The following is a 72,089-nucleotide window of genomic DNA, read 5'->3' on the forward strand; positions in this document are numbered from 1 at the left end:
AGGTAATAAAAAAGGTAATAATAAATAACGGTTCATAGTAAAAGGTCTGAAAATATAGTTGTGTATTTTATATTGCATTTCTGTCAAAAGATCCTTATAAAAGTTACACACTGCACCTTTAAGCATAAAGCGTAGCTTAATTTAAACCCAACAGTTGGCTTTGTCCACATTTTACCCAACCGTGGGTTAATACAAACTTTTTTTGTGTATTGTCGCTATAACGTGCTATTGTCTAAATTGTGTTGATGTACAATGTGTGAACACTTAACCTGCTGCTGGTTATTTGGTTTAAAGCTTAACACAGTTATCATCACAAACTAGCATAAAAATTCACCAGCAGCAATTTACCATCCGTTTCTTAATTCTCTGAAATTGTTATCAGCATTGACTTCCTTTCAGTTGCTATTAACTATACATAACGGAAATGTTTTGAAATGCTCTAAGAGAAATAAAAGCAGAACCAAGTACAGTAGGCCTACATCTGCATAAAACAGATCTTAAATTAACCTCTTTAACTTGTTTTCACTTACCGATACTCTTCAAACCACCGATCTACTGGCCTCCCATCATCGTGATGCCCGGCTGATGGCTGACCAGCGACCAGACCGCCTCCCTTTATTTCTACATTTTTTAAATCTTAAATATTATTATAGTATTTTTTTCTGCTGGATCATCCAGGTTTGCCCAGCAACAAGTTTATTAGATTATATTCTTTATGAGATTACTGTGTATGTGAACCCTGTGACACATGTGTTTGCTATTTTTAATCAAAGCACCAGGGGCTGCACAGTGTCGTGGTTAATTTACTTTCATTACAAAAACAGACAGATTGTCTCCTAATCCAATAAAAGCACAACTATAATTTATCTTTGAAAGAACAGATGCCTGCAATTGCAGGTACTGTACATATTACATACTGTACACTGTAAAAAATTGATTAACAAAAGCATTAAAATTGGTTCAATTGTGTCCAATGTGGAACCTGTGTAGAACTATATATTGCTATGTAGAACCATAAGAGGTGCTATAGTCATGCTTTATATATAGGTGATTTGTAGAACTAAAAAAATGGTTCCCCTATTATTACAAGTTTTTTGTACTATTTAGCTTATTGTTTTTGAAGAATGTATTCTATATATAATCAAACGTTTAAAATATTGGCAACAGAAATTTTTATTTTATTTTCCTAATCATTTTACTATTAAAATAGTTGAAAAGGATGAGTAAAGGTGTGGAGTTGACACATGCCCAAGATGAACTAAAACTTCTCTCCTTTTTGTAAACAGCTTTTATGTGTCGCAAGTACATATGTGCTATCCACTGTGATACAGCTCTGAAAAGAAATAAAAGAAGTTAATATATACATTTTTATTCAAGGCAAAATACATATAGCACTTTCATATTGCAGCCACAGTCCTGATAATCTGTTATATGGGGCATCTGACCCTACACACATGAACATACAAGTCATTTTGCAGTTTAGTGAGGTTCCTGTTTACATTTGGGTCCCACAGAATCCTACCTTAAAGGGACAATAAGTAGGATTTACCCCCATCTAGTGGTGAAGTTGTATTTTGCATTCAAACGAACAGTGCTCTCTAGCGCCTCGCTTTTCCAAATGCGAGTTGCAACTACGGTAGCCGTTATGTACTCACTGATCTCCTTGTCCGTTTGGGCTGGTTCATGGCTGTTTCTCAATATGCGTTCTTCAGCGATCTTACGTCCTTGTGTTCTCGCTCTACGTCATCATTAACCGTCGAAGTTCATTCCAGTTCGCAAGAACGCAAGTACAGAGGATGCATGAAAATACCCGGATGTGTTCTTGATATCGAGGATGCATCGAGTGCAGAGTTGCGCGCTGAAATTGCGTTACGCCCCAGAAGTCATTGCGACAAAACAATGGCGGAGGTCAGGTGACCAACAGAAAGTTTGCACACATCTCAATTCTCACAAGTGCGTTCTGTGCTCTCGCGACCTTCTGAGTTCGTTCTTCCGAGGTCGCCTGGCAAGACCGATCTCCACGAGAACGCAAGTCTGTTCTTTGCGTTCTTAGAATTGAGAAACAGCCAATGTGTTCTGAACGAAAAAACGCGTTGGTAGGCTAGTGCTTTTTGTCCCTCTCTGCTATTATAGTTTATCAATACGGCGAAATGACATGGATGCCTCCTTGGACTTACCCGTTCAATGTAAGTAAAGAAAAGAAATTCTAAGCTTACAAAGAAAAGTCAGATCACTGGCAGAGGTCATTTGACACCAACGAGGGCATATTTATGAATAAAGACATTGATTTTGATTAATAAAACACTTAAAATCCTACTTACTGTCCCTTGAGTATCATGGGGCCGTATCTTAGCAACAGAAAAGCCATAACCTGGCAACCTCAAAGAAGGAGAGAGCAATAGTTGAACTCTGTCTTCTGAGATAAAAATTTTTCTGTGTTTGTACATTCTACGTACATTTATATAAGAAGGCACGTATCCATTCTGGAACAACAGGCGGGTCTGAGCAGATGTACTGGTAAACCCCAAGAGAAAGAATAAGATAATCACATAATGACAGTGTGTTTGGCTTTTTTTGTAAAGGAAATCTCTCGGGTTATTCTCAGGGGCCCAGTCTGGCACTGCTGCATCAACATTATTTTGTTGTTCTAAAAATGTACTTACTGTAATGCTGCTTTGCACCGATGCAAAATTGTAAATGGAGTTCCAATATAATAACATAAATAGAAAGAAATGTAGAAAAACAAAATCTAAAACCAAATATATCTCTGTAATTTATAAAATATTCTGATTTCAGTTTCATTTTATACTTTATGTGTCTTGTAGTGATGCAAATGATCCACAAGATGGCAGTATTTAAATGTCTTGTGTAGAGTCAGACATGATCCCAAATAGGTATTTGTATTGTGTAAGTAAATTCTTGAAAGATATTTTTTACCTGACATAATGTAGAAAAAATTATGAAATTGTGTCCCTACATTGTGGGTCATTGTCTCTGGAAAGATGTCTCATTACTCTCAAGCTTATAGGGCTGTAATTTATAAAGCTGGTTTAGGTGGCTTTATGTGATAAAGAAAGAGAACCCTGCCTCCTCCATCTGTTGCACAGTAAACAAACCTTTTTATTTATTTAAAGGGGCAGGTCAGCCAATAATGTAAAAAAATAATTCTCATGTTGAAATATGAATACCATTGATTGAAACTGCATCCAAGACAATTCAGCTTTGGTTAGATGATTTGTACAATATAAACATTAGTGACAGCAGACATACTTTTTACCACATGATGGCAAACTTCTAAAATCAGACAGCTTGACCTTTGAACATAAAATGTACACCAGCATTGTCTTTTCTCACAATTGATAATGGTTTAAATAAAAAACATATTAAGCAGTGCACCCAGCCAGTATTAAAAGCTTTGCTCAAATATTCATTCAAATTAATAATTGTAAGATTATAATAATAATAATAATAATAATAATTATTATGATTATGATTATGATTATGATTATGATTATGATTATGAATATTATTATTATTATCATTATTATCATTATTATTATTATTATTATTATTATTATTATCAATATTATTGTTGTTATTTGTACCTTGAAGTTATTTAACAAACATCAGTTCAATTTAAAAACGATATAACATTTTAGGCCATATTAAATTAGTTCAGTCTTGAGGCATTTTAAGAAATGAGATGTCTTTCAACAAAGATTATTAGCATGATATAATTTTGTTCACAGTATTCACAGAAAAAGCTGCAGCAAATTGTTTTTTGACAGTCTTTGTGTAATTTAATCAGGGCCGTGCACAGACCTTTTGAGGGGCATGTGCTGAACCTGAAAAAGGGCACCCCCTCCAAATAAAATAGCACATAATAATTGTCTTAAAAGCTTTATATTTATTCATGATTAATGATTGAAAAATTCACTATTAATGAATGAAAAATTACATTTTGTGATAGCTTGGCATTATACAGTGCAAAGGATATCTGGCCTTCTAAGTTGGCTTAGTTCGCTGCACTCAGGGGGCGGAGTTAAAATGTTTGACAGACAGTTTGAGTGGATCCAAAAAGATTTAGTTTTTTAATACCTTTAATTTGATACATATATTTGTAAAACAGACAGCTAGACGTAAAGGGTTACCAATAGCATTGATTTATTAAAATAAATTAAATTAAAACCTTAAAAACAAAAAAGGGCACTTTGGGGTGTAAGGACAAAAAGGGCATGTGTTATGCACAGATGAGCCCTATCTGTGCACGTGCCTGAATTTAATATTTGCTTTTGTTCAGTCCGACAGTAAAACTTTCCTTGGTTTTTTTAACTGCAACAGTGTTTTCAGTTCAGCTCCAATATGTTTCTGTGCAGGTAAACTTTCAAGGTTATCAATTACACCCCCCCACACAAACAGTCAGGCATACATGGTTTACGGGGACAATTTCATAGACACAATGCACTTTATACTGTACAAATTGTACACACACACACACACACACACACACACACGACTTAGCATTGGGGTGGGGCAACCCAGTCTCGCGGCAAGTCGTGTTATAGTAACAAAAATTTTGATTGATTTATTTGTGTTTGATTACACGAATTTCCGCTGTTTTTCGTGTCTCTGGAGACGAATGTCTTTTTCGTCCTGCCCAGCACGAGTTTCTGTCGGTGGCTGGTCGTGTCTGTGGCATGACTTTCTTTGTCGTGTCATTTTGTGTTTTGTTTTCTCATCGTTCTCATCATTTTTTTGACCATTGTCACTTGGGTTAGAATCACTTTGTACGACTTTCTAACCCAAAACCCAACTTTAACCCCAACTCCAGGCGAGAATAGTTTTAAAAGTGGACGGAAAACATGTAGAAACCAATGCAAAAAATAACATCCTAACGCAAACCCCGGATCTAACCCTAACCCCAAGCGACAATGATTTAAAAATAGAAAACAACGATGAGAAAACAAAATATAAAATGACACGATAAAGAAAGTCGTGCCACAGACACGAACAGCCATTGATAGAAATTCGTGCTGGGAAGGACGAAAAAGACATTCGTCTCCAGAGACACGAAAAACAGCGGAAATTTGTGTCATCAAACACGAATAAATTAATCAAAATTTTTCGTTACTATAACACGACTTTCCGTGAGACTGTGTTGGGTGGGGGGTACTGTACATACATTTTTGTATCGGATTTTGTATCTTAATTGTGTACTAATGGAGGTCTTACGGGGTCGATAATTAATGACAGAATTATTTAACTAAGACCTAAGCACTCAAGATCCAGGAGTAGAAATGAAATCCATCGCATGCATTTTTAACTTGGGGTCTTCACAAAAATAGCAACCAGACATATCTGCTGTTGTGTAATCTTTTTATCAGAGTACATAAACATGAAGAAGGACCTTGTGACCTTCATTAATTCATGATGCCTGTGCTCCATTCCAGATGCAACACAAGAACACACATTACCACCGGCAAGGACAGCTGTGTTGGTTTACACATTGTTTTCTATGCTTGTCTAGAGTTAAGCTCACTGATGCCGATCTGTCTTTACCTTATATGTTCCTGATGTGACCCAAGGCCCAATAGATTCAGAAGACAGCCTGGAAGATATTCCATATAATAAACAAAATAACGTCTCAGGTTACATATGTAACCCTTGTTCCCTGAGAAGGGAACAAGACACTGCGTCGCCTCTAGGCGTGAGTATATAATGTATATATCAAAATCAACCAATGTTGGGGCGTAACATCACCAACAAGGTGACGCTGGATCCAGGAAGTTTACAGTTTTTTACAGACGCCAGGACACACCTCTCAATACTTAGGTCACTTTTGCAAAACTCTTCACACAGTGAGCACAACAGAAGTCTATGTGGGCTAAACTGAGGATCAATTATTATTGCTTTGGCACAAAATGCATTCAATGACTACATCTCTCAAATTTCATAAATTCTTTTCTCACTCAGACACAACAACTGACAAAACTCTTTGTACGTACAGGCCAATTTGCACATGCTTACATACTGTTTTCAAAACTGATAAACTTATGTTCAAAACAATAGCATAATACACAACTGAATAAGACAGAAATTTGCTAAATTTCTACAGTAATATTTTAATGAAATATATTTTACATTTTAAAAATAAATGCTATAAAAACAAATGGACAAATGGAGAAGACCGAGTAGATTAGCATTACTATTGTATCTTTATGAGTGGATGGTGTGTATATTTTGGAATTACTCAGTGCAAAAAAAATAATAAAAATTAACTACTTAAAATATTGAAGAATTCTTCATCATGTCTGATTCATTCCAGTAACATAAATTGCAGTGAATTGTGAATTATAAACAGAGAAAACATTGTATAATGCTACATGTTGTTAGTGTTTTTTAGGTCATTGTTTTGTGGGTGACAAAGTGTGTTTGTCGGCTGTCAACCTTTGCTAGTGTTCTGGAAGCATGAGTTGATTTGAGACTTGAATAAAGTGTTTTGGTACTTGTAGTGCATTTTGAATGTGAAATGAACTGCTTTGCCAAGCTGAAAATTTGTTAGGAGAACTGTGTGAAGAGTTTTGCAAAAGTGACCTAAGTATTGAGAAATGTGTCCTAGCGTCTGTAAAAAACTGTAAATGTGACCTGAAAAACGCCCTCGCTATCTGAAAAATGCTGAAGAAGGCGCAAAAGGGACGCAGGAAGTATGGCAAGGGAAATGCCAACCCAGTCTCACCCATGTCGTCAATATTTGACGACACTTGACCATTCGTCAATATGTGACGCGGAGGGTATACCTTTCGCGTCATTTTTTGACGAACTGGGGACTTCAATACTATTACGTCCGTTGCATTCTCTTCTCCTATTTTCTTACCATTTTCGCGTCGGTTTAGGGTTAGATTACGCAAAATTAAACAGTGTACGCGAAATTAAACAGTTGTCACCTGGCGTTGGGGTTAGAAACAGTTGTCACCTGGCGTTGGGGTTAGAGTTAGGTTTGGGTAGGGATGTCATTATGTAAATCTAACCCTAAACCGACGCGAAAATGGTAAGAAAATAGGAGAAGAGAATGCAACGGATGTAATAGTATTGAACAACCCAGTCTCACCCATGTCGTCACATATTGACGAATGGTCAAGTGACGACATGGGGTGAGACTGTGTTAGAAATGCAGCCTCTTGTTTCCTTCTCGTGCTCCTGTATACATCAGTGGTAGAGCTTTGCGTTAGCAGCGCAAAAGGTAATGGGTTTGAACCGAGAGAACACACGTTGATAAAATGTATACCTTGTAATGCACTGTAAGTCGCTTTGGATAAAGGTGTCTGCAAATAAATGTAAATAACCTTCTCGGGGAACAAGGGTTACATATCTAACCCGAGACGTTTCAAGGGAACTCGCGCTGCGAAATTTAAATAATTTAAAATGTAAATGATTTTTTAAATGTAATTATTACAAATTTAAATTAAAATATGGGTCAGTTTTTCATGTGAACATATCAACTTTTATCCAATAAGAATTGTAGACAAAGTCATACTGACGTGAGGTGTTTAATAAATAAAGCATCATAACACACCAAAAGCTTGGTTTATGTATATACACACACATATATATATTTATATATAATATTTATATTCTGACCATATAAACTATATAAATATGTAATGCAGTCCTCATAACTTAACGAATAATTTACAGAGTGAGGTAGGGTAGGAGGGGACTGGGTTGAGTCACAAAGAGAAAAGGAAAGGGGTGGGATCTCAAACACCATTGTTGGCAGTAAGGCTGTTATGATGGACAGATGGGACAGGATGTAGGACAGGAGGCTGCAGTGGGCTGGCTGAGACACTAGTGAATTTATCAGTCAAAGCCTCCATGAGTTGCGGCTTAGCACGCATACACATGCAGCGTTGATTCGGATGAACCTCCAGGCGATCTGATTTTTGTAGGACGTTAGCGCCCGCACGTAGGTGTGCGTGTTGGTGCAATAAGAGTTCCAGTGTCTATGGTCAATACCACGACAGCTCGAGGTTCCAGCTTTAACACCACTGGCTCCCTGACCTGCCTTGGGGGACCCGCTGGGTGTAGACATGAGGCACGTGGTCTCAAAGAAGAGTTGGCTCTTGACGATGTTGTTGATACGAACGTGTGGCAGCACTGTGACTTCATTGCCCTTTAGGTCTGTGGCATTGGTCAGATTGGTGACCCAGCGCTCCGTGCTGTCACACACAGAGTACTCGCCACGATGCAAAAACTCGTTAGCCCTTCGCCGAAAACGTGGGAGCCTGGGACCCGTCGCACTTTCTGTAGGGACAACTTCGCTGAAGAGCACGCGGGGTGAGCGGTAGCGGCGCTTGTTGAAGAGTTTGGGGTCCACGGTGGGAATCTGGTCATCGTAATGTGTGTCCTTTTTGGGATGGCTATGAGATCTGGGTAAACGTTCTGCTGCTGTGTGCTGACTGGCTGGCCCCTGCGCCTGGGTGTGGCCTCCCATGTTGAATGCAGCCTGGACGCTGATCAGGAAGAGCAGGACCAGCATCAATGACCTCATGGGCACACTTCCTGTTAAAAGAGAGACAGTTTACAATTTAATCAACTCGTAACCTAAAAGAATGCCAGAACTCTTAACAAATTGTTCAATTAAATATATTACTAAAATAGGCGTGAAAGAATCTGATATCTGTGTAATGGTGATTTCATATTTGGTTCGATTTGAACATCAGCCATGTCTCTACATTATTCTGAACAAGTTTAAAGCTACTTAGATAAAAATAAGTTGACTATTTTAAAGTCTGTTGTACAGTATGCGACACACTTCCTGCTGAGAGTTGGTGGCGCTATGACCGTGACCACATCAGTGTGATGTGACCCCATGACCAAACATACAGCTTGTTGGATCCAAATCTCTCAATGAAGAATGCAGAACATATGAGACACTTCCTGTTTCCTTGAGAAAAACATACTGTATGTACCAAGTGGTGAATGTGGGTAAAACGAACCCTACCACTTTATTCAAAAAACATAGCTGACTACTACAGTATGTGTGTGCCATATTTCATGCAATGTTTGCCATGGCAACATTATTTAACATATCATAAATCCTTTCACAATTTACATTAGCCATGTCTCTACATTATACTGACCAAGGGGCCACACAACAATGTTTCAACTGTAAACCAAAACAACAACCAAACAACAACGACAGCTAACAGGTCAGTGCTGCTCAAGATATTGATTTTATTAACGCTTTTTCAACAAAGTTTACAAAATTTCAGGGCTTTATTGTCCAGGGTCAACCTGTAGTAATAAACTAACCTCATCATCCTTCTAAACAAAAATGCCATCTTGATTGTTTCTATTTAGTGTCAACTTTTCTTACGCAAATTCAAAATATGTTTGCAGAGTGTTGTGTTGAGCTTTTCATGTCAAAATGTGTTTGGTGCGTCATGTGAACCATGTGCATCAGGCATCATGTGACAATACCAGACTTTGTCACGCAAAATTATTCGTGTCCATGGCACGAAATTCAGCTTTGTGCTATGCCTTGAGCATGAATGTATTTTTCGTGTCATTTGCACGAATTTCACGAATTTCTATAAATAGTTTTTCGTGTCTGTGGCACAAATTTCTTTTTCATTTCGTTTCATTTTATGTATTGTTTTCATAAAATACATAAAATGACACAAAAAGAAAGTTGTGCCGCTGACACGAAAAAATTATTTATAGAAATTTTTTGCTGGTTTTGTGTGTGCACAGGCAATAGCCTCTTTCACACAGTAATTCTGGTAAATTACCATGAATTTACCAGAATGAATTTACCAGTAAATACAAAAATGTGCTGTTTACACACGCAGTGGCGTTCCGTTATTTTACCAGTAAGACATCATTCACACATCAGTATCAAAATACCGGTAAATTCGTTGAGAAAGCGGAAGTACCTGTAGCACGCGGCGAGCTCAGTGTTGTATTTGTAAACAATCCACGGTGCGTATTTTGTTGTTTTCACGTCTGTGGTAAACAGTCACGAAGTTGCTCATGACCAAACAACATTGAATGAGACGACGTCAAACCGAAAATGCGATTTTAACAACACTACTGTTTGCACTTTAAGCTTCACAGAGGGCGTGCTAAGGACGTCGGCAATTCGGCGGTAAGCTGTTTTAAACAACTTTGGTGAAGAAATGTGGACGTAAACTTCAGGTGTGCTCAACTTTCAAGCAGCATGTGTGTGTGGAAACGTCAGTAAACACTGCGGGGGTAAACGCGTCATCTGTATTAAAACCTGATTGGCCTGAAGCTGTCAGCACGGTCTGACGTCGTCCGTTCTAAATGCTGGTAATCCTATAATTTTCGTTCACACACAGCGCTTACCGGTAAATTACTGGTAATCTTACAACCTGTCTTACTGGTAAATTGGGAGCACTGATTTACCGGAAAGGTTCTGTTCACACATGACATGTTAACGGCAATTTACCAGTAAATTACCAGTAAAGACTGTATGTGTGAAAGGACTAATGACGCGCACACATACTCAAATAAACCTACACTCATAAGCGGACACACACAGACGCACGATTCTAAAGAATGCAAACACAAAATTATCTCGAAGTACCACAGTCTTGGCACCTATTCTTATAAAAACCTTCAGTTATGTCTTAAAGTGCAAACAGTTCAGAAAGAAGTCAAATCTTTGTGTTTGTCTGTGGCAGTTCTTATCTGCTTGTGTTTCTGTCATTTATATTAATTAAATAACAGAAATCAAAGTAAAATCACTTCTGTATCTTTAAAAACATTAATTATATTTAATTTATATAATAAAAAAGAATAAAGTTTATTTGATTCTATTTATGTACCTAAATACTACTGTTAGATCTTACTTTATTTGTTACTTTGTTCTTTTCTATTTTTATATGCTCATCATTTCTTAATTTGTTCTAATTTTATTTTCCCAGCCCCAGTTTTGCTGATCTGAAAATTATTCAATCTATGATTTAAAAAAACGCAATGTAATCCATTTAACCACTACTATATAGTAAAATTATGTAATTTAAGAATGAGTCCACCCTATTTCACCCCTATTCTGTTGAAAATTTCTGGCCTTGCAGTGTTTCACACTAATTTGAGGGGTTAAAAACGTTTAGGGTTTAAGTTAAGGGTAATTTGGGATTTCTTTGATTAAAACCAGGATCAGATGATTGTTGATCCAGGATCACATCTTACTTTGTCAAATCACAGCGACTTTATAATGAGGGGGGTGGGGCTTAGGTAGGGGACCCCCCATAAGCTTTGACATAATTCAAACACTGCTCACCAGTCAGACGGAAGAAAACCCTAGTGGCCTGCAACCAATTTGGCCCGCTGGTCCATTTGTTTTTATTTGTTATCTGCAGTATTACAAGTAACCATAGACTGTAAAAAAAGATGGATGACGCCCGTTCGCTCTCTTCCATTGGTGAAAAGTGAAGCCGCCAGTGTCCCGATACAGCGCTGGTCTTGAGTCTGCGCAGTAGCGATTTCGGGACCAGTCCTGCGCAGTAGTGAGCAGGAAGTAAAGCTGCGAAATCAAGGCCCCGCCCTCACTCTCGCAGAATGCGCATATCACAGCTGTCAATCATGACGTGACACCACCATTTTTATAGTATTAAATAACTAACTAAAACATACTTATTTTAAAAAAACAAACACTTGAATTTACATCAGCGTAATTAAATTGTTTAGTTGGTCTCAAGTCCCATTGAATAACATGGGGAGGAGGGGTTTATGACCTATAATGGGACCAGTCACTGGGAGGCGATCGAGACGCTTTGGCTTCACTTTTCAGGGTTTGTGCCACACGCTTGCAAGTAACGTGCATTACGTAATAATATTGCTTTTCTGAAGTAACGAGTAACGCATTACTTTTTAAATTTACGCATTAATATTTAAGTTGCTTTTTCAAAAAGTAATGCAAGTTACTTTTTTAGTTTAATTAATTTGATTAAAAAATGTACCGAATTAAACTAAACGTATACTCACATTATGCACTTTATGCGGAGTGTGGGAACAGTTTGAGCCAGAAACTGAGATGGCAGGCCAGAGCTCGACATTTTTGTGATGAAATATGCAATTTCTGAATGCAGAACTTTTCAGTCATAAAAACACCTGCAAGGCCTGAAAGAGATCGAGCCTCAGCCAAGAAAAAGTAATCCAAAATTAACTAAAAATGTAAGCATTACTTTCCATGAAAAGTAACTAAGTAACTTATTAGTTACTTTTTTGGGAGTAACTTAATATTGTAATGCATTACTTTTAAAAGTAACTTTCCCCAACACTGGTTATCTGACGACGACGACACCAAGGTAATCACTAAAATGTGCATTCAAAATTGATCGACAGGTCTGTCTCAACGAAAATAAACCTACCACCAGTCAAACGATGTCGCAAACGCTTTTGGCAAACAGACGAGGGGTTGGAAAAGGACTCGATGCACACACGTGAAATAGTTTGGTAGGCTAGGCACACGTGAAACTTTTAAACACTAAAAAAATTCACAAACGCAAGCAATATATTTTTTTTCACTAAATTGTACATCTTCATCTACATATTCTAAAGCAAAATACTTTTGACCGATATTAACACAAAACTGCTAATCAAACATCAGATATGTTCATATACTATACATGCACGTGTTGGAAACAGTGTAAATGTCTTTACTTACTGACCTGTGAAATGTTCTGAGCTGAAGTGAAGGCCCAGTGGGCTGCTAGAGCCAAAATCCAGTGCAGGCTGACCCCCAAACGCCTGCCATCCGGACTGGCTTGTGTTTCAGATTTTTCTGTAAAATACACATAAGGAAACGCTCTTAAGTAAAACAACATCCAACTTCCATGAAGATGATTTTTCTAAATATCATACATGTACGAAAAGATATTATTGCACGCGCTGTAGTCTAAAACATATCTGTACTTTTCAAATTATTGTGTTTAAAAGCCAAATTCTTGAAGAAGTACCAATAATCCTGATGAGAGATTATTCTGAGAAGTTGCTGTTACCATGGAAACATAAACCACTCCATAAGTGACAGCCCACTCCAATGAAGCATTGCGAATGACGTAAACAAAGCAATCTCCCAGCTAGTAAATGTTAGAATTATATATATATATAAAAACATTTTGTAAAAGAAAAAAAACACTTCCAGGAAAGTCACTGTTACCCTGTTATTACACACATGCAAGATTAGTCGCTTGACCGGGTTGTAATATTTAGCCATCAAAAGTGTCATTCCATTAAACGTGACATTTCACACTTCATAATGCGTCATCTGCCTTATCCAATCACAAATCACAGAATGGTTCACTAGTTATTATCCATCAGAATATGAGGTTTCTGCACTGATGTAAAAAAGTCACATATGGAAGATGTAAAATTTAATAAGGGTTTAAACATGACATTGATTGAATGATTTATTTCAGATTAAATAACCTGTAGAGTTTATAAACATTAAAGCAATTCCAGAGAGTTATTCTCACTATTCTGTCCCTTTATCTATAAACTGAAATTTTCAAAGTTAACATTTCTCAAAATATCATCAGATAGTACTTTGTGTCACTGCGAAAAAAGTCAATTGACAGTCCACTGGTTACTGAGCACCATACTGTATGTCCACATTTACTATAATGATTAGTTAAGTGCTCCATCCTCTCCCTAAATACTGAGAAACACGCTTGTTACCAAAAAGCCTTTACAAAACACATTCGTAGTCTTTTGGGAGGCACATGTCTTGGATCAGATCTGTGGGATTTTGAAGTGTCTTGGACTCTGGATTTTTATTTATTCTGCATTAAATACCAGTAATAGTAAAATGCGGTACAGGAGCAATATCAAAATGGTATTTTAGTCAGAGCTTAACTGTTGACTGCACATGCAACTTGGATAAATACTGTTGGAGAAATAAGGCAGCAGATGGTTGGCAATCGTGCACACTGTGGATTTTGGCTGATCACACTTTGTGTAAGGCGCTGCATATATAAATGTCTCGCAATAACAGCAAGAAAGTATCCATGAACTATCCACTGACTTCTAATGCTTTCACACCAATGTCATTATTTAGCTCAGGTAAACATTGGATGTGGCCTTATATGTATATATGTCAACAACATTTACTGGATAAATAAAGTTTGTAACAATATCCGGCTTTATTCATCTCCGCTGAGTGATTGGTGCAATGCACAATGGTTTCAATTTTTTGTACTGCATATATTGTTGTGAACATTCACATACCTTGTAAATTTGTTTGCCATGCCATGAAAATAAAAAAAAGGTTTTGTAGAATGGTTTTGAATGAAACACACATCATCATTGTCTTCAATGAGCAAACACAAAGCTTGTGCACCTGGAATAAAATCTGTATGAAATATTTGTTTTGACTAACGTATAGCTCGGGACATGCCACTAAGGTGAGTGCTGTAAGTCGCGTGTGCGTCATCATTCAAGTATTCAGATGCTAAAGGTTCAAAGATTTAATAAATAAAGTAAGTAGGCTTTTTGTGTTTTGTGAAATGTAGGATGAATGGTCCTAACCTAGGAAGCCGGGTGTAAAACATTATTAAAAAATAAATAAATAAATGGGTCTTAAAGTGATGAGTGAAAATACTTTTTTTATACTGTTTATGTTTTTAAATATTTAAAAAATATTTTTATTCATTTTCCTTAGCACTTTCCACATGATTTAGTATTTATTAATTATTTATTATAAGTGTTGTACTTTTTGCACAACAGTAAGTTGATTCGGAGCTACCACTAGAGGGCAACCGTGTATTAATATATTCTACATCTGGCTAGTAAATACTGCCCTTAGCTCTGCACATGGCAGAAAAGTACAGACTAACCTCTCGAACTATAAACAGTGAGTTAGAACAAGCCTTCAAAAACAATGCAGTGATACAGGTGGATATACTCACTCTTTTGTCCTGTATGCTCTGCAGCTCAGAGGTCTAATATAAAAAAAGAAAAAAGGAGGCCACACCCTTAGTTTGCATATAGAGCAACACTTGCTCAGTTGTCAACTAACGTTTGACCCACAATGATATAAGAATACCTTATGTAATCTTTAACATGGCGTACACTGTCAAAACTAAAGGTACAAAGCTGTCACTGGTACCCACATGTACCCTTTAAAAAGGTCCTAATATGTACCATTTTGGTACAAATATATCTTTGAACTACCAATATGTACCTTTGAAATACTAATATGCAGTTTTGGGGTACAAAGGTGTACCTTTTTGAAAGGGTACTGTCCCAGTGACAACTTTTGTACCTTTATTTCTGAGAGTGTAGTCTAGATTGTGTTATGTGTATGAACAGTAATGTTGTGATTCTTTATAAAAAAATAGGATATTATAATTTAATGCAGTTTGGTTCATTTTAAGAAAAACTTTTTTGATTAGTATGTTTATCTGTATTTTGTAAACATTCTTTGCTAAGTCAGCAGTCTCTAAAAGGGACATATCATGAAAATTTAACTTTTTACATGTTTAAGTGCTATAATTGGGTCCCCAGTGCTTTTATCAACCTAAAAATGTGCCATAGATCAACCCAGTAACTTAGTTTTGGTAAACCATTCTCTGCAAGCCTGTGAAAAATAGGTCATTGAAATCTGGCTCCCCTTGTGATGTCAGAAGGGGATAATATTGCATTTATATTGAATATTGAATATGAATAATATTGAACTTAAGACATTCTTCTTTAACAAAGCATTCACATAAAATGTCCAGTAAATGTACTTATCCCGCAATAGGTAGTTTGTCTAGAACAAAGCACTCACATACCTCATATGGGTAATATACTTATGCCGCAATAGTTAGCCTGTCTGGAACCGAGCTGGCTTAAACCACTATACTGTATGACACTTGCATTACATGTGAACAGCCCCTACGCTAATAGAACTCTGTTTTTGTCTCCCTGTCTCGTCCTCGACCCTGAGGACAATGAGACAAACAGACCCAGTTCCTGCAACCATGAAGGTCACCACACCGCTGATCTACTGACCGTCCTTCTACGAGATGCCCAGCCGATGCCTGACCAGCGACCACCGGCGGAACCAGATTAATTTGCTTACCCGTTCACATACCCCGATAGTATATATATATACTTTTCCCCCTGAACTAGCCAGAAGGGTTTTTCTCCTAGTTGGTTCCTAGTTGGTTTTTTTCATCCCCTGGATAGTCCGCCACCTTTGGCTTAACGTACTACTTTACTGTATACGTTACATTATTACGATGCTCGTTTTTCTATGCTTTTCATACATCTATTAATGTAAAGCTGCTTTGAAACAATTAACTATTGTGAAAAGCGCTATATAAATAAAATTGAATCGAAATTGAATTTAAAAGGACACACCCAAAAACAGCACAATTTTGCTCACACCTACAAAGTAGCAATTTTATCATGTTATAATAAATTATCTATAAGAAAGCAAATATCTTCACCCTGATGCACCATGAAAACATTTAAGGAATTCTCCACGGCATGGGGAAAATGATTTGATGTGGTATTCAAACAACATTTCCCATGACTTTTCCCTTTCGTTTGTAAAAACTAGCACATTTTTTTCTAACAATGCATTTATAGTGGGATACTATTCAGACAAGACACTGCACATGGATTAGCATATGAAAGTTTTGAAAAAGTAGCCCCAAGACTTAAAAATCACATGTGTTATCTTGATATTAGTGTTAGCCTGTAACTTTCAAACAGTACACAAGAATTATGTTGATCTTTATCTGCTTAAAACAGTATCCCACCACTAAAACAACAATTTAGACAATTAACATTTCAAATAAGACGGGTGTTGTGTACATAAGTATCAACATAAGTGCTTCAACAAAATAAACTGCACATTTGTTCTTTTAGAACCTCTTACTAGTATACTGAAATAGTATCCCATAAACATTTGCTATAAACCTTTGTTATATCTTTGTTTTTTTTCAGCAGCAATAACCTAATGGCCTCCCCTTTGATGTCTTTTAATGGCCTGTTGCTCTCCAGTTTCTCATTCTCTGTTTGTCTTTATCTGTCTCTCTACTATTGTATCTGTTGATCTCAGGCAGGACAACCAACATCACAGGCTGATGGCGGTGTCTGTGCTACTAAAACTATACCAAATACTTTCTTTCTAACTAATGTTAACTTGTCTGATTGCTTCATTTCCACTATAAACTTACGGTTAAGTCAAATGAATGGTTTGTACTAATCAACAGCACGCCATATATTTTAAACAGGGACAATATTATGCCCATTTTTGCAAGATGTAATATAAGTCTCAGGTGTGCCTAGAATGTGACTGTTTCAACTCAAAATATATAACAGACAACAAACAGTGAGCACTTTTGTTTAAAAATAGATCGGATTCCTGTAAATAAGCTGCCTTTAGCGCTATAACATGCTAACAAACACATTTAGAAAAGCTTTTAGGTAAAATTAAACAGAGTCCGTCAGTGGCTGTGGGCAGGGCTTTGTTAGTGTGACATCACATTAACAAGAAAATTAAAACAGCATCTCTGATGAGACTGCTCTGGTTTAATGGGGATTAAAGGGATAGTTCCCCCAAAAATAAAAACTTTGTCATCATTTACTGACTCTCATATTGTTGTTAAATGTCTTTGTTCTGATGACCACAAAGGAAAATATTTCAAGGAATGTTTGTAACGAGCCCCCATTCACTTTCATAATATTCCTTACTATAAAAGTCAAAGAGGCACATCATCGGTTTGGTTACAAACATTCCTTGAAATGTCTTCCTTTGTGTTTAACAACACGAGGGTGAGTAAATGATGACAGAGTTTTCATTTTTGGGTGGACTATCCCTTTAAAAATGAGTGGGTGGATTGTTTTTATTGTAGGGTTGTGGCATTCACACACTGCCAACACACATTTATGTCCAAACACCTTGCAAAAGTGGATTTTGCATAATATGGGCCCTTTAACTTGTTTCAAAATAATAAACTATTCATTCTACTATAAACTACGAGAAATATAAACTGTAAAGTGTTGTTTGTCTATCAGCCTTATTTACAGTGCAGAATTAAATCAAAACTGTGATTTCCAGACACTTTTCAAAATGAGCTACTGCTTTTTCGTTCTGGTACAAAAATCTCCCCCGGGGCCAAAGCACACCCCACCAGCACCAGCATGTGTAACACGTATAAACACACACTCATCACACTGATACAGAGCGACTAGCCCTCCCGAAGACACTTTGTATTCAACAGCTTAAAAATCGCTTTTGAATACCTTTTGGTGACACCTTTTATAAACACTGTATGCAGCGCAGCCACTAAGATTCAGAATGGTTTACTGAACACGTTCAACCTGTGGTGCTCACAACCCACTTTTATCACGTACAAACTCACATACAATGTCCTACATTCATCACAAGCCCATAAAACAGCCATGTTTACAGGCTTGTTACCTGACACCGTCTATTCCAGTAATGACAGTGTTTTTTTATGAGAGTTTTGATGTTTTGTGTTTATTATGCTCTTTGTTTATTTAAATGAACTTACTATTTTGTAAACAAAAAAAAGTTAACAAAAAACTGCTGTGCACCTCTAGAGACTTTAAAACTGATCTGCACTTTCAGCAGTAAAATGCGATATTTACATTTACGGTGCATTCACACGGGGCGTAAGCGTTAACGTTTCCCATTCACTTTTAATAGGTGACATCATGCGTTGCCGAACTGATTTGTGGATCTGTCTGCGTGTCGTCAGTGCCGTTGCTCGTGGCAGAAGTTGAACATTTTTCAACTTTTCAAGCTGCAACGCGTGCGTCAGCCAATCAGATCGCTTTAGGCATAGCCAGCCAATTACGTTTATGGAAGACCGGAGCATGTATTGCGGCCACTGTGATTGGCTGTTGGCCACGCTTCAGACAAGCCTTTCGTGTGAATGAACCGTTAAAGGCACAATATGTAATTTTCACTGATAGAGGTCGCTAAACAACAACAACGTTGTAGCTTGATGAGGCTGTAACCAGCCCAGTCACACGAAGTTACGTACCAATAGTCACATAATTTTTTTATTCTTTTTCGTGATACTGTCACGAATTTCCGCGTTTTTCGTGATCGTATCACGAATTTCTGTTTGTGTGTCATTGTCACGTATTGGTTACTCAATTGTTTTGTGCTATTTTCAAACAATTTTCGCTTCGGTTTAGGGTTAGATTGACATAAAATGACATCCTTACCCAAACCCAACTCTTACGCCAGGCGACAATGTTTTAAAATTTAGAAAATATAAATAAATAAATCAGAAAAAATGGTATAAACCAATACTTAAAGTGACATCCTAACGCAAACACCAAATCTAACCCTGAACCAAAGCGAAAATGGTTTGAAAAAAGCAGTTGAGTAACCAATACGTGACAATGATACATAAACAGCAATTCGTGATAACATCACGAAAAAACGCGGAAATGCGTGACAGTATCGCGAAAAAGTATACAAAAATTACGTCACTATAGGTACATAGTTTTGTGAGACTGGGTAGCAGCAAAAGCGCACGGAGGGACGGTTTTTGTAGTCTTCACCTTGATGATGTGATGATGTAATTTTTTTTTATCCTAGGGGGATTTTTCAACCCCTAGGGAGTCAGCTGACATTGGCTTAATTTAGCACCTTCTTATATACGTTTCATTATTACTACGCTTGCTAGTACGGTTAATCTTAGCCTCTGTATTTTGCTGCTTATGGTCTCCATCGATTCTTGTGTCGATGTGTTTTCAGCATCTATTAATGTAAAGCTGCTTTAAACAATTAAACAATTGTGAAAAGCGCTATATAAATGAAATTGAATTGAATGTAATTACATTATAATAATATTTTTTTATAATAATAATTTATTTTGTATGGTATGCTTTGTTTGAATTCATACAAAGTAGTCATCTCATAAATATGTATAAATTCCTGTGAGATCAGACTGGTTAAAACTGTAAATTCTCTGAATTCAAACATTGTTAAAACTTTTGCAATAATTAAGTACACGTGAACAAAATAAACACTGTAACTTAAATGTTTAAAGGACAAGTTGGGTATTTTACACTTAAAGCCCTGTTTCCAGATTGTTTATGATGAAATAGAACGGTTTTGACTGAAATTTCGACATATGCGGCTGCCCCGAGAATTTTCGGGTGTTTGTGTTTCAGCTCCCACCTCTATAATGGGTTTATAGGTGCACTGGAACAATCCTTCCTAAAATGCATTAAACTTTCGTTTACAAAGACATGAAACTCACCAAGTGGTCAGGGGTGTTCACTGATATGCTCACACAAAAATTGCTGCAAAAGATGCTTTCCAACAGGTGTTTTAACATTCATTGTAAACTTGTGGACCTATTTTTCCAAACGCCTCACACCCGTACATTCTTCCGCTGAGAGCTTGAATAATAGACACTCCAGCCCAGTTGGTGGCGCTAATCCATATTTGCCAATTGCAAGAATAGAAACAAAGTTCCCGGCGCGGAGTAATACCGTACCTCACAGCACATCTAATACAAGTCAATGGAGTTGGCCAAAACTACGATAAAACAGCTGTTGGAAAGCATCTTTTGCAGCGATTTTTGTGTGAGCATACCAGTGAACACCCCTGACCACTCGGCAAGTTTCACATCTTTATAAACGAAAGTTTAATGCATTTTAGGAAGGATTGTTCCAGTGCAACTATAAACCCATTGCACAGGTGGGAGGTGAAACACAAACACCCGAAAATTCTCGGGGCAGCCGCCTATGTCGAAATTTCAGTCAAAACCGTTCTATTTCATCATAAACAATCTGAAAACAGGGCTTTAAGTGTAAAATACCGAATTTGTCCTTTAAGTGAAAATACTTTAAGTGAAAAATGTAAGTTTGAATTAAATTTTTTTAGGTGTTACCAATTAAAGATGCAATTTGTATAATCCACACCGCTAGAGGGCGCACAATCAAAACAATAACAATGATGTAGATTAATGACGCTCTGAAGCAGCGTGGAATGATGGGACTTGTTGTCTTTAACTCAACCGCTGATGGCCATCAATCAGACGGAAACAAAAAATCATGTTAACACATTAATTAAAGTAATCAAGTTTTATAAATGTTGTGTTTGATGATCGTTTTATTTCATTATGTAAGATTTCATGTAACGTTCAAAACGAAATTGTTAGTCATAGATGTTACAGTATTAGTCCAAAACGATGGTGTGTTAACACAGCATAGAATTAAGTGTTCAGATTAACAAATTTACCATAAACAAGCAAGTAGCCCGACAGACGCTATACACTAACTTCCGCATTTGTCCACAACACTGCTGTCATGTGGTAAAGGTAAAGGCGGTAACAAAGGGTAACATGGATATTAACATCATTGATAGGTGACTGCACTGCCCCGTGTCACTGTTTAGAATGAAAATTTTCTCATAATTTACAAGTAGTTAAAACATTATAGATGTTGTTAGTAATCAGCTGGAAAAATATTAATCACTAGACTAGTGGTTTTTGGATATTTTACTGCAAATATCTTACAAATTGTCTCTTTAAAGTTATTTTTAATTTGGTCCAACTTTCCACTGTATAACACTGTGCTAGTTGGTATTTTGGATATTTTAACACAACTTTTTAGAATGAGAAGATTTTTACTTTCTAGATACACTTAAAGGTCATACCTAAAAGTCTTTGTTGCATTTTATGACCATTTAAAATAAACTAAACTGATAACTATTGAAGCAAAATAAACTATACTATTGGAGCAGTTTCCTGGAAAGGGTTTAGATTAAGTCAGGATGGGCCTAAGTTAAATTAGGACATACATTACAAAAATCTTATTGGTGGCAAATACTTAAGACAAAACATCGACATTGATATATTCATTTTTTTAGAGCAAGCAGTTTTTCATTAAGACAGATTAAAAATGTATTTATTCTAATCGCTGGAAATCCCCATTCTGTTCTATAAACTAGTTTTAGGAATTCCTCATACTGTATGAATTTAGATTAAATTAAATTTGTTGCATAACCACAAATGTGCCTCATAAAAGAAAGCTCTTAAATCCACTATAAACATTTCATCTCCATGATCTCAATCCTGTTGTAGACATATTTACTTTGTTTGCAAGGTTTAAAAAAGGTTTATATGCCAATTAACTTTGAAAAGCATTTTGACGTTTTTCTACAATAATGCTCGTTTTCATCAATGATCTGAGATGTAAGTCTAAAGTCTGTATTATATGATATGTGTTTGGGGTGTTAGTTCCAGCCCAGTCACACTAAATTACGTACCTATAGTCACATAATTTTTTGATTCTTTTTCGTGATACTGTCACGAATTTCCACATTTTTTTTCGTGATCGTATCACGAATTTCTGTTTATGTGTCATTGTCACGTATTGGTTACTCAACTGTTTTGTCCTAATTTTTTACCATTGTCGCTTCGGTTTAGGGTTAGATTTACATAAAATGACATCCATACCCAAACCCAACTCTAACCCTAACGCCAGGCGACAATGGTTTAAAAATCAGAAAATATAAAAAATAAATCTGAAACAAACAGTATAAACCAATACTTAAAGTGACATCCTAATGCAAACACCAAATCTAACTCTAAACCGAAGCGAAAATGTATCACAGTATCACGAAAAATAATCAAAAAATTATGTGACTATAGGTACGTAATTTCGTGAGACTGAGTAGCAGCTCACACAAAAATGAAAAGTTTGTCATTATTACTCGCCATCATGTCGGTTCACACGCGCAAGATATTTTTGATGAAATCTAAGAGCTTTCTCGGCCCCCATAGACAGCGACGCAACTCAGCATTGGTTATCATTATCTTCTATTAAACAAATCCAGTTTGTTGGTCTAAACCAGCACATCACCAGGTTAATAAATATATTCAAAGTATAGCCTTGCATACAGAGTGCCTGCATGTCATGGTTATTGTATGTTTGGAATAGCATACTATACTATTTCTGAGGTCTGCAGTTTGTCCGCATTATGCAAATTGCTTATGCTGAGAAAACACAGATGGCTACTACATTTGCCAGAACAATTTCTTTCTGACATAATAATTGGACACCATATACAAATAAGCACCTATAAGGTCTTGTCACAATAGTTTAGCATAATTGTTTAAAATGTGTTTTTTAACATTATGTTTCAGGCTATATTCAGTGTCTGTGATGTCTGCAGTTACAGTAAAAGTGTGATCATATTCACATACAGTTATTATAACAACTGATTTAACATCCATCATAGTTCAAATGGGCGTATACATTTTTTTTCTTTACTGAATGCTCCACATGTCAATAGGTTTAGGGGTCTGTTAAAAGATTTGGTTGTGAGTGTTAACAGAACCCTTTGTCCAAAGCACACAGCTCGACCGAGGTGATGACAGCACAGCACAGATAATGAAGCAGTGCTAAAGACAGATAGCTTCTTTTTATCAACAAATGACAAAGTGGGCGAGCGAGACAACACGGGAGGGAGTAACTCTCAACACAGAGTTAGTCTCTCAGCAGAACAACACGTTATATTTTGAAGGTCCTTATTTTGGCACTGAAGTATAAGCAAACTCTGTAATCACACACACTAAGAAACACAATATGCTGTAATCAGGTATCCATCCAAATGTCTTGCGTACATGACCTAACTCAGTCATGAAACTAGAGGTGCCAAGTTTTGCAATCCATCAGCCAATTGGCTTGCATGTAGCTATGCTTCTTCTACCTTTACATGTCTTGATGCAATACAGTACTGTATAGACCCCTTCACGGTTCACGTCACAGGCTGTTCCCACTGCGCATGTCGGGGTCAGAAAAGTCATTACAGCAGATTCAGTTGCGTATTATTCGGTATCGTCAAAAATGCCTACTTACGTCGTGGGCTGTGAAAATCGCACCAGGTCTTCCATTAAGTTTTCGCGAGTCATGCAGAATCTCAAAAACAAAAAAATACAACATCTGCGTCTGCAAGCAATTAACGTGCAGACTGGGACAATGCAAAGATCAAAGAGGCTTGTGTTTGTAGTGCTCACTTCATTTGAGGTAAGTCATCATTTTTCAGCACTGTTAGATTAAATTATAAAGCCTAAATGGTATGAACAGTTCGACCCCATGCTGCGCGCGCACCCGATAGTCATTCAATGTTTACAAACCTTGAAGGGGTCTATTACCCGCCTCTATCCCCAGCTCCAACTGTTTATATCTGTTTACAGGATATTATGCAGCAGCATCGCTTGCATTGCTCTTTCATTATATAAAAATCTGATCTTTTTATGTTTTGCAGAAATTATTCAGTCACATGGGTTTAAAGCATAAAATGACAAAAAACTTCTGATAGATGATAGCTTTGTGAGGGACAGATTGAAATCTTAAACCTTTCTATTCTCCATTTTGCATTTTTGACACGCCTGCTTTCGGTTTCAATGCACTGTTGCCACTCTGTTGGACATACTGTACAGGCGAGAAAATGCAAAGAGGATTGGGGCTTGTAAAGACTTCGTACAGTTACTTTGTGCTTTTTAGCTTTATAGACTGAATGTTGTGTGGAAAATAGGGGTGTCAACAATAATCGATTCGGCAATGCATCGCAATGCGGGCATGCACGATTCAGCATCGATGCAGCAAAGTGTCATAATCGATTATGTCACTGTTTATTTTCTGGCCTTGAGTGGACAGTAAAGTTGTGAAGTTTCAATTCCTTCCGGGGGCATAACAACAACAATCAAGATGGCTGAGGCGGAGAGAGATGAGAATGATAGACGGGTAAATAAAAACCCACCCTTTTCCGTGGAAAGTGGACATATGGGCACATTTCGGATTCTACGAAGTTAATGGGAAACTAGACAAGACTTACGCTGTGTGTAAATTCTCATCTCAGGTATATAATTGTCGTTTTTGTTGAGAATAGTTACACTTGACTGATTAAAAATTTGATGCATCGGATCCATCGCAATGCATCGTAGAATCAAATTGAATTGAATTGTTACCTGGTGAATCGTAATTGAATCAAACTGTGAGGGCAGTGCCAATGCACACCCCTAGTGGAAAATAGTTTGGTGAAGATTCCTTAAAGCTCACATAACACACGCTGTTTCTACATTTCTGATGTTAATTTGGAGTACCTATAGAGTAGTATTACATCCTTTATATCTCCCAAGAGTCTTTAGTTTAATCAGATTTATAAAAGAAAGATTAGCTTTACCGAATCTTTCCGATAACGTGCGAAAAAATGAAGAAGGAGGAGTTACTACCGCGGGAGGAGCGAGTACGAGTCATGCAACACTTTATACAACACTGTTTAATTTATGATTCACTACATGTTCATGTCATTTATATAATATGATCGCGCCTATTTCCAACATAAGACAGAAGTCTTACTTACTGCGTGCAACTCATGAACCAGTTGGGATTTTTCAATGAAATCCAGTGCATCAAACACACACGCAAAACTCCGCTGCTACCCCGGATAATAAACTATATCCATTGTTTCCATAAGGCTGACTTTCTTCTCCTTACATCCAAAAACAAACTTCTTCTTTCGTGCCATTGTTGAGTTTTGAAATTAAACAAAGCTGTCGCATGATATGATGTTTGTAAGTTCTAGCGTCTCCCGCTGATTGACAGGTGGGCGGGGTTTTCCGGGGGAAGTGCCCATGTAAAGAAGTGATACGTATAGAAACCCCTGAAACATCAGCTGGACCTGTAATCCAAAAAAACTTTCTGAAACTTGAACCAACCCTGGCGGGAAAATCGGCACAGGAATACTCCATAACACGCCAAACTGCTTTTTTGACACTTTGCCTACGTTTAGCATGAGGAAACAACTCTATAACTGTGTTAATAAGTCAAAATGCATGAAATACCATTGAACCCCCCTTTAAACAAGTCTTATTATGTTTCCTGGCAAAAATAACAGCTTAATAGATTTGGTACGACACTGAATGTGAGTAAAAAATGTCTGATTTTTTAGTTTTGAGCATTGTATTGCTTACATACAGTGGTGCGTGAATGACATTTTTATAATAAATTCATGCAACTTTTATTGTTGGGGATTTACTTTAATTTTATCTTGCTATTGTAACAGTTTGCAATAGCCTTGTGCAATGCATATTTAATTGATATAAAGTTTCTGGGGTATAGCTCAAATATAAAACATGCCAACAGTTTTACAGTTAATTTCAGTTTATCACTTGGAATATCTGCTTTAACTGCAAAAATCAAACTGAATTTATTGTAGTCTTTGTTTAAGTAAAAGTTGCACCTCTTAGAGAGACACAGTTCTTCTGGTCTCCACCATCTGAGACATCCAAGTATTTTTCAAACATTATGCAAAGTAAATCTTTCATGGTCTATGGTGAATACAGTTTAGACTTCTTCTAGATCCAGGACGCAGGATGAGTCTAAAAACTGCATACAACTTATGAGTTATAATACCTTCCCTATGCAACACCAGCGTTATAATAGTTGCACGACACACATTTTGACACGCACACATACAGTAAATAGACACATATGGTTGTCCATACATCATAAATTAAGTGGAGCACAAAGCCCACCATTGGGAGAACTGTGAAATTTTATTTTAAACACAGCTGCAGGTTTGAGTGAACAGGGAAAAGCCTGAAATTCATTGTTGATGCCAAAGCATTGTTGATAAAAAATCAAACTCTGATTGAAAACCTGCCGACCTTTCCCTGAGTCATTCCTACAAGTTATTTCATGAAATCAGTGGTCATGATAAAAAATTATTATAATTTTTTGTATTGTGTGCACATATAAAATCGTGACAAAATATTACCGGAACAGTAGTGAGAAGTGTGTATCTTGGTTTGATTTTCTTTGTAATGTCCTCAAAGTATCACCTCATGTAAATGATAGTTTTTCTTTAACAAATGTGAGGTCATTTTCATGTTCAGTTATCTCTTGACTGGTGAAACTAGACTAGATCACTTTGGCTTGGTAGCAAATAGTTCCTTTTCTACAGCATACATACTTTCGCATACATATTTTTACCTATTATTTTGAATTAATTAATATTTTTTAAATAATTGATTTATTTAGCAGTAGACAATTATTAAAGCCATAATATGTAAGATTTTTGTAATAAAATATCCAGAAACCACTAGCACAGTGTGATATATTTAAAGCAGTTGTGTACTTAAAGGAACAGTATATAAGAAATGTATATCAATTAATCATAAAATGGCCCTGATATGTCACTAGACATTAAGAAATCATTTTCATTTCAAATACTTATATCACTGACAACAGTGGTCTGGCCAGGATATTGTCATTTAAAAAGTGGAGTTGCAGCCCTCAACTGATGTTTATGTTATCATGTTGTGTATTGGCCACCAGTTGTGAGATTGCAGTACCAGTTTTAGCTACAATCCTACATACTGTTCCTTTAAATAAATTATCCCTAAAGATCCCAAGGATTTGTACATCCAGAAAAATTCCTGTTTTAATGCCTCGTCCCTTATCTCCCTTGTAATTGTCGCCCTTTTAGTCGCCCAGCTAATTCATTACGATGGTATACTTTAAAATAATGAGATCAAACACACCGGTAATAGAACATTAATTCATTACTTCATCCATGAACATGATTAGCGAGTTCCTGGTTAACGAGTTCGCATGAACATGTAATCAATAGGGAATGAGATAAAGCATATTTGGCGTGCTGTCCGAGGGAAGGGCTCTGAACTTGGAATTTTAGCCTGAGCCAAGAGTACTTCCCTATCTTTAACTGGGACAGATGAAATTAGCTGAGAGTGAGGCTATGGGGTGGAGGAGGTATGTGGTGAGGGACGGCTATACTCTTTGCGTTGATTAGTTGAATTACATGACCATGCTCCTCCTGAACTTAGTTAAATAAACTTCATATGGTAAAGACAATCCATCGTTCCACTCTCCTTCATACCATTATTAAAGGGTTGTGCACACCAAAACTTTTAAACGCGGTTTAAATGTGATACTTGAGCTGTGAGCCGGTTGGTGTTTGTGATACTTGTCTTGCCCCCTCCTCCACTGTGATTGGACGGCGTTGTGAGAACTCACATTGACGAGAAGTGTGTATCTGACATTTTCAGCGCAGAGCGCGGAAAAAGCACAGAGCGCGGGCTTATTTGAAAAACGCAGAGTTTCCATTGAAATCAATTGTAAATATGCGCTGGCCGCGGGCATAAAAGCTTTGGTGTGCACGCCCCCTATTGACAAGTTATCTTGTCAATTAAGAGAAAACATTTCCCTGCCAATGACGCTTTCCTGACGAGTTTTTACGGTAATCTGTAATTCCGCTTTTATCAACTAGATGGCGTTCTTACCCAATTTATAGAAGACTGAAGCAAAACCTAATTTATCAAAGCATACATGGGGTTAACTGTTGTTAATTGTTCTAAATCTGATCTCTAACAAAGTTCCTTTACAAAAATGAAATTATTTGAGCTTTCTGCTCAAAATGTTGTATTTTTGAAGAAACCTACCCATATTTATAAAAAGAGAACAAATAAATATAGGATGAAAGTTTTTTCCCGTTTGTTTGTTTGTTTGTTTGAAAGCAGAGGGTCTGTTTTTTCATTTGAAATATTTGTATGTTTATATATTTATATTAAGAATATTTCTTTTGGAAGGCTTTTTGTGAAACACTTGTGAAAATCACAAAAATGCTGGCAAAAAAGGCTTAAGTTAAGCTAACAAAACAGTTAAGTAACCAATCTGTGAGAATGCCACGGAAAAAGACAGTCCGTGGCAGGGCCACGGAAAAATGCGGAGATCCGTGAGAATGCCATGGAAAAATTAGCAAAAAATTCTGTGACTATCCCACGGAAATTCATGAGATCCCCAAAACTTTTAAACGTGGCTGAAAACACCTGGACAACGCCGAATGGCAGCTGTTTTTCAGCGGAGTGCCAGCCTTCTTCAGCCGAGCACTTTGGTAGCTGTGATACTTTAGCTGTGAGCCGGTTGGTTGCTGTGGTAATGCCCTGCCCCTCCTCCACTGTGATTGGACAGCCGTGTGATAACTGAAATTGACAAGCGGAGCTGAATCTCTTTCAACTCTCGATGCTCCGCGCTGAGCGCCGGTTTTAAGCGCAGAAGAAAAACTTATTTGGCTTATTTGAAAAACGCTCAGCTTCCATTGGAAACAAAAAAGCTTTGGTGTGCAGCCCCCCTTAAGCTTTGTGTATGTTATTGTATTTTTATTGTGTAATAGCGACTTCTAGACCTGAAATACATATAATGCCTTTAACCTAGTTACCATTACTGGTTTGTGCAAAATGTTTATGAAATTTCCTAAATGTCTATAAAAAAATCTAGTGATGACAGTGTTTACATTAACCAATGTTATGTGACTAAAACATATATTTTTTCCTCCCTTTAAGTCATTAAAAAAATTATGGGGACGGAAATGGGTAGGTTAACACATATCGCAGCCACCCCCATCATTTTTAATCAAAGGCATGTTATCCAAGAATGAATGGCAAGGAAAGCCTCTGGGAACGGGCATGTAGCTGTTTCTGGAAGGTTATAGTATGCAATTTTGCATCTTTAAAGAATGATCATGTGACTTTTATGCACGTCTGGTGACCTGAGTGTAAAAAGTTTTTTATATACAGGAACGTTAGTTAATTTAGGGTTTCCATTAGGCGTATTTGCAATTTCATTTGCGTAATTTGAAGAGTAATGAAAATGCAACTACTGTTTTTGTAATCTGATAATGGTTGTACAGGCTGTTGGCTTTGCCAAAGCGCTCGGGCATGAGAAATCACTTGAGGTGAGTTCTTCAATAGTTCACAGGGCAGCCAAATGTTTCCCAAACAAACCTGAAGGCTTCCTGGATGGGCTGACAGCTAAGATCATTTAGAGGCTTTTTCCTCCAAACAATTTCAACAGATGGAGAGAGAAAAATACGAGAGCCAACGAGCAATGCTTGCATCCTTGATGTCCCGCTAACATTTCACAGCCTTGCTGTAAGAATTACATAACCATTACTTGATTAAATCTAAAACATTGTTGCAGAGAAGCACTCCTGCTCTGAACAGATACGATTTTGATGGCTGTGTTTGGTGCCAGCACTTAATTATGGGAACATTAGTTTATTTGTTTTCACATTAGTGCAGCAGCCAAATCGACTTTTAGTGAAACAAAAGGAAATGTTGATTTCACCGTACCAATACGTCTGGTTGGTATGGAAAAATAACTTTTAAAAAATGACAGATGCGCAGGTTTATGTTAACATAGTGATGAATTAAGCACACAGTGACCTTAATACCAAAAAAGCAAGAATAAACCATTTACCTCTACTGGAGCGGTGTGCCAAAAATTAAAGCGCTGCCTAAGGCTGAGATTTTAGTTGTTTGCATTTTGTGCAAATATGACATTTCTTTCACTGTGTATTCTTTTCAGATCTCAAGAACTATTAGGTTTGATTCGTGGTGACTGGTGCTTCAAGCTAAACCCTTCATCATGTACATTTGCCATTTATCCAAAGTGAATTACAATGCATTCCATGTGTACATTTCCGTAGTGTTTGTTTTTCCTAAGAATTGAACCTTATGACCTTTGCCCCGCTTGTGCTAGGATTCAGGAACACTGAAGTATCCGTAAATCTGTAGATAATCTGTAGATAATCTGTAAGTCTGTTCTTAAACATTTCAGCTTGTGCAGAATAAAATTGATTGATGAATTTAGAATGGTTCCCATAGCTTGCACTGATTTGTACCACGTTTCGAGACGTTTACTGTACATTCTGTTCTACTGCATCCTGTATGTGTCTGTACTGCTTGTGTTTGGTGGTTGGAGACGACTATCGCTTTTGAGGGGTTGCGGTGCTGACAGGAGTATGTGCTTGAATAAACAGGTCACAGGAAAATATGTTATTACAGAATTGTGATCCTGTCTGTGAAATCCAGGCTTGAGTCTCATAATCTTAAAATGAGATTAATAGAATCAAAGTTTGATTTCAATCATTAAATTTAAATTGATTTTAATTATCTTACTTTTACTCATATTACAGATATCATTATTATATTTTCATCATGATTTTATGTAGAAAACCAGCCCAGTCTTACGAAATTACATACCTATAGTCACATAATTTTTTGATTCTTTTTCGTGATACTGTCACAAATTTCCATGTTTTTTCATGATCGTATCATAAATTTCTGTTAATGTGTCATTATCACGTATTGGTTACTCAACAGTTTTGTCCTATTTTCTTACCATTGTCACTTCGGTTTACATGAAATGACATCCTTACCCAAACCCAACTCTAACCCTAAGGCGACAATCATTTAAAATTTAGAAAATATAAAAACAAATGTGAAAAAATAGTATGAAACTATACTTAAAGTGACATCCTAACGCAAACACCAAATCTAACCCTAAACCGAAGCGACAATGGTTTGAAAATAGGAAAAGCGATTGAGTAACCACTACATGACAATGACACAACAAAAAATTGTGATACGATCATGAAAAAACATGGAAATTCGTAACAACATTACGAAAAAGAATACAAAATTATGTGACTATAGGTACATAGGCGAAAACAAAGTAATGACTGGGTTTGGTTTTTACAGACTGGGGCACAATTTATGTTCAGCTCAATTTAAATTCCAGATCCCGATTGAAAAGTGTCTTAAATAAAAAAGAAAAGAAAAAGAATGACTTAAAGTGTGAATTTGTCCAAACTAATGACATATACATCTACTGTGAGGAATCGGACGAAGAACAGAGAACCCAAGCGCAGACGATGTTGGGGAAGTGAACACAGAACATTTATTTACATCAAACACTGAAAACAAAAAGCCCACAAGGGGGCAACACAACATAAACATGATATTCAACAATACTGACAAAGCACTGATAGAACAAGACTCTGATGTAACATTTAAACTGAATAAAATACGAACATAAAAATGTACATCAGTCCACAATGACCCAGCACAAGACAAGAGGAGATTAAATAGAGGAAACTAAACAAGATAACAAGGGCAACACAGGTAACAAGAATAACTAATAATGAATAATTAACAGGAGAACAAGGGGGCGGGGACAAGAGACGAGACACCAGAGGCACATGACCCAATATACAAGGCCATGAGCCTCCACATAGAACATGAGGCTGTCAGAACCCTGCCATCACGATAAAACATAAATATAAAACAAGACTGTTATGGCAGGATCCTGACATCTACATCTTGTACAAGACATGTTTTTAAAAATCGCCTTTCCCCCAACACGTGTATGAATTAACCAGTTCTCTACATCAATATAGCCATAGATGCTGGAATGGCGTTGATAATAAAGACTCAAACTTACATTAATAGACATTTTAAGTACAATGCAAATATTGTCACTGTTACAGTGCAATAATGCATTTAAGTACGGAGAACAAAATGATGAACAACATATACTATAGGGTTGGGATTAGGGTTTGGTTTAGAGTTAGTTGCATGTAATTATGAATAATTTATTGTTATTGCTATAATAATTACATGTAACGTGTAAAAAAGACACTGTAAAATAAAGTGTTACAGAAATTTCTCATGTCATGTTAAGAGGCTTTTATATCTTGCAGATGGAAGTCTAGTTAAGGTTGAGATGGTGTCGTAAAGAAGTTCAAAGCAATAAATATCACATAATTGAACATTACTTTAAAGTGATACAAAAAATGGCCTAAAGCTCTATGACTAGCAAGTAAATGATGATTCACAACCAACCACTGTTCTTTCCTTCTTCATTCATTCTTCAGACCATTCCAGCATCTATGGCTATATTCATGGCAAAAACCAGTTAAACTATACACAGGTTGGGGGAAGGGCAATTTGGTATCTCCAATTCACCTAACTTGCATGTATTTGAGCCGTGGGAGGAAACCGGAGTACTCGGAGTAAACACTCACTGACACAAGGAGAACATGTAAACTCCACACTGAAAGGCCTCCTGTCCTGACCTATAGCCGGGGGTTGAACCAGCAACCTTTTAGCTGTGAGGCAACAATACTACCCACTGAGCCAATGTCAACACGATACTGTATCTGTCTAAACTTGGCTCCTTTTATTTTTTTGCAGTTAAAAATGTGTTTAACAGATAATTTCACCTGAACTTTTTGCTTTAGTTTACAAACTTTTAGTTTGTACACCAGTGGCGGCCGATGACTTCTTTTTCGAGGGTGCACAATGCGAAGCTCGTCACAACATTTATGTAGTCCCCCTGCTGAAAAATCCAGCTAAGACCAGCATAAGCAGGTGAGCTGGTTTTAGCTGGTGTCCCAGCTTGGTTTTAGCTGGTTTTGCTGGTCTAGCTGTGTTTTGGTCACTTTTTAAGCTGGTTCACCAGCTTTGACAGGCTGGAAGGACCAGCTTAAACCAACTAAAACCAGCTACCAGCTTATTCTGGATTTTTCAGTAGGGCCATCATGTGTCTGGTTCTTCATTTAAAAAAAATGTGTTTGGTGCGTCAAGTGAACATATGTGCATCATATGTCTTGTCAAAATAAGTGCCTGCTGCATACGTGTGTTTATGATAAGGGTTTATGAGAAAGAAATGCTTGTTTGCCAGATACTTGCTTGATCTCATGTGTAATCAGAGTTTAGTGTTAAGTTAGTGTCTTACGAGTACTTTGCTAACATGAGCGTCTCTTTTATCATAAAAAAGCTGCCTTCAGAGCAGACGGTCACACATTCATCTACACAAACGCTCTCAAACACATTGTGTGTTTATTCATGTCACAGACACTTAAAACAAGAACATAAGTACTACGATAAATGAGAACAAATATATCAATCATTCGTGATCGCCAACACTGCTCTCCTTTATTGCTTCAGCTGTACATGGCAGCGTGTCATTGAACCATGTTAAACTCTAACCGTGGGTTCACACCAGCCGCATTTGAGGGGTCAAAATTGTGTCTACCGTGTCTAGTTTGCCGCTTGAACATTTTGAGTTTACGCGCTTCATTCGTGCGCGAAAGCCGCACATTAAATTCTAGTCATCGAGACATTTACGCGGAAATTTGCGTCATGGGAGGGGCTTCACTTTCTGTAATCACGTCACTAATAGAGCAAGCTCCTGATTGGTTTACACGGCGTGTTTTTCTGCCAAAGTTCACATTTTTTAACTCAATGCTCAATACGCGCCATTCGTGTGAACTAGCATTGAAATCACTCGCGCTTGACACCTCTACCCCGGCTGGTCTGAACGCAGCATTAGGGGTGGTTTTCCGGACAGGGATCAATAAAAACTCACGCATGGGAGTCACTTATAAGATTCAAAACAAACTGTTGAAAGGGTTACCTGTCATCACGAGCTTCAAAACTGTGGAAGAAGTAAGTAGTTCAGCACAAAAGAGGCTTTTAAAGACACCCCATTGTTGTGCCATCAAAGTGTTGTATAAACGCACTATCGCTCTCATACTGTAGATATTGCTTTATTCTAAAATCATATATGTCCATCAGTAATAGTAATTAAGTAAAACTAATTTCAAACAATAGAAGTTAAGGAAAATAAAAGATTACTAATTTTTTTGTAAGAACATCTGCATCTCAGCAAATGAGAAAACAGGACATTCTTCGACACCTGTAACAAATGTGTTTTCACTTTTAGCAATTAAGCTAACAGCGCTTCCTGTTTAGAGCAAAGTTTTGCTAACAACAGCTTCCTAGACTTTTTGCTTCCTAGACGTCCTGCTTTCGTGCCAGTATTTTTAGAAAGCAAATTATACTGTTAGTCATCGGCATCTGACAGCAAACTGCACACAATAAATTGACTTATAAAAACACTTTTTCATGTGTCTGGGTGTCACTGCTTCAGTCTCTCCATCATTGCCTTTTCACTGAAAATGATGTGTTCTCTTAAATCACACTGCGCATCTTGAAGTGCATTTTTGCTTGTTTTATTTCTAATTTTCTCTACCTTTACAAAGGACAAAAAGCAGCAATACATTTATATATGGGAACCTCAAAACCATTCATAATTCGCATGGGTATATTTGTACCAATAGCCAACAAAACATTGTATGGGTCAAAATTATCGATTTTCTATTGCCAAAAATCTTTAGGATATTAAGTAAAGATCATGATACATGAAGATATTTTGTAAATTTCCACCTGTAAATATATAAAAATGTATTTATCATTAAAGGAATAGTCTACTCATTTTCAATATTAAAATATGTTATTACCTTAACTAAGAACTGTTGATACATCCCTCTATCATCTGTGTGCGTGCACGTAAGCGCTGGAGCGCGCTGCGACGCTTCGATAGCATTTAGCTTAGCCCCATTCATTCAATGGTACCATTTAGAGATAAAGTTAGAAGTGACCAAACACATCAACGTTTTTCCTATTTAAGACGAGTAGTTATACGAGCAAGTTTGGTGGTACAAAATAAAACGTAGCGCTTTTCTAAGCGGATTTAAAAGAGGAACTATATTTTATGGCGTAATAGCACTTTTGGGAGTACTTCGACTAGCCTGAAAAGTCCGCTCCCCTTCTCACTCTCATAATGGGAGAGGGAGGGTGTTACTGCGCCGAGTCAAAGTACTCCCATAAGTGCTATTACGCCATAAAATATAGTTCCTCTTTTAAATCCGCTTAGAAAAGTGCTTCGTTTTATTTTGCACCACCAAACTTGCTCGTATAACTACTCGTCTTAAATAGGAAAAACGTTGATGTGTTTGGTCACTTCTAACTTTATCTCTAAATGGTACCATTGAATGAATGGGGCTAAGCTAAATGCTATCGAAGCGTCGCAGCACGCTCCAGAGCCTACGTGCACGCACACAGATGACAGAGGGATGCATCAACAACTCCCAGTCAAGGCAACAACATATTTCAACACTGAAAATGAGTAGACTGTTCCTTTAATAATACAGTGTGTTTTTTGCATTCTCATATTCCAGATTTTCAAATTTTGACCTATCCCAACAAAGCAAATATCAATGGAAAGCTTTATTCCACTTTCTGATAATGTATAAATCTCAATTTCTAAACAAATTACCCATGGTTTTGTGGTTCAGGGTCACAGATACTGTAGTACAATGTCACATATATTCACAAATCACATATATACACACATATCACATATATTGACCCATACAATGTTTTGTTGGCCATTGCTACAAATATACCAACGCGAACCACGACTGGACTTAAGGTCCTGGGTAGTGTTGCACCAGTCGTTCGTAAGTTCTTACTTAAACTGGGACGTAAAGTCGAAACTAGAGGCTTAGTAACTACTAGCTAGTTTATAACTAACTCTTTACTTTATTCGGTTGCACCATTTGTTCTTAAAGCAGAACAAAACTAGTAGGTAGTAAGCACTCCGTAAAGTAATGCGTTGTCACATAGAATGATGTCTATTTTTATTAATCCAATCACAAGCCTTCTAAGGGGTAAACAGGAAATAGTCTGAACAGTACGTAATTTCAAACTCATTCTTAAACTCGCCTAAACTGAAAGTTAAAAAAGACGTTAAAGCAAACGTTATCAAACTCAAAACATTACACTTTTAATTGAAAATATCTATCTCACACATGGAGGAGAAAATAAACAGGAAGAAATTTTAAATCTTATTTTAATTGATGGGTACACAGAAAATTAAACAGTTTTTGAAAACTCGTTGACGAACTTGCGGCTCTTCATAATTCATTATGAGCTCATCGATGTAATATAATCTGGCTGACATCTTATTCCAATCGTTATTCATGGACAGAGGCTTCCGTAAATATTTAGTTACAATGTATTGTTACGTTTAAACTAAGTTTAATGGTGCAACGCAAAAACATTTAGTAGTGCGTAAGTTGTAACTTAGTGTCCATTTACGTTGTAACTTACGGACAACTGGTGCAACCGGCCCCAGGTTCACATATATAAATGTATTAGGCTACTCTTGTCCTTTGTGAAGGTATCTGCAATTTTGTGTACACGGTTCTGTTTGCATAAAGCCCACAGGAGCTGACTGACAGAAAACATTGCAGTTTACGGACTTTAGTTGACCATATGGACTCGTGCATTGAGTTTAAACTTGGCCGGGAAACACTGACAACATGCTTTTCAATCCTATGTAATTGCTGTATCGGTGAACCATCAGCCATTGCTAGAAAGTTCTGTCAGTCAGCTCCTGGCTCATTTTCTCATTTTGGGAATACATTTGTTTGTCTCTCATGTCGCACAAGGCCCATAACAGTTTAATGGCCTGTGAATTTCAGAAGCGTGACAGTGTTTAATGTACTTTTAACAAACCCCCCCAAACTGTCATTGCATGGGCCAGCTAGTCTGGCCTTCGAAGCAGCGACGTTGGCCAGAAAACACTTAGAGCTTACTGCTTACTTTTCAATCACATGCAGTTGTAATGTTTTTTCAATTCTTGAACAACCTTGAAAATCAGACTAACGTCTTTTCCATAATGCGGATGTTTTACAACCTGGACTTTTAACAATTTTTGTATGACACAGGGCAATTTTTTAGTTAATGCTACGCTATAATTCCCCTAAGTTGTTGAGAATTTGATTTTTCACTTTGGATTTCCAAAACAGACTTGACAAACAGGGATGCTTGTAGTTATGGCTTTGGGAAAGGAGCTGCGTTTATTCCTCGTCGGTCTCAATGGGTTAAACATATTTCGCTGTGGCTGTTTCTGTTCAAACAGTTGCTTTAAACTTGACCTTCGGCGGTCTGTATTCATCTAAACATAAATTACTGGAGCTGACAGCTAAGAAATACATACGACTTCTTGCACGGCCTACTGCCAGACGTCTGACACAAAAATGTCTGGATTGGTAAACAAATGAGACTTTAAACATCTTATATGTTATTTGGACATGAACAGTATCCACACTGTAGAGTGTTCCTTCACATGCTTACAAATGAACCCACGGTAGAGAACCCTAAAGAAATAAAGAAATCCTAATGAGCTATTTGAAAGCCATGTGGAAATGAAACAAATGTTACTACAACAGATAGCAAGGTATAGGTATATTTGATGATCTTACAACTGAACAGACTTGACCTTCTGGAGTGTTTTCAACCCCGAGTTGAGCTTCAGAAAACAGAATATTAAAAAAAATGTCATTTGTTTTTCATTATTAAGTATAATGCTCTAGAAAAACAGGACAGCTCTAAAAATTGTTAAGAAATTAAACAGTTTAACAATAATTTTACAACAAAGTTCAGAAACATTCAGATCAGAATCAAAGATTTCAGAAAGCTTGAAGCTCTTCCTGCTGAAAAATCCACCTAAGACCAGCATAAGCTAGCTTGTTTTAGTTGGTTTAAGGTGGCGGTGGACTGGTTAAAGCTGGTCCTCCCAGACTGGCAAAGTTGGTCAAGCTAGTGGGTCAGCTGGTCTTCCAGAATGAACAGTCCTGCTAGACCAGCTTAAAAAGACCAGCTTGCTACACCAGCAAAACCAGCTAAATCCAAACTGGGAGACCAACTAAAACCAGCTCACCAACTTATGGTGGTCTTAGCTGAATTTTTCGGTAGGGCTTCCCTGCTGAAAAAAAACAATAAAACCATTACAGAAAATTCTAATGGTTTTATTGGGAATTTTATTGGTTCTAATGAAATATGGCCCAAAACACACTACAGTATATTGGTTTTTGTTGGTCTCTAATGGTATGTATTGGTTCTATGTATTGGTTCTAATGGAATATGGCCCAAAACACATTACAGTGTTTTAATGGTAAAAGCTAATGGTTCCTATTGGTATTTTAATGGAAACTATTAGAATTTTCTGTAATGGTTTTATTGTTTTTTTGCAGGGTAGTCTCTTTGGTTTGCCTTAAAAAGGAGGGGAAAATGGGACAAGCGGCTATCTTTCTGCATTACTGTTATATATGTTATCAAAATCTAGTACCTGCATGTTTCCACTCTAAATTACTTCTGACAACAGATAACATTGTTGTAAAAACGATTACATCTAACCACTGCACTGAAAACACAAGAAAAATGTTCCTTGGAATAAGCGGTTACAAGCTAGTCAAAGTTAGCATGTTAGCATGACTAACACCATTCGTTGGGTACTTAACAATACAGATAGTAAACTCGTCATTACATAACAATGGCATTTAAGATCCAAATCTTCTCAAAATATGTAGTGATGACTACATGTAAGAATGCAATACGTGTTGTTGTTAGTGTGTGTTTATGTCTGCAGGAAAAGGGCTCTATTTCTACACAACCATTCAAGCTAAGCAGATGTGAGTGCCATTAGCATGACTCAGGCTAGGAGGTTCAGGCAGACACAATTGGGCAGACACGCTCTTTAAAGGTGCGTGATAATTCTTCTGAGGCCACACACAGACAAAATGTGAAGGGTTGGAGAAGATCCCATAGATCAAAATGCTGTAAATCCAACGTGAAATTCTCTCTGCGAGAAGTAACTTTATATTTGTCCCAGTTAATATGTGTAGGTGTTTGCATGTAGCGCGTGCATGGATATTATGTTGACACTGAGATGTACATTAGCGTATTAACAGCACAGTGCATGATTAAATGAATTATCCGAAGGCTGGTTGGAATAGAAATTTCAAACGGTTTTCCAAAAATTCTGCTGCAGGTGACCAAGAATACTCAGACTGTTTAAAAAGATGGAAGACGCAGCGTCGCTTCCTTCATTGTAATGAATTAAAGCCAAAAATGTCCGACCATGAGCGCTGCATGCTACGTAAAAATGTCAGTTTGGAGCCCAGAAGGAATCGTCTATAGAGCCAGAGGCGGAGCCGTGGTATCAAACTTTCGCTCAAATGCTCGCGCCCAATTCAACCAATGCAATCGACACACCCGCTTTCTTTAGCATCAAATTACTAGCTAAAATGAAACGTATCACAAAAATAAACAATTTAACATATATCAGCGTGAAAACAACTACCTTAGAGGACCATCTTTCGCAAATATTTTTTTTTTGTTTAGAGCCAAGTCCCGTTCATTTGCATGGAGAGGGCGGGGTTTACGACTTGTACTGCAGCCAACCACCAGGGGGCGATCAAAGAGCCAGTGGCTTCACTTTTCAACGTGTATGAGGTACACCCGGACACAAACCCGCAACATGACTCTCATTTATATGATGGATAAACTTTGTCCAGGAATGTGCTTATAGCAGTTTCATGCAAATGTCTATTAAAAAAAAAAATGTTTTTAACCAAAAGAACAAAACCCTTAAAAATGTTTTCCATTCCTGTATTATTCTGTAATAGAAGTTTTGCTTTTTTGAAAGGGAAATCAAAGGCCCTCTTTATATGCTTCATGTTAACAATAAACATTTTGCTGAAAGATGGAAGCATGCCTGAGAAATAAATAAATACTCGGACTTTATCATAACAGCACTGGCTTTTGAATTTATAAGAGTTATAATAGGAAGTCACTGTGTTTCAGTGCTGTGTTTACATCATGTAATAATAACGAATACAAATAATTACAAACTTTATATACAATGCAAAATTATGTCCATGCTTATTAACTCAACATGTAAAACATGTATAGCACCGGACAACGGTTCACATTTGTTTATCATGATGTAGCTGTTAGATGACTTCTAGATACTTCTGCTATCTGTTTTAGGCTTACTGTATGTCATAACATTTCTGGAGATTTTTTACATATGTGTGTGAATGTGAGAGAGAAAGATTCAGGCTTGCGCAAAAAAATATGAATTTTACAAAACATAACGCAATCATTTTGACTCTGCACAAACTGTGTAAAAACAATTTGACCATTTTATCAAAACATAATATTGACATATGATTGCAATTTGAACTCCATACATATTTCACACGGCTTGTCCTGAAAGACACACCTTCATACTCTTACTCATACAATGTAGTGTCTCAAATGAATCTGACTGTGCCAGAACCATAGCTGTCAACTCTTCTGTTATTTTCATATGACACCCACCAATGAAACAAGAAGAAAAGCTTCCCGAGCTAAAGTGGAGGATGGCCAGAGGATGATGAGCTGCGCGCAAAGCTCCACAATTTGCAGTCGGCGAGCACAACTGCACACTACCCGCGTACTTGGGTACACAAACTTGCACATTTGGATGTGCACGCTGAATGCGTGTGGCGTGGTTTTTTATTTATTTATTTATTTATTATTTTGGTTGACACATAGACGGGACTTAAATTGTTAAGTTTACCAAACTTTGTACAGAGTTTGTACAGTGCACCCAAGTTCACCTGCTGTTCATAAAGACTGAACTTAAATGGACATTTAACTTTATATAACAAGGTGTAATGAAAGGTGTTCACGAATTCATTGACTATGTCAGTCAATGAATGACCTTCATTCTCCATAGATGCACACAACTAACTGCACTGTTCACATGAATCTTCACTATAGTGGAGAGAAATACAGTGAGTTGAATTCATGCTTAAAGAAACACTGATCACCAGATTGGTGACTTCACAAAACTATAATTTATAACAAAAGACATCAATAATGCTACAAAGAGTGTAAAACTAACATCTGTACTAAAATTAAATCTTCAAAATGTTGAAACAAGAGCTTATGGGTATTCCTCACAGTATTTTGAATTTAATAAGTTTAAAGAACAAAGATAGTTAAGTTATGGATCCAAAATGCAAAGTTTAAGTCATGATTGCTTGACTTTTTGAGTACAAACAGCATTAGGGCTTTCATTGTAGCAAGCAATTCTGTTAGCAAGCTCATGGTCTCTAAATCCTTAAACATCTTGAACAACGCACACGTTGGGAACACTTTACCAGCATGGGGAAAAATGTAACATGATTTAATATAAAGTTCATTACTGTGCAAGCCTTACCAAATATATTTATTTTACAAACATGTTCTACAAAAATGAACTACAGTACTGAAAACGTAGGACTCAAACTGTTAGTTTATGTTTATAACAGTTCAATTATGTTATGCGTAGAACGCGAAAAGTTTCTAAAGTACCCGCATGTCTTCCTTTAGTGCATAAGCGACAAAGCAATACACGTTAATAATATTTCGCATATAAAGGTAAACAAAATAGATACTATTTATTGGTTCGTATGTTAATTATAGTTTGTACATGTCTGCAAATAATTAAAATTTCATGGAATACCAAGGCTTGACACAGCCAGGTTCTTTCATTTTGAGTCCACGTTGAACATTTCTGTTGTTATCTGTGCTACTTACATTTCTTACATTTGGTTGTGTTGTGCACAGACTGATCTCACTGAAGGTTGTGTTATAGTCACGAAGAGTGTGATTCATTTGTTTGTGTCCATGACACGAAATTCAGCTTTTTTCATGCCTTGAGCACGAATGTCTTTTCCGTATCACTCGCACAAATTTAGTCATTACTGTGACACTACTTTCTTTTTCGTTTCTTTTTATGTATTGTTTTCTCATTGTTTTTTTCCTATTTTCTTACCATTGTCGCTTGGGTTTGGGGTTAGAATCACTTTCTGTTACATTTTTAGACATCCGAACCCAAACACCAACTGTAACCCCAACTCCAGGCGAAAAAGTTTTAAAAGCGGAAGAAAACATGTAGAAACCATTACATAAAAGTACATCCTAACCCAAAGCCTAAATCTAACCCCAACCCCAACCGACAATGATTTAAAAATAGGAAAAAATATAGAAAATACATAAAATGACACAAAAAAGAAAGTCATACCACTGACACGAAAAACTATGTATATAAATTTGTGCGAGTGACACGAAAAAAGCTGAATTCTTGCCATGGACATAAATAATTTAATACATTTTTTCGTGACTATAACATGTTGGTTGCACAGCACATTTGTGTATTTGGTTATGTTGTATTTGGAGCAAGTTTTGCATTTGGTTTTGAGTATTTGCAGCGTGTTTTATGTATTTGGTTGTGTACAGTAGTGAGTAAACTGTTTTCTTAATTTGCTGATGTTTTGTCTTTGTGGTGTTTTTTATGCAGTGTAATGACCCATGTTGGTGATCGTTGTGTCTTTTGAAATCTCACAAAACATACAAAACTACGTAAATTTGGCAAACTAAGTTAGATAAATATGTCATAAATGTGTCATAACATTTAATATATTTAATCATGTATGTTATATATTGGTTACTTATATTGTATGAAATATCAAAATCAATTTCAGCAATTCAGTATTCTGTCAACATTTCTAAGTTGTTTATACTGTATGTTAAAGTGTTATATGCATATACTGTATATGTATTACAGATTATCTTTGTAAACCATTCTAACAAATTCCTGATTCCTTTTAGGAATAAAGCCCAGTGTGCATTACACCTAATGAAATGAGATGTTTCTCAGGAAAAACACGAGGCAAGCTTGTGCACAGGAAGCAATTTTCACATCCTGTCCGGCGGCAGGTGTGTATTTTTCCATTTTGGACATCTGCTCTTATTCACAGAAAAGATTTGCATGTGGGTAGGTGACATGAAATATTTCGAAAAGTTGACTTGCCCTGCAGTGTGACAAGCAATGCTTCATCTAAAGTACTTCGCTTATATTTGATCAATTCTGCTAATATGACATTAAGACTACATGCAATGTACAAATTGCATGAAAATTCATTCAAACAAAGATCTTTTTACCCAAAGGTGATTCAAAATGGTGACCAGTTACAGGACCTCAGACATACACCCACATTTTTTAAACCCTACATTTAAATGAAATATGTCAACACCCTAAGCACGTACTGTACGGTTAAGCCATACGTTAGACTATACAGTTTTCTCACAAACTGTCTGAATCATCTGTTAATCACAAACATGAAATGACATGTCCGCTCACCCACCTGCAGTAGCAAAAGACAAGGTGGTAACTTTAAGTTATGGCCCGAAAGGGGAAAGTGGTTGCGGCGCGTTCAAAGTCATGCAATTGTGTGTGTTCTTTCTGTTCTGTGTGTATGTTTTGGAGACAACATCATGTAGAGACAAGCACTGCAAAAACATGTCATCTGGTTATGTAGTGAAAACAGCGATGCAGTGGGTGTGGAAACAGGTGAAGGCATCACCCACTGCGGTCGATCTAGAATTAGTTCGGACGTATAACATCTGCTAAGCAATTGTCTTCCTGTTTTGGTTTCAGTGGCGATTACAGACGCGGAAAATGAATGATTACTGAGGGCTTCTCAGTTGTGTACACAGGAATTAGTAGGTCAATTGCTCTCATTATGTGGGATTGGATGCAACATGCTTTTATGTTGGCTTATCAAAAAGGTGGATTCAGAAGAGTCCTGGATTTGGCCTTTAGAATAAAATGGGAAATTTTAAAACCATATTTTCATAAGCCTCACTAAAACAGATTGTATTCAAAACAGGTGTCTTTAATGTTTACAATGGGATACAAAAACAAAACTAGCGCTGTATTTCAATTTCATTTTTGCAGAAAGTGCAAACGTCAGCCTTTCATTGCAAAAAATATATAATTTTATAATGATTGTTGGGAAATAATTTCCTATAAACATTTTGACAGAATTGCAGCTGGGCTCTAAATGAGATGCACATTTTTGTAAAGATTTTGTATGGGTTTCTTGGCCTCAAGTTCTTGTATAAAATGCTGTGAATTGTTTCAAGTTGAATTAATAAATTCATGCATCTTTTTGGGAATGTAAACACTTTTTGTTTTAAATAAACAGCATCTATATGATTGTTTTGTTCCAGCGAAAACCCAGCTAGCAAAAATGTGTATTTAATAAATTGTATTTTGTATTTAGCTTTAGAACTCTTAATATCCTCACTTTTATTAATTTTATGTATACTGCATATATTTAAAGCAATAGTTCATGATAGTTCATGAAAGTCAATGGTAACAATCAGCTCTGTGCTTAACATCATTTATCAAAATATCTTCATTTGTGTTCATCAAAATAATAATAATAATAATAATAATAATAATAATTCATACAGGTTTAGAACAACATGAGGATGAGTAAATAATGACAGAATTTTCATTTTTGGGTGAACTATCCCTTTAACTAAACAGTTTAACTTGTTTAGAATGTTATTTTTGCAGTTTATACTTCTTGATTTTTTTTTTAAACTTCATTCACACAGCACTTTGGTCCTAGAAAAATGGTCTGTTAAATGTTCTGGGATTGCTTCCCGAAAAAGAACCTAGTAACATTGCCGTAAGATACACTGAAAGCCATCAGTGTGAATGAGACGCATAAACAATGTCGAAATGGGCGTGTCGTAGTGAGGACGCGCGTGTCATCGCAACAATTAAGTTTTGGTTCAGCTCTTTAAAATGAGGGATTTACATGCAGATTAACATTCACGACGGCAAATGACAGCAATCTGGATTGAAGCAGATATCAGGCTCATCACTCTACAGTTCATTCAGCAGCATAAAAGAATAGCGCGTCACATGCTCATATGAGCTTATAATAAATAAAAATGCCATCGCAACAAGATATTGTTTAGCTCTTCAAAACGGGGATTTTAAAGGCACATTAATAATCACGATGAGAAATATCTGCAAACTGGATTAAAGCAGAGATCAGGGAGTTTTTCAAATATCTACTCTGAAGCTGAGATCATTCACCAGGATAGAACGGCACGTCACGTGCTCCTTTATAGTCTTATCATAAACAAAAATGCATGCAAGTGGTTTCTGGAGAGAGAAATAAACAGATTAGGATTTTGCAGGTATGATAACCTTAAGCAAAATTACAATGGTTTAATGGTGTTGCGGTATTGCCATTGCAACACTTAAATGTGTTATTTTCAAATGTCTCCATATACATTTCAACTGGACACAATGCATTTTATTTTTAAGAAACACACAACATGTGTGCCAGGTTAAAATAAAGCCCTTAAATCATAATATTCCTTTAAAAAGATATTTTTGTCATATATATTAAATGTAAACATCAAATCAATTACATGACGATTGAATTATTTTTGTGTAAACACAGCTCATACCTTGGAAATGTTATCACAGGAAATGTTAGTGGTTTTGAAACCTTGAGTCTTTAAAACCTCAGTATACCTAGAAACCGCTTACCGGCCCATTCCTATAACGTTTAATAAGCAAACTTCAGACACTGCGGAGAAGAAACTACCAGGTAAACTTAAACATGTCACGTGTCTTTCTGGGATCTGTGTGAATGCACACACAGATTCCAGCAAATCATTGGCAGTGTGAATGAATAAAAAATCCTGGGTGCCTTTTCCGTAATGTCTGTGTAAATAGGACAAATTTTATCCTAACCCTTTCCTCCTTGTTCAGTAAGCTGGGGTTTATCGCCTGTTTCTGAGAAATTGGATAATACAATTCTAAGATCATCTGTTACTATTAACTCTAACTATTTAATACTATTTACATTTCTAATGATAGGTGATAATCCCAAAATATGTGTTAGCAGCCCAGAGACCTACCCATTTATACAGTCATGTATTGCAAGCACATGTTTTTGTTTTCTTGCTCTATACTGACTTGTTGATTGATTCCAGGACCAAACTTTACACTCGTTCTATTTAGTTTTTCCTTTCATTCACCTTTCATTTCACATCTAAATGGTACGTGAATCACTGTGGGAACAATAATCAAGCTCCAGTGTGGCCATGGGGGGCATTAAATTATTCTCCCTGTCAAAGGTCGGCCTTCTCTACACAAACAAACACAGCTTTCCCCAAATAAAAGCCGTCCGAAGCCAGCTCAAATACTAATAAAACTGTCTTGGCCGTGTACACGAAAGTCCCAGGGTGGTCCAAACTCTGATATCTATCAGAATTGACTATGTATTCCAGATCGTTTCAGCTGGGTGCCAGGGGGAGTCAAGACGAACTTTGGAGTGCATGCCTGTGTCAGGTTTCCAGGTTGAGCGCTTGTGTTCCAAACAGCGTCTGCGAAAGTATTTTGTGTGTGAACAAGGAATGCCGAGAGAGTAAAATTAGACCCACCTCATCTTGCAGGATTATTTTGTCTGGCCAGATGGCTGGTGTTGTCTGACCATTATCAGGGCATATATTCAAAGGGTCATTTAATATTCAGCAGTAAAAAGGTATAGGATCGAGTCGTCGGACTAGGTAACCTAAACACCCAGGGGAGTTGTTGGCAGTGGCCCACCTGCCTCATTAGAAGCCCTCATTACCGCTCATTACCACAGCGGCACGCTACACTACATGAGCAGAGATCTACAGAGAGAAACCTTTAATTCAGACTCAATGGGAAACCTGACCCCGCTCATGAATAATAATAGCGGACATCATTGTATGGAAGGTAAATTGCACTGTCCATCTGCCTCAGAACAAGAAGCATCTGGGAATTTGAAAGGCTTCGCTCACTCAGTGTCAAATACACTTTGGGTCCTATCCAACCCTGGAGGGGCCAGAACTTCCATTGGCTGGACACACATACAAAGTTCCGTGGGAATTTTAGAGATGCACGATGCAGTATATAATCATAGCTATTTTGTTATTATTTCTTTTTCCCTGTGCATACTTTATCTTTTACAGATGTTGACTGAAAATCGCCTGGCTTATTGTGTACAGTGTGGTTTTTATTCCCTTAGGAATTTAACAGACATGCCGTATTTGTATATTCCCAGGGAAAAGAAAAGTACTGATCTATTACATCACTGCCAACTAATCATAAATTCCGCAGTTTCTTTCTCTCTTTGAAGTTGGTGTTGATTTCTTCCTGCTGTTTGCATATTTTGGCTTGACCTGTACCTCTGAATCCCGCTAATACTCTACGCGTTGCTTCTACCCAGATGAAAATGATAAAAATCTCTAACATGTTCCATGAGGGGAATCAGGCAATGATACACAATCCTCTGGTTGTGTAACATAAGCAGCTTGTTGGATCGATGGCAAGAAAAGTAAACATTTTCGTCATTTTCCATAAATTGGTTTCGGAATTATCAAACTATCTAAACCTTGAATTTTTACCTTTCGGTTTCAGCCTATTAAAAAACAAACAAACAAAAAAACTCATGCATTTATCTTCTTGTCATCAGTACCTTAAGTTTGCCTGTCACAAGACATGGGCTTATTACAGATTAAAGCTTTCCTTTTCCTCGTTGACAGGTAGCAAGACCATTTACGAGCATTCCACGAAACCCATAATTCCACACATCAGCACCCCGCGCTCCTTACCTCAGAGATGGTCTCCTCTCAAGTTGCCCCAAGCTAAAAGTTGGTTGTATTCCAGTTTTCACACGTCAAAGATTTATCTCCAAAGCCCAGTCCCGTTCAACGTTAAAAAAGTTGTGTATCCACGTCCTGTGCCATTCACTCTAGCCCAGCTCCCACTGTCTCTTAGTGGAAATTGATTGTTTTAAAAGTTGGAGTCCCACAGCTACTCGTCTGACCTCCACCGCAGGAGCCAACAGGTCCTAGTGCCTCCTCTTTCCCTCCCCCTTCTGCCCCTCCTTTTCCTCTGCACTTCTATAGGCTGAGGAATCTGTTGCGCAGTGCCGAGACCAACAGAGGAAAGTAGAGCATTGTTTAGGGCCTGCTGAGGGAATGAATCACAATCAAGATTCACTTGGCTCATATCTCCCATTCAGATCTTGACATTTCCCTAGTCCTGTTAGTCATCGCTGGAACGATTTACCTCAGTTTCTTCCAGCTCCATTTTGATTATTTGCATGAGAAAACATTGTGAAAATAAGAATCAGAAAAAAGGAATGATAGAAACGATGTTCCTCTTTTTATAGCACGACTCCCATAAACAAAACCACACACACTATGAAAGAAAATTGAATCCATGCCTCGATAGAGTCACAACTGCAGTTCAGGGGCCTCAAGTGAAATTGAATTTCAAACAAAAAAGTAAAAACGCTTACAAGAAGTGAGGTTGACCGACTGAAATAAGTGAGTATGACATGAAGACCTCTCTCACGGTGAATGAAAACCTGGCTTTAATAACGCTGGACGGTAAGTTCCCACGGAAATGTACATCTCTTTAAATTAAAGCTCATCCCCTGCATACATTGTTTTATTCAAGTCTCTGTTGGGTCTTGAACTTATAGCATATCAAAACGTCATTTAATACCCAGGACACACCCAGCTTTGAACTGGGCCAGTACGCTCATATATCATAACAGAGGGGTCTCGTCTCATTTATACGAGCCCTCTGAATAGGCTATAGCGAAATCAGGTACTAACATAACATACTGAATTACATTTAATCAAAGTTAATACAACAGTTTGAATACATACTATTACTGTTACTGTATACGGCTTAAGCCTGCCTGTGGTGGTTTGCAGACTCTTCTAATGGTCAGCTTAAATACCAGCTTGGCCGTGACGGGATAGTAATTAGGAGGTAATTGGCCTTGAGCTAGTCTGGTGTATAGTCTGCATGTGTGTTTTACACAGCATTTTACACGGTTTGCTGAGTGGTTTCGATGGTAATAAAGGAGATAATGTGTTCTGGGGCCTTACAACACCAGTAACTATGTATGTGACCCCATAAAAGTGAAGACCCCTTGACACATCTCACTGATTCACAACTAGGAAGGTGGGGCAGGGGAGGAATGGGGTGAGGTCACGATAGGTCAAGTGTTCCTTTCAGTTTTACCAGTCAATGCTATGTATCATGCACCCTTTGGGTTAAGACTTCTCGCCCTGTAGCCTCTTATGGAACGGCTGAAATTCCACAAGGGGGGATATTTGTTCCTCAGACGTTGCACAATAAACGTGACATCTGAATATATCATTATAAATCTTGAATGAAAAGTGAAAGTCAAACGAATGTCCGGTAGTGAACTAATTGTATACAGTATTTATATCGTAATTCGGTCAAAAACGTCAAGATTGTGAGGCAAACAAATCGCTTTGGATAAAAAGGCTTGGATATTGCATTTCCTTGGACTTTTGGGGATTAATGAACAATTTGTTTTGGACAATTTCACCAAAGCAGATAAATGGAAGATTTTGAAGTTAAGTAAATATCCTAAATCGGCGCCGCCCGGTTCAGGTAACTAACAACTAGATTACAGTTTTATGACTGCTATAAATCAAATTATGGTTTGTGTGTGCGCTTAATGGAATCCTGAGAGTCTAAGCTTTCAAACAATGTGCCGCATGACCGTATATTTTGAAGATTTAATCCTCAAAGTTAAAATGACGTTTATGCAGCCTCACGTGCAAGGGAGGGGGTGTGCCATGTACGGCACAGTGATCCTTATCAGGTTAAAAACAGGAGTGTGAGTTCCTATTATGGGGAATGTGCACCTATTTTATTGCTTAAAAACAATGTTATTTTGTGTATTTGGTATAATACAATGTGATCACGTGGTTTGTGATAAAAAACACATTATTTTCCACATACCGTACATTTGTGTAGCTCCAGATATACTGTCTTCCTCAAACGCATTGATTTTGAAAAAAATTTATCGATTTGAAAGCGCTGTGTCCCTGATTGGCCAGCTGATCTGTACGTTGTGATTGGCATGAATACCTCTAACGTCAGCCGGAAATGTGACGCTCCTTACCATGTTTGAAAAATTCCCAATCCCAGGAAGTAAACTGTTGCCTACAATCCGTGTGTTTGTTGTAGTCCAAGAAAAGAGATTTCCTGGAAAGAACACTTGTGTCATCGTTTACTTTGGGGTTTGTATCTTTTGCATATCGTTAACACTTACACACCAAAGGAAATGTAAAATCGTACCATACGTGCTCTTTAATAGCCAAATACTTTTAACCCATGTGAGTAGTATTCACATATCTGAGCTACGTGCGGCCCCAACAAAACCTTGCACAACGTTTATTAAACAGAAACAGTTATGCGTTGAACAAACTCAAACCCTGTTGCACATCGGTGCACGCTGTTTCCAGGAAAACATATCGTTCAACCCGGGAAGCCGTAGCAAAACGTTGCACACCATTTTCATCTTGAACGTGCCCCTGGTGTTAGGTCCGTCCTCACAGTAATGCACACACAATGGCAAAATATGCTATGTTTATCTTGTCAAACATTATTTCTCATTTTATGACTAAAAATTCTTTCTTTTATTACTTTCAATTCTTGGTAATCATCTTAATATGATAACATGATAGATAGGAAATCAGCGTGCAATATTTTTAAAACCCCATGAAATGGCTTAACAGGAATAGTTGTGTTTTCTTTGTTGGTGTTTTTCTTAATGAATCGAAAAGGGCAGGACCAATAAAGGCGTAACCGATTTTTTAAAAATAGCCAATATCATTCAGTTTATGTAAATCCATGTACCATAATTAGTAGCTTGATACTGCTTGTCAGTTGCATGTGGTATTAGTCGCAGGGAAGTCCCCTTTCTAGGGAACTTCTGATTTGGATACACCCCAGGGTGCAAGATGATTTATTGATTTGTTTTGTTTTGTACGTTTCTTGATTCTTTTCTGGAATCCATTTATAATGTTTATCTGCTAAAAGTATATTTTCCAGCTTTTTGTACATAAAGTAGTATGTAAATGCCATCAACGTTGACAGACTAAAAGCAAAAAAACTGTTTTGATTTGATTTCTATTTCTATTTCGTGCAGGTTTCACACGTAGTAGTGAAAGTAGTTGGACGGGTTTCCCCGGATGATGTGGGCGATGCACATTAAACTCTTTAGGGTATGTAGACCTGAATGCGCCCTTTTATTGCTATGTAGTCAAGCATGTCAATTTGACAACCTGCTACTCATCTCTACTCTCAACCCCGGAGCTCTTTCTGGGGGTTTACACTGTAAGTCACCGGTTGTTGTCAAATACAGTTACTCCTGTGGGGCCTAAGGGTGGAGTCACAACTAAGGTTGCAGTGATTTGTAACGTCAATGGGGCGTGGAGGCACAAGTCCTCCGATTCAAGGAGCAAGGCAGTGGGAGAGGCCCAAGGTGTTTTCATGTTTATGGCTTCCATGTGCTGGCTCCATGCCCAGAGAGCCGGAGGCAACGTAGGGAAAGTTCTGAGAATTGATAAGTCCATGATACAGATCTTTTTATGCTCTATTAGATCTACTAAAGTTTTTTTTGGCTCTAATGTTAAGCTCTATAACTATAATTGTGTCTGAAAGACAAAAATGGAAAGACGTTATATAGACGGTTTCAGCAGTAACAACATAAACAAACGGCTAATGTGGAACAAAGGTAACTTCCGGTCAATTTTAACAAAGAATCAGTAAAAATAGTAATTTTAGAGCAGTTTATTTCTGATAACAAGCAAAATAAATAAAAAGTAGATTAGCTTAGTTCAAATCGTAGCTAAAGGGTATCAAAAACTACACTGAGCTATTGTTACTGTTAGGGTGGCCATACGTGCCATTTTTGCCGGACACCGGTCCTGGCCAGGATTTCAGGTGCCTCCTCCGGAAGTCGCATTGGTCGACCACATACGTCATCTAGGTTTAATATTTAAGGTTAAAAAAGCAACCATTACATTTCAAGGTAAGTATGAAACTACAGTGATTGTATGTCTTGAGAGAAATAAATCTTAATTTTATAATGTTTTTAACTAAAATGTGAGATTCTTGATGACGTATGCGATCGACCAATGGAGGGCGCACCCGAAATCCTGGCCAGGACATGTCTGGAGAAAATGCCACGTATGGCCACCCTAGTTACTGTGTAAAATGAATGTATACAATGTTAACTACAGATCAGCAGCCAAACCTCCCTTCACATTCCGGTAATCCATGATCACCGTCTGCCCTCGACTTTAGGAAACAAACATTTTATGTTCAACGAGGTATTTGTTCCACAATTTAGCCACTAGCCAGACCATTAAACAAACAGAGTCCAGTAGTTAAGTTGACCCAACACACGTGCGTCTGATGAAACCGTCTAGAGCTAGTTGTAGAATCAGGCCTAAATTGTTTTCTTGGTCTTTTTAGTAATTCGAGATGTTTTAATGATCAATGTTTCTTTAGATTTTGCAAATGCTTGACATTTTGAAAGGAAAAATAACACTTTTTTATTGCTAACTTGCAAATAAAAAATATTTAATACAACAATTAAAATATATTAGACATAATAGGGCGGTTTCCCAGACAGGGCCTAAGCCTTGTCCCAGACGAACTTAAATGTTGGTGTTGTCTTGCCCGAAAACAACTTGCTCTGTCATACAACAAAATATATCAGTGCGAGTGTTTTGTCTGAAGATGCACACCAGTAATGTTTATTTATAAATTATGCTTTTAAAAATGACTTAAATATCCTAATTTAACTAAGGTCTAGTCCTGGTTTAAGCTAATCCCTGTCCGGGAAACCACCCCAATTTGTTATAATAAATATTATAGCAAAATGATAAAAATTATGGCAGTAGTTACAGATGTCTTTTTACTGTGTAAATGTTGTGCCTTTAAAATCACAGAACAGCAAAAAAAAAAAAAAAAAAAATTCACACATGTTTTACAAACACTCCCCTTATCTTCTATTGACTGGATACACATTCAGTCCCTCACAAAATATGCTATTGGTTGAATGTCAGGCTGGTCAGGATGCTCTTACAAACCCATACGGATAAAAAAATATATGTTTTAAATATATGCTAAATACATTTTGCAGAAAGTAAAGCTAAATTAATTTTTAATTTTAAAATATATTTTAACCTTAATATATTAACATATATTTCAAAATGTGTTTCAGGGGCAACAAATACATTTCTAATTATATGGAAAATATATATTTTCATATATACAACATATAAAAGTTTGTATAAAATGTATAAAATCTAAGTACAAAATGTATAATTCTGTACAAAATATAAAATTATATATATATATTTGGAGTAAAAAATATATATTTAATTTTAATATTTTCAAACCTGCTATGTTTACAGGTTTGTAACATACAAATTTTTACTTTTAATGCATATAAATGCTTTAAAATATATTAATATTAAAAATATATTTCAAAATATACAAAAATATTTTTTAAACCTTTTTCAAAAAATATTTCAGTACACATTTTTTGACAATTTTTTGTATATTTTGAAATATATTTTAAATTATGTTTAATTTTTTTTTTTTTTTTGCTGTATGGGAACAAAGCAATGTTTTAATTAGAATTATCATTGGAATCACGTACCTCTACCTATATTTCTGCATATTCTGATATACCTTGCTCTTGGTTGCATCTTATGGCTTTTCTTCACTTTCATTCAATGTTACAAAGCAGACAATACAGAACATTACTGAAGTATATTTGTCAGATAATGTTTATAGTGGCAAATAAACGTTTGATGTTGTTACTGTCAGCATGATCGTTTCCGGCTGAGGTAAGTCAAAAACTTGTTGTTTACAGAAATATAGTGGTGACCTATATAGGGGACAGTAATGAATAATCAAAATACACATGTATGGTTTTATTTTTAAAATAAAACACGTGCTTGTGTCAGCTTCATAACTAAAAAAAATCTTGCATCAAATCTGACAATTTGCCGCGATTTGTACCTGCAAGTTATTGTAATGAGAAATTTAGGCAAAGGTACCTATGGCAAGTAAGCCTAAATTGAAAATTACAGCCAAACAGGTGTATTTAATTTAATTAGGTTCGCACTTAACTCTGCAGGACCTATGCAGATCTCTAGGAGCGGGAATAGAGACCTCTGGTTTACACTTTCTGGGGTTAAATCATTCTAGCCTGCTCATAGTTGTCCCTGAACATTAAACTGGGACAGGAACAATTATATTAACACTAAAAACATTACACTTACCTCGAAAGTCAAATATCACCAAAAAGCAGACTGTTAGAATAATACAGTATGACAGTATAAATAATACTCAATACATAGCCAGCAGCTACCTCCAAATAACATTTACCAGGACATTTATCCCATGTTGCAGCTCTTGTGTTATTGGCCTCCTACGCTCATTGCTGGGTCAAAAGCTGACATATCACTTCCACCTCTTCACTCATTGACTCCTCATCTTCTTCATCCCACCACTCTGCGCTTCAGAAGCCCGCTATTGTCCTGCCAAGGCCGACTGCAGAGAACAACAACCCTCATCCACAGCCCCCAACCGGCTCCTCACTCTCGCCTGCACTCCAGACGCTGCTGTAGAGAGAGATGAACTCAAAGAAACAAAGAGACATCTGCTGAACGGAAAGTTTCAAAGCAGCTTTAGATAAAATACACAATTCTGTGTTACAAAACCTCAGAGTTCATATCAGAAATGTGCTGTACACTATAAATTATGCAGTTGGGTATACAGTATCATGCATGCATTTACTGTAAGGGGAAAAAGGTCTGCGTTAGTTAAAAATAAGCAAATAAAATATTTCAAATCAATGTTCCTTACCTTACTTACGAAGTAAATAGCGGCGTAATAAGCTGGATAATGTACAGGTATCCAGTTGTTATTGTAAAAATAAACCCCTTCAGTGTGATTACACTGTTGGGGCTTATTTCTGGGATAACAACCTGTGTTAAATGTGGATTAAATGTGGATAATTAGCAATATCTATATGAAACTTGTTATTATTAGTTCAAAGTGTCAGAAACACTGTAGCCATAAAACTGTTTTATCTATTTGGTTATGCAAGTGAATTAAACCTACTTTTTTAAAGAGCACCTATCATCCGATTCACGATTTTACATTTCCTTTCGTGTGTAAGTGTGTATTAGTACATGTTAATGATATGCAAAAGGTACAAATGACGCGAGTTATCGTTTCCAATGTAAATCTCTTTCCTTAAACTACAACAAACACACGGATTGTAGGCAACAGTTTACTTCCTGGGATTGGTAATGTAGTAAAGACCCACGTTATCATAATTCCTCTCGCTTTGAACCACAACCTGTAAGTTAACTCCTGTTAGCATTGCATTGTGAGCGAATCTTTCAAACATGGTAAGGAGCTTCAAATTTTAGAAAAGTGAAAAGTAGGCTATATCAGGATCTACAAAAATGTATATGTAGAAAATAATGTTTTTTTAACCATAAACCAAGCAAACAAATTTTATTATACCAAATACACAAAGTAACATTGTTTTTAGCAATGAAATAGGTGCACTTTAAGTTTTTGGCATAACTTATAAACTTATAAACCTAACCCTAACCCTAACCCCTAACCCTAACCCTAACTACCCCAGTCCCTAACCCCAACCATCACCAAACCTGTTGGTAGTCTTTAATCTATGAAAAACTACCATTTAGTATGTTTTAAGTGGTTCAGTTTACAGGCAGCATTATATTAAAGCAATAAGCCCCAAGAAGCAGTGGGGTACCAGTGCATTTTATTACAGCTAAGGGGCGTTGATAGGCACGACGCAAACCCCTCAAAAATGCTGTGTAACCCCACTGCTTTGCGGGGCTTATTGCTTTTATAAAACGATTACTTCATATGCATAGCAGGATTTCATAATATAAAACACAAATAAATTGTAATTATATTAGTACAAATATTACTCTTCCGCCAAACAAAGTAGTTCTTCAGAATCAAGTGTGGCTGAAACAGAGAGCAGTTCCCAACCAACACAGATGCAGCAAAGATACAATGAAAATATGGTTTAAGACTGTGGTGTTTATTTTTATAAATCAACATTCATCTAATTTATACATTAACATTTATATCGTGCAACTGTTGAAGTAATGATCAAATATGCTTGGAAGCATTAAATCTTTCCCTGTCAGCGTTTTTTTAAAAAGTTGCCACCCAGTTTTAGTAAAAAAAAAAAAAAAAACATTTCATCCTACCTTCATTTGTTCTCTTATCACCTCTCAAATTTTCAGCTAAAAGCGGAGATAATTCCATTTTTGTGAAGAACTTTCTAATCAAATCAAATATTGTGTGACTCGTTCAAGAGCACCAAAGTCACAACCTGCCAGCTGTGAGATTGAGATTGGCCATGTAATGAAATAACTTTGCCCCTGTGTAGAAATTGATGGGTTTGAGTGATAAGTGTTTGGCCTCTTTGTGAGCCTGCAAGTCATAACAAAGATGTGCAGCCGGGTTGAGGTTTGGGCTTCATGTAGACCATTCAAGTTCTTCAACACTTTACTGAATCAACCATTTCTTTTTGAACTTTGCTTTGTACATATGGGCATTGTCATATTGAAATAAAAAAGGCACACAATTCCCTAGAATATCATTATATACTGTATCATTAAGATTTGTGCTTACTTTAAACCTTAAACGTTTTGACCCAATGCTGTATTGAAGATAACTCTGCATTTTTAGAGTGTGAGGGTGTGTATATATACTGTATATATGCATGTGTGTGTGTGTGTGTGTGTGTGTGTGTGTGTGTGTGTGTGTGTGTGTGTGTGTGTGTTTTTGCGTTTGTGTGTACTTGGTAATGAGGACCAATTGTCCCCACAAAGATAGGAATTCCAGTATTTTTGTAGGAAATAAGCTTATAATTCAAACAGGATGATGTTAATTGAAAATCTGAAGTCCTAGCAGAAAGATTTCTGTGATGGTTGGGGTTAGGGTTTGGGTTAGGGGAAGGGACCAATTGTCCCCACAAAGATAGGAATACCAGTGTTTTTTTGACCTTGTGGGGACATTTGGACGTCCCCATGAGGAAACAAGCTTATAAATCAAACAAAATGATGTTTCTTGAAAATGTGAAGTAGCAGAAAGTTTTCTGTGATGGTTGGGGTTAGGGAATGGGGTAGGTAAGGGGAATAGAATATACAGTTTGTTCAATATGAAATGCATTACTTCTATGGAATGTCCCCACAAAACATGGAAACCAAAGTGTGTGTGTGTGTGTGTGTGTGTGTGTGTGTGTGTGTGTGTTTATAAGAGCTCATATGCAAAAAAAAATACTTCTAAAAAGATGAATGGGAAAAGAACTACATCATCTAAAAAGTATGTTGCTACTGTTGGGCTTTATGGCATGCACTGTTTACAAATGACATTTTTTATGACTTCAAAAAGGTAACCACAAATAACTGCAGTGAAAATGAAGCATTATTTTGTTTATATGGTTGCCACAGAGACAATACAGTAAAACGATAATGTTAGTTTATTCAAGTGTCACTCTGCTGAGAGACCCAATTATAAATCTTCATTCGTCATAATTGCATGTATCCCATCAAGTGTGAATCACAGCAGTTATCGCTAGTTATTCAATGATAAACTCTGCGTCACACACAGATCTCATTTACATTTAACAGACAAGCCGAGTCAAAGTGATAGCAATTAGGCACATTCCTTAAATGCTTAGTCAGCCCACAAGTCCCGCAGGGCAAATAGGAGTTCTCTGTCACATGTGCGTGTGGTAGTAATACTGATACCCACTATTTAACGTCTGCTCGTAATGGGTGTAGTGTACAGTATATACAGTATATAAGGTTGCATGTAATATAAAGAAGATCAGCTTGAATTTATACAATTATAAATTAAAGCTGCAGTACGTTTTCTTTCAAGGGGACTCTACGCTGCGTCATAAAAATGCACTTTAGGGAACGCCAGCAGCATGATCCACATGAATAATGTGTGAAACTAGACTGCTATATATAGATGCAGGATGATGACATCATGAGTGACGACTGATACCAGAGGCATTAAATAATCAACTAGCTTTTGCCATTTCAGCAAAGTGCTTGGGGTGGGCGATATGACCAAAATTTTATTTCATGATAGAATTCATTTTATATCATGATAACGATATGTATCACGGTAGAGTTTTTTTATCTTTTAATAAGGTTTTATGTGATTGAAATCTTTAATGCCATAACATTTTCATAATTCTCACTTAAAACGTATAGACGGTTTCAGCAGTAACAACATAAACAAGCGGCTTTCGTGGTCAACACGTAACTTCCGGTAAGCTCCGCTAAGAATAAATAATAATAAAGTCCTTTTAAAGTAGTTTATTTATATAAGAAGCAAAATAAACAACACGTAGATTACATAGGAAACCAATACATTTGTTATTTTCGACAAGGTATTTGTTCAAGAGTTTATTTTAAGATTTTTATGATGTCAGTATAAACCAAAACTGTCATGCTATTTGAGTTTCCAGTTTAATTAAAATTTTATTTTTATAGCGCTTTTAACAATTGTTGATCGTACCAAAGCAGCTTCACGTGAAACAGAAAAAACAACAGACAGAGAAAGTAAAAGAACAACAAAGCATGGCATTTTTAAAAATAAAGTCTAGGAGGAGTATTTGAAGCTATATGAAGTCATTTCTTATTAATTTTAGTTTAATGTAGTAGACAAGCTGTGGTAACTAAAGGATATACCTATAAAAGCAACAATCCCCGCGAAGCAGTGGGTTACCAGTGCATTTTATAACAGCTAAGGGGCGTTGTTAGGCACGACGCGAAGCCCCTTATAGCTGTTATAAAATGCACTGTAACCCCACTGCTTCGCGGGGTTTATTGCGTTTATAAAACGGTTACTTCATATGCATAGCAGGATTTCATCAAATAAAACACGTTGAAATAAGTTGTAATTATATTAGTACAAATATTACTCTTCCGCCAAACAAAGTAGTTCCTCAGAATCAAGTGTGACTGCAACAGAGCGCAATTCTCAAGCAACACAGACACAGCAAAGACACAATGAAAATATGATTAAAGACTGTGGTGTTTATTTTTATAAATCAACATTCATCTAAAATATACATTAACATTTATATCGTGCAACTGTTGAAGTGATGATCAAATATGCTTGAAAGCATGCTTAACTCTTTCCCCGTCAGCGTTTTTTTTAAGTTGCCACCCAGTTTTAGTAAACATAAAATCATAAACATAAAATCTCAAATGAAAGAACAGACCATCCGCTTTCAAAAAACAAAAAAACAGTTTCATCGTACCTTCATTTGTTCTCTTATCAGTTATCACCTCTCAATTTTTCAGCTAAATGCGGAGATAATTCCATTTTTGTGTAGAACTTTTGTAAGAGATCAGATTCAGAGCCATCAAAACTTACACATCACGCTAAATCCACCACAACGCTGTTGTGTCGAGTGAATGCGTCAGTGTTTAAGTTGTGTAAGATTGCCATCTAGTGGATAATAGCGGAAATATCAATTTAAGACAAAAACAACTCAGAGAATGTTTTCTCTTTATTGACGAAATGACTCAACAATATTTATTGACATTTATCTGGATATCGCCATAATTGTGCAAATGTAAAAAAAAAGATTAAAGGCGGAGTCCACGATGTTTGAAAAACGGTTTGGAGAAGGAGACGGGCCGACTACCAAAACACACTTATAGCCAATCAAATCAAATCAAATGCCGGTTTGCGTATGTGTGGGGCGGGTCTATCAACAGAAGGTCCAGATTCTATTGGGGTAGGGGCGTGTTTGTTTAGGTGATTTCAAATATCAACATTGGCTTTCAAACATCATGGACTCCGCCTTTAAAGACTGTGGTGTTTATTTTCATAAATCAGTACGCAGCAACAGTGGCGCAGTGATACTTGTAATGCGGTCTGAACCGTGGGTTTACCAGGGTATTTTATCACAGCTTAGAACGCGTTTCAACCAATCAGAATGCAGATCCAGAACGAGCCGTTTTATAATAAATGTTAAACGTTTCACAGTAGGTTTACATTCTGTAGGCTCGTAGGGCTCGTAGGTGTTCATTACAATTGTATTTTTTTTTTGTTTGGACTTTATGCCAAGAAAGCCTTAAAAAAGATTACATCTGTCATTTTAAATTACATAATTGATCAATTTTGTACACACCTCCACTCCAGGCCTGATTTAAACTCTGAATAAAATGTCTGATGTAAAATGCTTTACAACGAGGTATCATCATTACTGTGTGCTGAGTTATGTTCTCACCAAAATCTTTTTCACTATTAATGCATATTTATAAGTTAAAAACATAGAATGACCTGTATGCACAGGAATCATGTAGTTGCATTTATACATTTTTCCAATTTGTTTTGACTTTAACTGTTCACATAATGTCCTATAAGTTGTGTTCATTTTTAACAGTTGCAAAATAGAATTGAAGTTTCCTGGATAACTAAAAAATGTTTGTCATGATTTAAAGCAAAAACAGTGCTGTCTACTCAGCTGCTGAAAATACTTGCAAGGTCCCCAGGTCACTGTTAATAATCCTCCTGATGCTTGTGGTTCTGTGCTGGTAAATTCACAGTCTGAACAGTTGGGTTTAAAGAGAAAGCTTGAGGATTAAGTGACACTTTGCTACTTGCCTTATGGGGAAGGGGTGACTGACTGTGTCATGAAGGAGTTTTAACTCCATTCATGAGAGGAGGAGACCACCACTGGTGAAAATCTTTCAAAAGCCTCTGAACTCACTCTTAAGGTAAAAACAGTCACAGAAACCACCTTTACCCGGAAAGCTTAGACTGTATTGTAATTCTCTATTTGCAGCCATTTTTCTTCAGTACTTCAGTAATTAAGTTTTTTATAATTATAAAAAAGGTTAAGCACTAAACATTTATGCTAAAATCCTGCGTCCAATTGTGCCTTGTTTAAAAATGAATGGTCTGCTAAATGACAAATAAAGTTTTTACTGACGCAAACTGAAACTTCCTTAATAACAAAATGTGTTAATCTTATCTACTGGAAGGATATGCAAAGACTGTGTTTGTCCACAATCTGAAACTGCACAGCATCTTGGTGTCTTGATAGAAGCCATTTCTGCATAGATTTTTTCTCTATTTGTCTCTTTCAATATTTACACTATGTGCGTGAATCGTTTGGGCGGGGCTAAATATACTGTAAAAGCAGGTGTTGATCTTCTGCGGAGGCTGTGCTTTTCCAGGCTATTACATCATAAGATGGCACATTCCAAATCCGGTCGTTTTGGCAGTCTGGCTTCAATATTAAGCGATTTTTAGAATAACAAAAAAGTTTTGAGTTCTGAAATGTACAGGATGTTTTTACAGTACGATGACCTCTTACATGTCAAAATGTCACTGGAATTTTGATCTATTAATTTCATGACCCTTCAAAGTTATCCCAATGAACAATGTGCCGCCATATTTGAATTTGGTTTCAAATTTGCTAAATAAGTTGGGTGAACCGTTCCTTTAACAATGGACTTGTTCCCAGTAAGCAATAACTGAGACAGGGAAATGATGGCGTCTATTAGACTTACACTGACAACCTAAATTCTACCTTGTTTTAGTCAAAATTACTTGCTGGGTTCACAACATTTCACGTTTGAAACTGAAAGTTGTTTTGAAACAAACCTCATTTCATTTTGGCCGGGTGTGCCTCATAAGTCTTAAAAAGTGAAGCTGCTGGCTCTTTGATCGTCCCCTGGTGGCTGGCTGCAGTGCAAGTCATAAACCCCGCCCTCTCCATGCAAACGAATGGGAATCTGCTCTAAATAATTATTTACACATCTAATAAAAGTTTCCGAAAGATGGTTTTGGTCCTTTCAAGTAGTTGTTTTTATGATGATTAATGTTCAAGTGTTCATTTTTGTGATAAGTTTCATTTAGCTAGTTATTTGATGCTATAGAAAGTGGCATGTCGTTGTGATTGGCGTGGTTGAATTGGTCGCGCGAGCGTTTGGGCGGAAGTTTGATACCGCAGCTCCGCCTCTGGCTCCACGGATGATTCATTCTGCGCATGCCCTAGCTCCAAACTGACGTTTTTATGTAACATTGACTAAATAAATCAACAATCATGTAAGTAAAAGGCCTAAAATATTTTTTCTGTGATTAGTTATGTGTAGATCATGCAGATTTTAAGATACAGCTGAATGTTTTGATTTTATAAGATTTTAAGCTTGTTATGTCAATGTTGTAGTTTTACAACGTTGGGTCTGAAGGGTAACAAAATGTACATGTGCACCTTGCACATTACATGAATCGGCTGTTCTTCTATACTGTTAAAAATTAACTTTTTTAATCATTTTTTTAGCAACAAAATATAATATTGATGTTAAATGTCTATTTTGAGGTTTAATTAAAGATTTAAGATTATTAAATAAGTTTATAGGAAATCAATAATTTATTTGAGAATTTGAAAGTATTTATGCGCCAATATTTGAAACTATTTGTATCTTATTGTTTATAAAATATTCTTAGCTGGTCCTGTTATCTTGCATGGGCTTTGTTTGCTCAAATATCTGTTTTCTGCATGACGGTCAGGTGATAATGTTTTGGAATGTGGGGTGGGGGTTATAGGTGATATTAGCATTATAAATAGATTGTGTGGAATGGGTGAATCCTTTGAAATGTAGAAATGTGATCGGAAATGACATTACTATCATTGAACATGTCTGTAAACACAGTAAATACCAGTTTTCTTTCAGTTTATCTGGTTTTGTAAATACAAACTGAGCATATTTTTATAATAAATGATTTTTCATAAAAATATGGTTTTGTCTGGTTATTATGTATGGTGTGATTATGTATATGGATATATAGGATACTATTATTGGGGTACATAAGCAGTACACCCTGCAGAGTAACTCTTAGATGTTGTTAACATTTGTTCAGACAGTGAGTGAAATCACAGCAATTCTGCTACACCAAAGGCCCAATGCTGTAATATTAAAAAATTTCCATAAAAACTTACCAAAATGTAAAAAATGTAAAAATCCAATGATTTTTGCATTAGAGGACTCCTACATCAACATATAAAAGGTTAAATATTTTTTTCAAAGTTTTTTTCTATATTTGGGTCTTACAGGGTTAATCTGTGGCATGAACACATCTGAACTGACAATTCACAGGGCAAAAATACTGGACAGTTTAATGTCATCCACATGACTCTCGTTCAACACAAAACAGTCAGCACATCTTTGGCAGCTAAAAATAAATCAAAGTTGTTGCTTTTTGTATACTTTAGAAATAATAAGAGGCTGTCCATACTTGTTTACCATTGCTGCATAAAACTCTATAAAAGTCATGCAATGTAAAATTAAGAACAAATGTAATCCAATGTAAAATGTATACAAATTAAGAACGTGTTATTGGAAAACATATTTAGTACTGAACAATACAAGAAAACCTTTTACACGAGCTTTTGAACTTGTCTATTGACATTTAATATACATACACAAAAAATAATGTGTTCTTTTCAACCCAGCATGGGTCAAGAAAGAACAAACCCAACCCATTGGGTTGTAATTTTACACAGTGTTTCCCAACCATGTTCCTGGAGGCACACCAACGCTACACTTTTTCCACCCCTTCGTATTCAAACACACCTGAATCCACTCCAAGAGACTCCAAGATTGGAAATAGTGGGGTCAGATGTGGGAGACATCAAAAAACATGCACTTTTAGTGTGCCTCCAGGAACAGGGTTTGAAAACATTGATTTTAAATATGCTGGGTTGTTTCAACCCAAAATGCTGGGTTGTGATGTGTCAGATATAAACATTAGCTGGGTTAATTTAACTCACAGTTGGGTTTGGCCCTTTTTCACCCAATTCTGGGTTGAAAATAATTTTAGCAGAGTTCTAGATGTTCACTTTCAAAACAAAAATACAGCACGAGACATCACTGAATGACATAAATCACGCTAAAAGCTTGCAAGAAACGTCTACAGATTCCTGGTCAAGTGCAAGCACATGTATCAGTGTTTAACAATGCTAATGCCTGAACAATGACATATAAAGTACAACTAAAGAATTGCTTTAACTAAGAAGCTTAGATGTTTAGGGGTAGGCTACATCTGTTTTAGCTATTTGGGTATCTTTGAAATAAAGAAAACAGGGCAGACTTCAGAACTAGGTGATGAGAGGTTTTTTGGATAGGAAGTTTTCCGTTTCTCCCTTTTGGACACTAAGTGAAACTTTCTTCCTTTCTGACTCTCGTCTGTTTTCGGCCCATCACTGCATGAGCCATAAACTGTCCATCTAAACTTCAAAGATTTCTGCCAGAGCTAGCGAAGGGCAGATGGCTTTTGTTTGACTCTTGTGGCGTCATGGAAAGCAGCTAAATCAGAGCAGTTCTTCATACCAGTGCTAGAGAAACAGCTTATATTATTTAACTAGCTAACTAATCAAGCTAATGCCAGATTAACTAGACTGAATGGCGAGCACTAATGTTCAGTGCTAGTGCTAATGCTGGTTCCCCCTTGCCAATGCTTTTGGCTAAAGAGGGGATATACAGTATACAATATACATTCAATTCTTAGTTCTATGGCTAATGTGCTGAAAACAGTTCCGTTTATGTTTTTGTCTCATCACATTGACAATAATGTTCAAAGTTCAATTTATTTATAAAGCACATAATACAACAAATGTTGATCACAGTGCTGTACATAGAAAAAGGCCAAACAAACATAGCTATTCACATTAAAATCCAATATTAATAAAACACAAAATCACAAACAAAATCTTCAGTTCAAAGCAGCAGTAATATGACGCTTTTCCATTGCACAGTACCACAAGGTTTGGGTCAGGTCAGCTTACTTTTGGGTACTTCACTGGGTGCAGTATGTAGTACCCGAAATTTTTTTTAGCACCACCTCAGTTGGGGTTCCAAGGGATCCGAGCTGATACCAAAATGTGATGCCAAAATACTCTAGGTCACTGATTGGTCTGAGAGAATCCTCACTACCAGCGTCATCACTATAATGAAAAAGATTAGCTTTACCCTCATGGTAGCTTCCCAAACTCCCTTTTAGTGATGAAAACATCCACAGGTTTAGAATCAGGAACACCATAAGAGTTTTTTCTAGACTTGCAGTTGTGGCGGGACATTCGCGACACGCACATCCACATATATGCTTAAATGCAACTTAAATGAGGCTGAGCGGAGCGCGGCGACCAACGCCACAGGTGTTTGTACAGAAACTGTCATGTACGGGAATGTACAACAACTCTCTCACATGTATGATGTCACAGCAGTAGGCAGGGCAAATTTAACGACACACCTATTATCCCTCCCACTCCAAAGTGTTACTCAACTCGATGGAAAAGATGAAAGATTATTCCACAGCCTATGAGCAGGGACCACAAAAGAGCGGTCACCTATCATCTTCCTATATGTCTGCAGGACCACTAACAGGTTTAACTCTTCTCGACAATGAGTTGGGGCAGCACCATGTTATGCTTTAAAAGCAAATAAAAATATCTTGAACTCAACCCTTAAGAAAACTGGCAGCCAAAGTAGTTCCCTCCAAGGTAATATGCAAATTTTTATGATTGCCTGCAAGGAGTCTTGCGGAGGCATTTTGGACTAGTTTAAGTTATTGTGTTTAACACCATAGTGTCAGGGTGTGGTTATGGAGGAAGGCAAGATGATGACTAAGGTAATAAATGAGATGATACTTTTAATGATACAAAGGAACTGGTGCAAACATAAACCAACAACAATGACCAACGATTTGAGGAAGACAAACAGAGTATATATATAAGGTAACTGATGACAATTGCTGGCAAGTGTGCTGATAACAAATGAAGATCAGGTGAGGAGAGTGAAGGATCATGGGGAATGGAGTCCAGATTGTGATAAAGGTGAAAAACAATGAGGGCAATGAGAATAGGGTTGTGAAAGTACTCCCCCCTCCAGGAGGCGCATCCTCGGGCTTGGAAAAGGAAAACAGTAATACCTGAGAGGGGGTGGGCATCCTGGAGGCTGGGACTGGATATAGGAAACCCTCAGGATGGTCCAGATGGAGTGGGGTCAACCCGGTGCTGCCTGCACCAGTAGCCAGATTGAGCGGCCACGGAGGCGCGGGCCGTTCGATGGCCATGGGGGCACGGGCAGTTCGGGTGGCCACGAGGGTGCGGGCAGTTCGGGTGGTCACAGGGGCACGGGCAGTTCCGGTGGCAATGGGGGCGCTGGCAGAGGAGAGCTCACGGTCACTGCAACCATGATGGTATGCCCCCCCTAAAAAAATTATTTGGGACAGACAGAGTGTTCAGGGTATTTGGGAGCAGCCATCTTGGACCAGGCAGAGAGTTCAGGTAGACCGAAAATAGCCATCTTGGGCCAGGCAGAGAGTTCAGGGAGCTCGGGAACGGCCATTTTGGGCCGGGCAGAGGGATTAAGGAGCTTGTGAATGGCCACCTTGGGCTGGGCAGAGAGTTCAGGGTGCCTGGGTGAACCAGGGGAAACTGGTGACTCAGGTGAACCAGGTGAAACAGGCGACTCAGGTGAACCAGGTGAAACAGGCGACTCAGGTGAAACAGGCGACTCAGGCGAACCAGGGGAAACAGGCGACTCAGGTGAACCAGGGGAAACAGGTGACTCAGGTGAACCAGGGGAAACAGGCGACTCAGGTGAACCAGGGGAAACAGGCGACTCAGGTGAACCAGGGGAAACAGGCGACTCAGGTGAACCAGGCGACTCAGGTGAACCAGGGGAAACAGGCGACTCAGGTGAACCAGGGGAAACAGGCGACTCAGGTGAACCAGGGGAACAACGACTCAGGTGAACCAGGGGAAACAGGTGACTCAGGCGATTCAGGTAAGCCAGGCCATTCAGGCAATCCAGTTGATTCAAGCAAGCCAGGCAAGCCAGGTGAACCAGGTGATTCAGGTAAGCCAGGTGATTCAGGCGATTCAGGTAAGCCAGGTGATTCAGGCGATTCAGGTAAGCCAGGCGATTCAGGCAAGCCAGGTGATTCAGGCGATTCAGGTAAGCCAGGTGATTCAGGCGATTCAGGTTTCATTGGCTTGAGAGTACTCACAGGAAACTGAAGAGCAGTAAGCTGACCACACACACCACAGAGCCACGGCAAACATGGGGAGCACGGAACTCAAAGGACATACCTCAGAGACAAGAGGGACCACGGGACCATACCCACCCAGACTTGAGATTCTGGCCACCCGCACAGACATAATTTAAGAATCCTCCAGGCAAGATATCATTATTTGATTCTTCATCTCATGGGGAACAGATACGGGCGTGGAGGTCCTCTCGCGTCGAGCAGAGGAGCGAGTCTTCAGTTCGCGGGGAAGAGATAAGGGAATCTTCGGCTCGCTGGGAACAGAAAAGCGTGTCTCCAGCTCACGGGAAACAGCAAAGCCATCAGAGGAGCGAGTCTCCAGCTTGCGGGGAACAGAACAGCAAGTCCTTGGCTCGTGGGGATCAGAGAAGCGAGTCTCCAGCTCACAGGAAACAGCAAAGCTGTTTAATTGGAGAACATAATTTAAGAAATCAATAAAAAACATTTCACATAGATTGGGCGAAACCAACATCTGAAGATCATGATCCAGTCCTAAACCAAAGCTTTATTGAAAGCTCTCCAGCTCACCTGATGGGCTTTGTCTAAAAAATCCAGCACATAGTCCTCCAGAGGCCGACCATCCTGGAAAATGGTGAAGATCTTGAGGTCCTCTAGAGAATGGGTGCTGGTAATCCTGTTGTGGTTGGTCATTCTGTCAGGGTGTGATGATGAAGGAAGGCAAGATGACGACGAAGGTAATAAGTGAGATGATACTTTTACTGATACAAAAGAACTGGTACAAACATAACTACTGCAAACATAAACCAACAAACAATGACCAACGATGTGCGGAAGACAAACCGAGCATATATAAGGTGACTGATGACAATTGCTGGCAGTTGTGCTGATAACAAATGAAGATCAAGTGAGGAGAGTGAAGGATCATGGGGAATGTAGTCCAGATGGTGATAAAGGGGAAAAACATGAGGGCAATGAGAATGGGGTTGTGACACATAGTGTAGTGCATTACTGTAATCTAACCTTAAGAAAATTAAAACATGAGCAGTCTTTTCCAAGTCCTTCCTTGATACAAAAGGCTTGATTTTATAGATCTGTGTCAACTGGAAAAACTAATTTTGACATCTTCATTTATTTGCTTATGAAGATTTAATGCACAGACTATGCCTACGTTTTTTAATTGTTTGCGGAAGGGGGATATTATACCCAACTCATTTTTGGATGTATCACCTGACTCTGAGGGGACAAATAAAATCAGTTCAGTCTTTGATTAGACAATTAATTTCATTTAGAAAATTAGCAGACATTCACGTCTTAGCTGACACCCACGTCTTAGCATTCTACTAGTCTATCAACAGCGAGAGAAGCAGTTGGCTTTAACGGTAGGTATAACTGAGCGTCATCTGCGTAACAGTGGGAGAAAACACCATATTTACTCGTGATCTGACCTAATGGAAGCATGTACAATGAAAAAAGACTAGAGCTAAAATAGAACCTTGTGGAATACCACAGGATAAGGGCTCTGACGAAGACATAAATTCTCCCATCTGCACAGAAAAGGTTCTGTTCTGGAGGTAGGACTTCCAATTCAAGGCATTATCTTGGATCCCTAAACATTTATCTAAATGTGAGCACAGAATTCTATGGTCAGTGTCAAATGCAGCTGAGAGGTCTAAAAGCAGAAGTAAGGTTGCAGAGTCCGTAGCCATAAAAATGTCATTAAATACTTTCAGTAATGCAGCTTCTTTACTGTTGTTTTTTAAACACAGATTGAAAACTTCACTAATGGAATTATCAGCCAAAAGGGTCTCAAGTTGATTCAAAACATTTTTCTCCAGACTCTTAACTAAGAAAGGAAGCTTAGAGATTGGCCTATAATTACACAGCAAACTCCTACATGTATATAGGTTTGATTTCTTCAGTAGTGGCTGCACTCTGGCCGATCTACAATAACTAGGAACAGTAGACTATTATTCACTATTGATAGAACAAATAGACCAATCAACTCACTAACTTGTTTAAATTATGTTGTTGAAATAACATTCCGAGGGAAAAATTGTTGTCTTTAGCTTACATATGGTGTCCTGAAGCATGAGCAAAGATATGGGTTCAAAATCAGACAAATCAGACAAAGTTGGGGTCAGATTTGGGGTTTGGGTTAGGATGTACTTTTATGTATTGCTTTCTACATGTTTTTCCTCCGCTTTTAAAACTAACTTGCCTGGAGTTGGGGTTAGAGTTAGAATGTCTAAAAAACAGAAAGTGATTTTAACCCCAACCCCCTTTTTTGACTGGGGGGCGCCCTTAATGGCAGCTGTATGAATGTTGAGCTGTTTGGCAGCTGGGAGTTTTTAGTCTTTTTTTAACAATTTTAACTTAAAGGCGGAGTCCACGATGTTTGAAAAACGCTTTGGACAAGGAGACGGGCCGACTACCAAAACACACTTATAGCCAATCAAATCAAATCAAACGCCGGGTTGCGTATGTGTGGGGCGGGTCTATCAACAGAAGGTCCAGATTCTATTGGGGTAGGGGCGTGTTTGTTTAGGTGATTTCAAATATCAACATTTGCTTTCAAACTTCATGGACTCCGCCTTTAATATAGTTTGGAAGTGCATGGATAATTTATTTATTTGTATGATTGTATTGCTATATTGGAAGCAAGGACATGTGGATGGATCTATTTCTGGAAGATTTTGGTTGGATTCTGGTATGCGCCCTACTTCTCTTAAACTGGGTGGATTCTAGGAAGTACTGAGGAATTTTTCATCAAGTCATTACTTCCATCTTTTCCATACAATGGCACAAATTGGGCATCTAAGTGACCTCCATTTTTTTTAAAGTCTGAGAAGATGTGCAACTCCTTTGGCTCTTGAGATCAAGAACATACTGCAGCTTAATGGAATTTTTCAACTCAGATCTTGTCCAAGGGGTAGGAAAGCTGGGAGAAATCATATTCGTTCAATCCGTACAATTGTTGGAAATTGCCCTAATTGTGGATTCGATGTGTATATTAAAAGACAGCTAAGTGGGCAAAGAATGTTTTTATCTGACTGTGGGTACCATCCTAAGAACTTAATTAATATCAAGATAACCCAACACAAGGCAACATCAACAATGCCTGGTTTTCTCCTTTCTAATGTGCGTTCTTTACGCTACAAATGTGATGAGCTGCATAGTGTAGCACTGAACAATAACTCAGCAGTTGTTGCCGTCATGGAGACCTGGCTAAATGCTAGTATCCCAGATTCAGTCGTTACTTTGCCTGGATATACAATACATTGACGAGATCGTGAAGAAGGTGGGGGAGGAGGAGTTGCCTTGTATGTCTGTAACACCATCATACAAATTCGATTGGACAAACTTGAAGAGGACAAACATTAAGTTCTGTGGGTCTGGTTATGTCCTAATCGTCTTCAATGTGAGTTAAGCTGTATTATTGCTGCTGTGTTATATTTTCCTCCACGTTCCTCTGTAACAGCTCAACCGGATTTACTAAAATCACAGTAGTTGGACAGCTGTCTCAGATACATTGAATGTAATTACCAACAGGCTGCAACTGTCATACTTGGTGATACAAATAAGTATAAGTCTGAAGCTATCTGTAGCAGAAATGGTCTGAAACAAATTGTGTCCAGAACAACAAGGTTCGTCTGACCATCAGACCATCTTGCTTAATGCAGGAAACTGGCCCACCAAGACTATTAAACATATTGTCTCCAGAAAACGCACCCCAGAGACAATTAGGGAATTGGGCCTCGAAATGAACACTACTGATTTTTCTTACATTCATGGAGTTATGGATCCTGAGGCTAAGGTTGGTGCCTTTGCTTCCACTCTTATGTCCATCTTGGATAAAACAATTCCTTTAAAGAAATCTCTATTACAAACACAGACAAGCCTTGGATGACTGTTCAAATTAAAGATCTGATTAAAGACAGAGAGTGTGCTTTTTGTTCTGCTAACAAAATCCTGTATAGGAAGTTAAAATCAATCACTGCAAAACAAATTAAGAACGCAAAGAAACAAATTTACCAGCATGAGGTGGAGGAACTGCAATGCTGTAAACCAAAACAATGGTTTAAGTCATTGAAGAGCATAATGGGAATGGAAGGGGACAAGAGTGACATGGTGTCTCAGGACCAAAACATCATGCAATGTGAATGTGATACTTTGGCTGGACATTTTGCTTCCGTGTGGAACTATGTGAGTCATATCTCTCTGTCTGAGGAAGAAGTTACCTGCAAGTTGTCAAACTGTAGTGTACCTCCTCTGAGTATTGGACAAGTTAAGACCAGACTTCGTAAAGTAAATGCAGCTAAGGCTGCAGCTCCTGACTGCATTCCTCCCTGGGTGCTAAAGACTTTTCATGAAGAGTTGGCACTGGTGTTATGTGACATCTTTAACACATGCATTCAGCATAACATTTTTCCAAAACAATGGAAGGAGGCCATAGTCAAAGCTGTTCCTAAAAAAGCAAAGCCTAGTTTTCCAGCCGATTATCGCCAGATCTCACTACTCAGCTGTGTTGGAAAAGTGTTTGAAGGAATCCTCAGAGATGCCATTCTAATGGATACAGCTACTAAGATCGAGCCATCACAACATTGGCTTTATGAGGAACAGGTCAGTTGATACTGCATTGATTCAAATTTTGCAAAACTGGCACAATG

General features: G+C 37.4%; 1 protein-coding gene across 1 annotated transcript; it reads right to left on the reverse strand.

The window, feature by feature from the left end:
- Nucleotides 1-7,500: 7,500 nt before the first annotated feature.
- Nucleotides 7,501-48,414, reverse strand: ngfa (nerve growth factor a (beta polypeptide)). Its single transcript, XM_055189364.2, has 3 exons — nucleotides 48,066-48,414; nucleotides 12,699-12,811; nucleotides 7,501-8,559 (listed from the first exon to the last, which is right to left on the reverse strand). Exon 3 carries the CDS (start codon nucleotides 8,546-8,548, stop codon nucleotides 7,862-7,864), a length of 687 nt encoding a protein of 228 aa, XP_055045339.1. The 5' UTR covers nucleotides 8,549-8,559; nucleotides 12,699-12,811; nucleotides 48,066-48,414; the 3' UTR covers nucleotides 7,501-7,861.
- Nucleotides 48,415-72,089: the final 23,675 nt, after the last annotated feature.

The sequence above is a fragment of the Misgurnus anguillicaudatus genome, chromosome 13, assembly GCF_027580225.2.
Source record: "Misgurnus anguillicaudatus chromosome 13, ASM2758022v2, whole genome shotgun sequence".
NCBI classification, from domain to species: domain Eukaryota; kingdom Metazoa; phylum Chordata; class Actinopteri; order Cypriniformes; family Cobitidae; genus Misgurnus; species Misgurnus anguillicaudatus.

Excerpts from the sequence above, each read along its gene's own strand:
- ngfa (XM_055189364.2), bottom strand. The coding sequence starts at position 8,548 with ATGAGGTCATTGATGCTGGTCCTGCTCTTCCTGATCAGCGTCCAGGCT.